This window comes from Vulpes lagopus, chromosome 3, assembly GCF_018345385.1.
Source record: "Vulpes lagopus strain Blue_001 chromosome 3, ASM1834538v1, whole genome shotgun sequence".
Lineage (NCBI taxonomy): Eukaryota > Metazoa > Chordata > Mammalia > Carnivora > Canidae > Vulpes > Vulpes lagopus.
This window is the reverse complement of record NC_054826.1, coordinates 35,779,248-35,851,336: the sequence shown is the minus strand read 5'-3', so window position 1 is coordinate 35,851,336 and position 72,089 is coordinate 35,779,248. Positions and strand designations below refer to the sequence as shown.

The 72,089-nt window shown below is 40.5% G+C and overlaps 2 protein-coding genes across 4 annotated transcripts; both read right to left on the bottom strand.

Moving 5' to 3' along the window:
- Positions 1–24,969: 24,969 nt before the first annotated feature.
- On the bottom strand, positions 24,970–38,781 carry LSM11 (LSM11, U7 small nuclear RNA associated). The gene is made up of 4 exons (XM_041750775.1): positions 38,273–38,781; positions 32,677–32,816; positions 30,705–30,788; positions 24,970–30,253 (listed from the first exon to the last, which is right to left on the bottom strand). Exons 1-4 carry the CDS (start codon positions 38,718–38,720, stop codon positions 29,843–29,845), a joined length of 1,083 nt encoding a protein of 360 aa, XP_041606709.1. The 5' UTR covers positions 38,721–38,781; the 3' UTR covers positions 24,970–29,842.
- A 2,091-nt stretch (positions 38,782–40,872) lies between these two features.
- THG1L (tRNA-histidine guanylyltransferase 1 like) lies at positions 40,873–48,628 on the bottom strand. Of its 3 annotated transcripts, XM_041746925.1 has the most exons (6): positions 48,412–48,628; positions 47,458–47,634; positions 46,565–46,734; positions 45,694–45,782; positions 43,347–43,454; positions 40,873–42,334 (listed from the first exon to the last, which is right to left on the bottom strand). In XM_041746925.1, exons 1-6 carry the CDS (start codon positions 48,600–48,602, stop codon positions 42,173–42,175), a joined length of 897 nt encoding a protein of 298 aa, XP_041602859.1. In that variant the 5' UTR covers positions 48,603–48,628; the 3' UTR covers positions 40,873–42,172. The 3 variants fall into 3 exon arrangements, with proteins under 3 accessions (XP_041602859.1, XP_041602860.1, XP_041602861.1); XM_041746926.1 differs by lacking the exon at positions 48,412–48,628 and having other exon boundaries at positions 46,565–46,730; positions 47,458–47,588; XM_041746927.1 differs by lacking the exon at positions 48,412–48,628 and having other exon boundaries at positions 46,565–46,639; positions 47,458–47,524.
- Between the last annotated feature and the right edge of the window lie 23,461 nt (positions 48,629–72,089).

Below are 72,089 nucleotides of genomic sequence, written 5' to 3'. Positions count from 1 at the left end.
TTTGCTCTCTGCCTAAGTTTAATTCCAATTACTTAAATCAGACAAGGAAATTGTAAACGAGCTATTTTGTGAATGTATTGACTCATTTCTACTTAACCACATTAGTGCAGATGTGAGGGAAAAAACTATGAAAGTGGTATGGGATTTGCCACACAAATAACCCTAATTAGAATGTTCTCCGCTTTTAGAAGCAGTACAGATCCCAATTTCTCTATTGACTTCTTAGAGTTCTGTTGACTAAGATCTTGCTATTCTTATATCTAGATAAGCAATGAGATATAAAGACTAAAAAAAAAAAATCTATCCATGAAGGAGTTTTTTTTTTTTTACTTTTACTCATTCTGACCTTAATTCTTGTGTACCTTCTTTTGTGTGTGGGGGTGTGTGTGTATCTTAATAATGGCAGCCTTATTAATGCATTGTTTGTTGAAGACATAGTAAGTAGCTCCTGGCACCCCCGTCACTCTGCACCTGCTTATTGCAATGGGTGGGGAATCAGCATCCAGCCAATTCAGATGCTTAGCTTCCCAGGGATTTTGGAGGGATTTGAAAGTCCTGATGGGCAAACATGGGTTCTATTTGTTACTCTTTAAAATAAATGTCATCACAATAACTGAGTCCTGGACTGGAAACCCTGCAATTTTTCCATTTGATTATTATTATTTTTTTTATTCATGAGAGACACAGAGAGAGGGAGGCAGAGACACAGGCAGAGGGAGAAGCAGGCTCCTTGCAGGGAGCCTGATGTGGGACTCGATCTGGGGGCTCCAGGATCATGCCCTGGGCCAAAGGCAAACACTCAACCGCTGAGCCACCCGGGCTGCCCATTTGATTATTCTTAAGCATACATCTTGCAGCTGTGTTCTTTAAGTGCTCCAAGTACACTCACTCTGCCATTTTATTATAAGAGTTGGCATATGTAGCAGTTTGGTTTCAGAACCTCCTTTATACCTTAAAATCTTATTACTGAGAACCCCAAAGAACTTTTGCTTATGTGGGTCATATCAATATTTACTGTATTTGAAATAAAAACTGAGCCACTTAAAAAATATTGATTTTAAAGTAACCCCATTACTTGTCAAATTATAATTTTTTTAAGGATTTTATTATCCATGAGAGACACACAGAGACAGAGGTAGAGACATAGGCAGAGGGAGAAGCAGGCTCCCTGAGGGAAGCCAGATGCAGGACTTGATCCCAGGACCCTGGGATCACAACTTGAAGCAAAGGCTGACAACCGCTAGGTCACCCAGGTGCCCTCACCTTTTTTTTTGGAAATACAGCAGCAGTGGGATGGACAGAGAGGGGGAGGGAGTGAGGGACTCTTGAACAGGCTCCCCACTGAGCTGGGAACCTGATGAGCTGGTACCCATGACCCTGAGATCATGACCTGAGCTGAAATCAAGAGTGGGATGCTTAACCAACTGAGCCACCCTTGTACCCATGTCAAATTTTAATTTTATTAAAAACTCATAATTTGTGAGAAGAGTGACTTTTTTTTTTTTTTTTTACATTTTTGAAAATCTCCTTATTACTTGGCTTAATAGAATACAGCTGGATTCTCTTCTCTGCTTCTCTCAGTCCACTGTGCTATTGTTTTGGGGGAAGTACATGAAAAAATCTGGCCTCAAGGATACGAGTTTGGAAAGGGTGGGAACTTGCTCAGGGCTCCTCAGTGGTCCTGAGACCACATTGTTATTTATTGAGAATTAACAGATAAGATTATTTCATAGTAACTACATATCCATTTACTTGATTTATTCTGTTTATAAGGTGATCTGCTTGAGGTACAAACAATTTAGTTTTGCTTTTCACTTCAGTCACAAGCAAAATGGCTGTCACATGAAATTGGTTTCTGGACACTGAATACTAGAACTTTGTGACACTCAGTTTTCAAGATTATTCCTTCTGACAGTGCATATTTCCTAGCTTTTATAATAGGAAGAAGTAAGTTTCTTACCCATTTTGGAATTTTTTAGAAAAGCTTAGACTGAGAGACGGAGTGTTGAGTGCTTGGTGAGTTGTAAACCTTTCAAACCTCCCTACCTATCCTTTGAGAAGAGAGAGTAAAATGGGTCAAACCAGAAGACCTCTGACTTGTTTGCAAGGTGCCTGGGCAAATTTGTATACTGTGTTCTCTGCTGCCAAGTATTTCACAGAAGCAATTGACTATAGAAATAAGGCATCCACAATGATAAAATTCCTTATGAACCTGGATAAATCTGATCCCCCAAATTGGAGGAATCCGGCAGGGTTTTCATCCATTCATGAAATGACAAGACCAAGCTCTTGGACTGGGCATCTTCGCCACATCAAATCCCTCCATTCTCATAACCTATAGAACAATGACCTCCCTCTAATAGATATGCAAACAGGTATGTCCAAAACTAGTCAAAAGTAGCTTTGAAAAGATTGTTATGCTCCGTCCCCCAAATGGAGACTGATCAATTTTCAGTAAGTGATCAGCAAAGTCAGCCTAAATTTAGTACATTTGGCAAAGTTTTTACCACAGAGAGCAGAAGGAAATCCTAAGCAGGACTCCCTCTCAGAAGAGCTTCGTTTTGGAAATTAGTATATAATGGGCACAGAATCAACTTCTGTTAATGAAGCGTTGAAGATGTCATCTTTTGCGTCTAGTGATTCATAAACCAGTTTTATTAAACTATTTTCTGAAATGCAGCTAAAATATTTGGTAGGAGACTAGGTCCCAAGACTCCTATTTTTCATGGTATTTTCACTTCTCAATTAATTAAAAAATAAGTCAAGATGAATAATACCAAAAGAATCATGATAAAAGTGTAGAAAATCTAAATCCTCCTAGCTAGGAAATGAGACAGCAATACTTCAGTGGGCTACTACTTGAGTCTTATTCCATATGTTTATTCATATTCTTTTTCTAAAGGGTTTTTTTGGTTTGTTTTTGTTTTTTTGTGAGAGGGGTAAGGGGCAGAGGAAGAGATGAGAGATCCGAAGCAGACCCCCTGCGGAGCACAGACCCTGAGATCAGGACCTGAACCACAACCAAGAGTTGGACATTTAACTGACTGAGCCACCCAGGGGACCCTGCTCATACTTGTCAGGTGCCTGCTGCCTGCACCACCTCAAGTTGAGCTATGGTAACTGGAACAGAAACTCACCCATCAGATCACCACGTGGATCTGGAATGTGTGTGCGTGCGCGGGTGTTCTGAAGGAGACAGTCAAGTGGCTTTTACACAGAAATAGAAGGAGAGGCCTAATTTAGGTAGGGTGACTCAGGAAGGCCTCTCCGAGAAGGGAGCTTCTACACAGAGATTGGTAAACCATGAACCACACATGTGAAGACTCCAAGTGGAAAAAGAACCATCAGAAGCTTAGTGGATGTGGCTGGAACTCAATGTAAAAGAACAATTGAAGAGCAAGGACATGGTAATCACTGATGTTTAGGGTGCTGAGGTAAGTCATTACTTCACGCTCCTCGAAAGTTCCTTAGAGGGAATTATGACCATCAAAGATGGTATATTCTGAAGGGCCTATGTGCTTTCATCGCCTTGGTTGTCACAAGGCTCACTTTGAAAAAACTTGAGTGGGGGACGCCTGGGTGGCTCAGCGGTTGGGCACCTGCCTTTAGCTCAGGGCATGATCCCGCAGTCCCAGGTTTGAGTCCCACATTGGGCTTCCTGCATGCAGCCGGCTTCTCCCTCTGCCTGTGTCTCTGCCTCTCTCTCTGTGTCTCTCATGAATAAATAAATCTTAAAAAAAAAAAAACTTGAGTGGAAAGTTGTATGGCAATAATTTAACGTTTACTGTCCAACCTGAAATACATCTATAGTGGATATATACATGAAAGATTCAAAGGGGCCAATTATAAACACCAATTGACTATTTCATGGGTGTCTGGATGACTCAGTAGGTTGAACACCTGCCTTCAGCTCAAGTCATGATCACGGGTCCTGGGATCAAGCCCCACATCGGGCTCCTTGCTCAGTGGGGAGTCTGCTTCTCCCTCTCCCTCTGTCCCTCCCCTGGCTTGTGTTCTCTCTCTCTCTCTCAAATAAATAAATAAAATCTTTAAAAAATAACAATCAAATTAACTATTTCAACTAGTACATATTATAGTTTACAGAGTGGCTTCACACTCATTTCCTCCCTGATTTTCACCATCACGCTAAGCTAAGAAGGTAAGACAGTCATTAGCCCATTGTTGTAGATGAGGGAACAGACTTCAAGAGAGCAAAGTAGGTAGTGAGGCCGGGTCTCCCAGGACAGGTCTTTGGAATCCAAATGCAGTTTCATTCCACTATCCCTTATTTCTCCTCTGTTGATATATCACACCTCTTTGTTTAAACATCGTACCTGCCCTTCAGACACATTGTCAGGTTTTTCTTGCACATCCCTGATCTCTGACCATGTTGTCCCAGGTGCTGCATAGAGCTCCACAGTGGGTAGACAGCTAGGAAATAGTTGTTAAATAATACGTTTTTTAAGTAAGCACTGAATGTTTATGAAATCTATTTGCATTTTATAAAGGTCACCAGCAGGAGATGAGCCACAGAGCAAATAAAAACTGATCTCCTCTGAAGAGTAAACCTTTTGTTTGTTTTGTAGAAATGGTGATTTAACTTAGCATAAGATATTAGCCAAATCAGAAGCAGAAAATTCCAGCAGTTTTAGAGTAGTAGAACACAAAGTCCCCTCAAGGGATCAGAAGATACATTAAGGAAAACCTGCAGGAAAGGCGGGTGGCCTTGGATTGCTTGTTTTGGGAATCCATTTCAAAAAGTGCACAGCAATGTTTTTTTAAAGATTGTGTGCTCTTGGCAATTTTTGCTCCTGTGATTCTTGCATTTGAGAAATAGAATTGAGATGCCCAGCTACCAAATAAAAGTAGAAATGGAATTTCTAGATTTAAAGTGTCCTGAAGGAAATATCTAAATTGACATCATTAGAATACGTTTTTAATTTATTTTTTAAAATACTTTTAAAAGAGCATTTAGAAACGTGTTTTTTAAAAGGGCTTTAGAAATATGTGGCAATTTGAAAATGAGTTTGATTGCTGATAGCTGAATTATTTTTGATATAGAAAAAATACGAAAAGAAAAAAAAAAGAAAAAAAAATTTAAAAAATGGAAAAAAAAGAAAAAATACGAACTTTATTTATTTTTAAATATGAACTTTTAATGGAAAATATCAAATGAAGTGTGAGACATAGGTATACAGAGTTGAGATGATTGAATGGTTGAAAAACCAGTTTTCAAGTCATCTTTTACAGGAACGTGATAAGGTTAAAGAAAAGAAATGGTAAAGTATCTTTAATTTAATTAAGATACTAGCTTTATCAGTGTTGCCTTTTGGACCTAATCCCTGTAATGAACCAAGGAAAAGATACTGTAGCTGAAAATTTTTCAGTCCTTAAGAACTTTTCACATACTTTTTAATCCCTCCAACACGGAAATGTGTGTATGTGTATGTCTCCACACATTCAGTATCTATATATATAAATATAAAATAAATGTTGGTTCTTAAATACTGTCTCTTCACCAAATTTTTTAGATGTCCCAAGAGTTCTCAGATTTGAATGATAAAAAGGGTGCCATAAGGTACCGCTTTAGTAATTAACTGGTTCTTTAATAAGGCCTCAATTACTTTGTTTCATGATAAGGAAAAAAAAAAATGTTCCAAGACAGAGTTACATTCGACATCTGGGAACCTCCTAACAGCTGGCTACCTAATGAATATGCATCTGCTTAAGAGGCTGTAGACCATTAATAAACCAATAGATGTAAAGCAGAAACAATCTTTGTCAGCTTCAAATGAGATTGGATGCAATGTGCTGTGAAGTGTCACTGTCACATTGAATCGAGTTTGGGAGGTTAACAATCAACTCTTAGCTACTCATGTCTTTGTAGCTCTACACTTGTGCTAACACTCTTCCCAAACTGGAGGCCACGTTTCTGATGTACAGCTTCTTGCTCCTGATTGCCTGATTTGAGGCTTACAACGTCTGTGTTTCAAAAATCCCTTCCATTTTGTTCCACTAAACCACACATTTGCCAAGATGCTTCAAAACAAAGGAGTCATCTCCAGAAAAAAAAAAAAAAAAAAAAAAAAGGCAGGAAATATCAGGATCAAACTGGCACAAAATGGGCTTCCAGTGAATTGGAAAATATTTAGAATGAAACTTTTATGTGTCTGCAGATAACTTGGGACCTGTTGGGTTGGGTCCCAACACTGGGTCCTCTTGAGGGAAGTCCTCACCCCCTGTACAGGCAGCAATTCAGACCTTGATAACTTGTCTCAGTGAGACCTTAAAGTAAGTGGTACACCCACCCACCTAACAGTTGTGTGATTAGGACCACACCTGCCCAGCTTCTTGGCTGAGATTTCTTGAGGGACATATTCACAGAAGCCTTGCTTGAGATTATTATCCTGGTTGAGTGGAGATGATACCTAGAAGAGCTTGCATTTTCTTAGCTAAGTGTGTACTCATCAATCTAGTCCCATCCAAGTGCACACATACATGTTTTGATGGAATATTAAAGGCAAGGAGGAAGGCTGGAAGTTTCTTGCAAATTCTACTACTTTTTCTATTTCATTTTTTTTAAAGATTTTATTTATTTATTCATGAGAGACTCAGAGGCATAGTCATACTCAGTGGGAGAAGCAGGCTCCCTGTGGGGAGCCTGATGCAGGACTCAATCACAGGGCCCCAGGATCAGGCCCTGAGCTGAAGGCAGAAGCTCAACCACGAAGCCACCCAGGCGTTCCTCTATTTCATTCTGATCTCTTGAGGTTGCAGTAAAATATACATATTTTATTTTATGTGCATAATGTAAATTTATGTGTATAAGTGTGGTAAAATAACATAAAACTTACCATTTTAACCATGTTTAAGGGTATTGTTTAGTGGTATTAGGTACCTTCACATTTTTGTGCAACTGTCACCACCATCCTTTTGTAGAATTTTCCTCGTCCCCATCTGAACTCTATCCATTAAGCACTAACTTTCATTCCCCGCTCCCCTCGCCCCTGGCTGCAACGATTTTATCTTCTGTCTATGAGTTTGATTACTCTAGATACCTCATAAACTGCAATCACCAGTATTTGTCCTTTTGTGTCTGACTTACTCCGGTTAGTATGTTTCAAGGGTCATCCATATCATAGAATATGTCAGAATGTCGTTCCTTTTAAGGCTGAAAAATACTCCATTGTATGTACATACCACATTGGGTTTATCATTCATCTGCTGGATGCTTGCATGGTTTCAACCTTTTGGTCATTATGAATAATGCTGTTATGAATTCAAATCCCTGCTTTCTTGGGGCATATATCTGGAAGTGAAATTGCTGGATCATGTGGTAGTTCTATGTTTAATTTTTGAGGAAGTGTCATTTGGCTCATTTTGGATTTTAGTTTTTTCCTTGACATAGGGCCTTTGATCAGATTCCATTTTCTCCTCCTTGGTCCTTTTGAGGAAAAAACCCAATACAATCTCAGAGTGTATGATTATTTTTTTTCTAATTTCATGCCCGGGAAATAAATGAAAATGCACACCATGGGAATAAGTTTGTTTAAAAAGGGCAGGGGGGATTAAGGGCCACTTACTCCCTACCGTACCACCAACTGATGTTCTATCAAAAGCTGAGAATTATGATTGTTTTTTGAAAACCCCCATAACATCAAATACATATGTAAAACCCTATAATCTCTCAGTTGTGGGAGTGGCTTCTTTATTAAATAAAGCATCACCCTGAATTCCTAAAATTATCATCTTACTCGTGGAGATGTAGGATCCATGTGCCTCAGAAACTATATAAAAATTACCAGCACAGCTACGACCCATCTAATATGCTCACATTACAAGTAGAAAGCCATACACACAAAACTTCAAATGATGGGTTGGCTCAGTGACAGAAAAGTGGTTTGGTAGGGAAGGACAGTTTGTGCTGTGCATGTAAATAGGATAATCTTCTCTACCGCAATCCAGTAGGAAGTCATATTCGGATATGCAATATCCAAACCCTGAGCAGGTGGGAAGACATTTAAAGGAATTCCAGAGCAACAGCAGGCAGACACTATCAGGCTGACATAATACTGTATCATTTCCAGTCCAAGTATGATGAAGAAATAAATTTTTCTTTTTTAAGAAAAAAAAAATCCTTTAAAAACTCACGATACATCCTGTATATACAAAGACACGCATATCTTAGCAGGCAATAAGTGGCTTAAATTTAGGAGATAGGAGATGTAAATAATATTATTTATTCACCTCTCAGACTTATTTGCAAGACAAATTCCTTTTATTATTCAATTCTTCTTTCCCTTTACCTCACCACATTTCAGAGCTATTTGGGGCAAATGATAGGTTCAGTTTCTTTCAGTTGGGACTGAGGTGATGGTGTTTTTTTCTGTCATATTTTTATTGTTATATTTTTATTGTTCCAGAACAAGTGTAGGTGGGTCCCAGACCCCATGTTGGGGATTTTTCCATAACAGTTGCCTTCTCAGGATTCAGCCATCAGCCTTGTGGTTCATAAAATCCTTCAATGATGCTAAGTCATTATTCAAATTCCCATTTGTCGTAGCTTCAGAATTCCATGTTTTATACTAGAAAGGGATTTTTTAAAAATTCATTGTTGGATGGTTCAAACTTTGAAGAAAATGGAATACATAACTCTTTGTAGCAAAAAAGAACAATGAAATATCTGAGCTCTGCTCCAAAAATATACAGGATATTTGATATTTTGGTAGGATATTGCTCTAAATCAGCTAGTATCTTTTCCTTTTTTTTAAAAAAAAAGATTTTATTTATTTATTCATGAGAGACAGAGAGAGACACACAGAGAGAGGCAGAGACACAGATAGAGGGAGAAGCAGGCTCCATGCAGGGAGCCAGATGCGGGACTCAATCCTGGAACTTGATCCTGGGACTCGATCCCGGGACTCCAGGATCACGCCCTGGGCTGAAGGCAGGCACTAAGCCACTGAGCCACCCAGGGAACCCCCTCTAGTATCTTTTCCATTCCCTGGCCACCATTCTTGCAGAAGCTCCAATGTCTTATGAACAGCCTCCAAAGCCTCTCCTTTGCTTCATAGGTCTTGTTCGTGTCTCCTCAGCTCATACGCCACCCATGGCTCCCCTTCCCCAGTTGAATCACGTCCAGGTATTCAGAGCCATCTAACCATGGGCCACTCTTTCAGACTTTCATGCCTGGCTCCTCTCCCATGCCCCAGCAAAGGAAAGGGCTCCCCAGTGCTCCCTGTGTGCCTGTTTCTCCTCTCCCCACCCTGCTGCAGGCCTGTGGCCTTCACCTGGACCCACGGTCTGGCAGCGGACATACCCATTCTTCTCTGTGAAGAGTGAGCAACACCAGGGGAAAGTGATCTCTCTCCATGTGTCTTTGCTTGGAAAATTATATTCATAATGACCAGGGAGTAGGTGCTTATAGCTGGTAGCTCCCTCCCTGGATGGAAAATGATAGTAACCTAATTATCACGGTTAACTTTCCTCCTCAGCCCTGGGCCGGGCACTATGCGAAGACGTTTCCATACGTTCTTCCATTGACTTCTCAGGATGACCTGCGAGCTGGTATTACAGTGAGGTTACAGCTTCCCTGTGGGTTTGATTGTAGAAGCAGGAATACAGCGGATAGTGGGGAAGGTCAGAATTGCTCTTAAGAATCGTTTCAAGTGCACATGGTGTTACGTACAGAAACCTACACAATACATATGTATTAGCCCACAGTTACGTACAACATCTAACAGAATCTATCCAAGCGCCGTGTGACTGCATGGCACTGCGTCCGTAACCCCAGGTTGCCCTAGAAGTTCACATCATGACCGGCAGGTGGAACGGAGCCCACTCAAGGAAACCAGAGACTTGGGTCCCCAGCATCTCCTCCGAGCCTGATGAAAATGAAGAAGGGGCCACAGAGGAGCCTACGGTATTTCAACCACTAGTGAAATGACACACTAATCCCCAGTGTAAGCTCCGTTTTACAGAATAGGGGCAAACTTGGGTTCGGCGGAGAGGTGGGGCGAGGAAATGGCTCACGGTCTTGGTACCACACACTGCCTGGAGTTGCGCTGGAACCACCGCAGAAAACTCTGGGAGCTACAGGCCCTGTCGGCCTGGCCTGGCCTACCACAGTGCTTGGGGCACATCTGCTGAGCGCTCCTGAGGACTGGGCTGCAGGAAGTCACGCCTGTCTGGGGGTTGCTCAGACGGGATCCTCTTGCATCATGCAGCAGACTTTTTTCTTCTGAAAGCAAAAAGGAGAGGAAGGAAGGAAGGAAGGAAGGAAGGAAGGAAGGAAGGAAGGAAGGAGAAGAAAGAAAGAAAGAAAAAAGAAAGAAAGAAAGAAGAAAGAAAGAAAGAGAAAGAAGAAAGAAAGAAAGAAAGAAGGAAAGAAAGAAAGAAAGAAAGAAGAAAGAAAGAAAGAAAGAAAGAAAGAAAGAAGAAAGGAAGAAGAAAGAAGAAAGAAAAAAAGAAAGAAAGAAAGAAAGAAAGAAAGAAAGAAAGAAAGAAAGAAAGAAAGAAAGAAAAAGATGATAGACAAAAGAAAAAGGAAGAAAGGACTCTTTCTTCCCAACACACTTCAGTTACACTAGACTAAATGATTGGTGTGTTAACCTCCTTTTCCAGAAGGAGAAACTGAGGTCATACAATTCTATTGAGAGAGCCAGGAGAAAAGCTGGGATTAAATATTTCCAGAGACTACAGAAGTAAATTCTCCATTATTTCCTGCCACTAACACTAAATTAGGTCATTTTTCGTAATACAAAACAGAAATCTATGATAAGGGAAGCAAACCATTGGCATTTGGCAGAACTGAGAATACCATGGACTTGCAGGGACAGATCTGTGGATGGTGCTGGGGGGCGGGGGAGATGACCACTGAAGCCCCGTCCCGCCAGCGCGACCGCCAGCGGCAGAGCTACGCCCAAGCCCAGCAGCCTGTGTGGTGCTTTGGGTTTTTGCTTGTTTGGGTTCCTTTGGTCATTTGGGGGAGCATATGGAAGAATTTTTTTTTTTTTGCATAGGGGAGGACATTTTTAAACTCTTTTTTCCCCAGTCTTATTAAGGTATATTTGACAAATAAAGTTGTAAGATATTTAAAGTGTACATTGTGGTGACTTGATATATTCAAATATTTTGTGAAAGATTCCCCCATCTGGTTCATTAGCACCTCCATCCCCACACATATTTATCTCTCCTCCTCCTCCTCCTCCTCCTCCTTCTTCTTCTTCTTCTCCTCCTCCTTCTGAGACCACTTAAGTTCTAGCAACTTCCATTTATACAATAGTGTTATCAACTATAGTCACCATGCTTTACATCAGATCCTCAGACCTTATTCATCTTATAGCTGAAAGTTTGCATTATTTTACCAACCTTTCCCTTTTTCCCTCACCTCCAGCCTCTGGCAGCCATTTTTACATTCTTTGTTTCTGTGAGTTTAACTTTTTTTTTAATTCCACATCTAGGTGGTACCATGCTGTATCTGTCTTCCTCTGCCTGGCTTATTTCACTTAGCATAATGCTCTCAAGGTCCATCCATGCCATCACACATGGCAGGATTTCCTTCTTTGTCATGGCTGAACAATATTCCAGAGGATATACATATACCACATCTTCTTTATCCATTCATCCATTGACAGACACGTGGGTTGTTCCCAAATCACGGCTATTGTGAATAATGGTGCGGTAAGCCTGGGAGTGCAGATATCTTTTCAATATCTCATTTTCATTTCTTTTGGATGTATACCCAGAAGTGGAATTGCTGGATCATATATATTAGTTCTATTTTTAATTTTTTGAGGAATCGCCATACTGTTTTTGACAGTGACTTCACCAATTTATATTCCCACCACCCATGCCCAAGGTTTCCCTTTACATCAATTCCTCACCAACACTTATCTCTTGTCTTTTGTTTTGTTTTTACTTAAATTCATTTTTATTTACCCCCTGCAAAGGGAGATCCCTTCTGAGTTTGGACAGTGGTGATGGAACACAAAGGAACATCCTCTGGTTTTGCATTTAACTTTTTGTTATCTTACGTAACTCAGAAGATGAAGTCTTTCTCCTTTACCCTTCTGTGACAATTTCAGATGAAGATGGATGTCACCTGGCCTTCCCCTCATCCATCTCCTCTTGTTGGAGTCATGGTTGCAGTCACTGTCACCTCAAGACCCCTCAGGTTCCTCTATCTAATGACAGCCATTCTAACAGGTGTGAAGTGATGTCTTGTTGTGGTTTTTACAAATAATTACACACTTAGGACCCCTGGGTGGCTCAGTGGTTGAGCATCTGCCTTTGGCTCAGGGTGTGATCCCGGAGTCCTGGGATTGAGTCCCACATCGGGCTCCCTGCATGGAGCCTGCTTCTCCCTCTGCCTGTGTCTCTGCCTCTTTCTCTGCGTCTGTCATGAATAAATAAATAAAATCTTTAAAAACAAAATAAAAATAATGACACACTTTTTTATTTCTTTCACTTTATGGCAAGTGAGGTTGGTATTCCATTTATGATCGTGATATAAAGGATCTTTTTGGATATATTAATTTAAGTTCAAATGAGAAAATTTAAAGAGAAGTATTTCTAAAATAACAATACCATGGTGCTATGATGAGGCAAAAATGTGACAGTGATAAAAAAAGAGTACAACTGGTATATGACACGATGGCACTTCTCTTTGATGGTTTTGACCAGTGATCCCCAGAGAAGCTCCAGGGAAGGTCAAAAGCCAGAATGTTTTATTTAATCCATTTTCCATTTAGATTCATATGTAAGAAATGTCTAAAACGCTCTTAAGATGCTCCTAGCGGGGGCAGCCCAGGTGGCTCAGAGGTTTAGTGCCGCCTTCAGCCCAGGGCATGATCCTGGAGACCTGGGATAGAGTCCTGTGTCAGGCTCCTGCGTGGAGCCTGCTTCTCCCTCTGCCTGTGTCTCTGCCTCTCTCTCTCTCTCTCTCTCTCTCTCTCTTTCTCTCTCTCATGAATAAATAAATACAATCTTAAAAAAAAAAAAAGATGCTCCTAGAGGTAGGTCTGTTCCCCAACAACACGGGACCTATTTCCGCAAGAAACCATGTCTATTTTAAGTTATCTCAATGGCTCAGAGATGTGATCATCAAAAGTAAGTTCACACAGGCCCTGGGAGGATGCCAGAGGCTCCATCGTGGCCTGACAAGGATGAGAAATCTATTTGCATTTATTTTATCTAAAATATTGTAAAGTAAACTTTACTAATGATTACCATGCACACTGACAGAACCGATACCTATTTTATAAGCATATACATTTGTGGGTCGGACACCATTTTATGAATCGGATGTTTGGTCCAAGGTTACTATCATATATGAGAAAAAAGTGAATAGTCCCAGGTGGCGCACTGTTGGTGTGTTTGCAGACTGTTGCTCTAGGCACATTTGCTCTCTCTCACTCTAATCCTGAGGGACAAAGAGGACTTGGAAGAAGCCACTCTTGAAAAAAAGAAGTATGTCCAAGAAGTCACCCTCACATGTGAGAAATCATAAGCTGCCTTTTCACAGCTCTGTGGAAATCTCTAAACCCAACCATTTTGTCCGAGTTCCAAATTTTAAAAAACCAAAAGATGACCCAGGCCACAAATGGACTGTTCCTAAATTTTCTTACTATTCATTTGTAACTCAGAATTTATTTTTCTGTAAAAATTATTTCTAGTAATTCATTTTCTTTGAAAAGATTTATTTAATTCTCAGTGGGGCAGAAATAGTTGCAAAGACAATTTACAGAGTATAATGCTGTTGCAATGCTAGTGATTAAATGGAACAAAAATTGGGTAAGAATAGTTTATGTTGAATCACAAGGAAAGCCACAAGAATGAGAAATGGACACTTCTGCCAATACTTTGAAAATGTCCCCTGGTCCGCTTGCAGGACATGAAAGAGGCCCAGGACTAGCCTTTCCCTGTGCAGGTTCACTGCAGAACTCACAGCTCTCCTCTTCGGTACTGAAGTATCACTACTACCCTCTTCCCACTTGCATTCCTGAGTAGGGTCTATTTTGGGTCAGGGAAGAGGGGAAAGAACATCCATCCATCTATCCATCCATCTATCCATCCATCCATCCATCCATCCATCCATCCATCCATCTCCTATTCATTATCTCGGGGTCCACTTGTAATCAACCTTTTCTTGTGTTATTCAAAAAGAATGTTTTTAACCTACCTCTCAGAGATCATTGAGCTTGTGCTGGAACTGGATGTCGATCGGTCCCCATGGGTGTAATAAAAGGTCCCAGTGGCTCACCAGATAAGGAACCCAGGAAGGGAAGGGCACACCTTGCCGGAATGCTGTTAATTCACAACTGATGAAGATTATGGGGGCCTTTTCTGATGGTTTCCCTTAGCAACCCAGGCAGAATGAAATTATCCCCACATATTTGAGCAGTACCCACATCAGACTCACTGACTGGGCTAGGTTGCTCTTCCCCAAGAACTTAGCATCCATGGGACAAGGTGGAAATGTATGAATAATTTAAAGTTCCATCGACACATCATGAGGGTGCTGAAACAGACTGGTAATACGTAAGCCCTCGCTGTAACCACTTGCAAAGCACGACAATGGCAGGGAGAAGTAGGGGATGAGAAACAGCTCTCTCTGCAGTTTTTCACCTACCAGCACACACACTAGCAGCACGATCCACACGAGTTCATATTGGAGGATGACTGCAAACAAGTGCCCGCCCTTGCAAAAGGATGGCCATGATAATGACAATGATGGCTACATCCTACTGCCACCTCCGCTTTCCTTTGGTCTCTCCCACCTGCCAGGCTCACCTCTGCCCGCCTCCCTCCCTGGCCCCGCCTTCCCCAGCCACCCTCACTACCTTGAAAAGGACATTATGAGGAAAACAACTGGGGACAGTGGGGGAAGAACAAACTCAAGTTGTTCAAGACCCTCCTGTCCAGTTGCAAGTGTTGCTCTCTTCCGGGAGGCCTCCCCCGACACTCTGTCTTCCTCCGTCACACCCTCCTGCTCCCCTGTTTGATTTTTTTCATGGCACTTTACATTGTCTGAAGTTATGTCCATCTTGTTGTTTCCTTCTTGGGATGTATGGTTTTTGTCTCGCCTCCCCAGTAGAATGAAAACACTCTAAGAGCAAGAAACTTGTCTGTCCCGTTCCTCCCAGTATCTCCAGCGCCTAGAACAGTGCCCAGTTCTAGAAGGTGTTCAGGAAATAAATGTCCACTAAACAAATGCCCTGAAATATCCAGCAAGATGATACAGGTGTTCAGTACATATCTAGTTAGTAGACAGCAAGCACTCAGTAAATGATGGTTATTTTGTTTTTGTTATTAAGTTGTTGGTGGCAAAAAAAAAAAAAAAAAAATTACCTGGCCTCTAGGATTTCACAAAGTTCTTTCCTAGCCCAGCAAAATGATTTGGTTCCTCTTGCTTCCCCTGATCCTAGAAATAAAATTCTACTCTGAGCCTGTGAGCTGCACCCCGGGCCATAGTACCAACACATCTGTGTATTAGCAATGCAGGCTTAGCTATGATGCACAGGCTCCTTTGAGAATATCGGGTGAAAAATCCCCACAGGCTTGGCCTCAGCTTTCTTTGTTCACATTGTTTGCTTTGAAGACCATCACACGGTGCTGAGAAATCAATAAGCAGGGATGCTGCCGACCCTGTATATTTCTCCTGATTCTCCTCTGGGAGGCTTGGCTCACTCCAATGCACTGATAAGTCATGAAGTGCCCATCTCCATCTGCAAATTAAGGCCCTTGTAAGTAATCAAGGAACACCAAGTTTAGCCTGCCGTGGATTTTCCATCCTAAGTGTCATTAGATGAAACGAAAGTACACATTACAGGTTTGCATAATGAACAAGCCTCAAGTTAGGTTTGCCGTGATAGGGTTATCAGTCATTGCACAAATTAATTATTTAGGAAAGCACTTTTTACAGTGGGTTTTCATTTAAGTTTTGCCCCTTGATATATGTGTATGAAAATGACTAATCCATCGGACACTGCTATTGTACTTGTGCATCTATCACTATCGGGCCTTTTTTTCATAATTGGTTTATTAATTATAGCATCTTAATGATCTGTTTAAAATAAATAAACCATTTGCACCATTTCAAAGGTATTTTGTGAGGCTCAGCTGATATTAAAATAGCACCAGCCTTATGTGCTTTTTCAGCAAGTGACCTAATTAGTTAATAAAGTAATTGAATATTAAAAAGGATGTTGCAAGTGATTAAAATTTAAGAGCCTTCAGAATGTTATTAAAGCTATAAATCATACATCACTGTTTTAATTTGCATAGCTACAGAATTACTAATGGTCCCACGTGCACACGGGGCTTGGCAATTAGTCCTTTAACAAAATGTTGGTGATGTTGAGGTACCAAATTCTTTCAAGCTCTTTTGATAGCTACATAGAAACCTGCTTTTGCCAGATTAGATATCTAGCTGTTGAAATTGCTGCTTGCTTCTTTTGACAAGTATAGATATTCACTCACTCAACAAATATTTATGAATACCCACTGAGTCCAAGAACCGTGTTAAGTGTTGAGTACAATGGTGAGCAGAAGAGACACTAGTCCCTAATTCCACGTGGAATTTAGGGACTAGACATACTAGTCAGGCACTTCCCTAAATTCACGTATGATTACAAAAGGTGATAACAAGCTATGAAGGAAAAGTATAGGATTCTCCAAGAGGATTTTGCAGGTGAAATCTGAACTCCTCTGCTAAATCAGGGACCAAATGCTTACTTCAAGGTGAAGAGACAGGGACTTCACCCAGCAGGCTGAGAAGTTCTTGTTCAAGCAAGAAATGCTGGATAAATCTACCAGTGGTGTGTAGGAAAGACTGGCTGAAATTGTTTGTTGTTGTTTACCCAAGAGCCTTTGTTCTTTCCTGGCTATCAGAATCCCACTTCTGTTTGGCTATAGGACTAGTACTATGCTTAGGGAATGCAGGCCCAGGTCCAGGGGTAAATGATGAAAAGCCTAAGCCTATTATTGTAATTCCATTGCCCTTTGCCTGTGGACTGGTTTATGGTGAATGTGGTCTGACAAAGAATCTTCCTCTCTGATAAAAAGAAACACACAAGAAGAATACTCTTTCCCTCCATGCTTTTGTATATCATCATTAGTGAAGGTTAATACTTGGTGCTATAGCATCCATATGGAGACTATGAGGGCAAAGGAAAAACAAACACTACACACACACACACACACACACACACACATACACACAAACACTCCCTAAACCTAAGAGCTCTGATATTGTTGAGTAGCTGAACCAGCTCTGGAAACTTTGGATGTCTTACTATATGAAAGAATAAGTTTCATTTGGATATTCTGTTACTTGCCACCTAAAGCATTTTAATTGAACCAGATGGTTAAAAAATGGAGATGCTGAAAGACAAATTAAGATGAGCAGTGATACAACACTAAACTATGGGGAACAGGAGGAATGGAAAGTGAGGTTCAGAAAAGAGCTGAGGGGGATCCCTGGGTGGCGCAGCGGTTTGGCGCCTGCCTTTGGCCCAGGGCGCGATCCTGGAGACCCGGGATCGAATCCCACATCGGGCTCCCGGTGCATGGAGCCTGCTTCTCTCTGCCTATGTCTCTGCCTCTCTTTCTCTCTCTCTCTCTCTCTGTGACTATCATAAAAAAAAAAAAAAAAAGAACAGAGCTGAGGCATTGTGGACAAGATTCAACGGAATTTGTCGACTTACTGGTTATCCAAGGGGCCAAATAATAGTAATTGCCATCCACTGAGTATTTCCCATGTCCCAGGCATTGTTGTAAGCACATTACATGTAGCATGCCATGTAATCATTTCAATGGTCTATAAAATACTATTAATTGCCACCATGGTTGAATTCTGTTTCAATCATGTCTTGATTTGTCATCAAAGTCTAATAGCCTCCACCACCACTAGTAGGTGAAAAAAGCACATGAGTTGCTTCTGACTCCTTGAGAGAGCTGCTGGCTATATTGCTACTTCCAAAATTTTTTACTTCTTAACACACATAGAAAATGACAATATTTTAACATACACACTGAGGTATAACTGAAGGGGACTTAGGGTATCTGTATGTGGCTTGGCAAAAGCCTTCATTATTCTTTCTTTATATTATACAATTATAAGAAAATAAAATTCAAAATTTAGGGAAGATATTAAATACCAAACTTATGTAAACTTTCCAAAAAATAATTTAATTTTAATGAGAAATTAGCATTTGCTTTTTATGAATATAGCTTTTTACTATCAGATTTTACAATTCAAATAGTAATTCCTGAAGATTTTTGTAATAGTCAAGACTCTTTAATCATAGTCTATTCAAATTCTTGACAGTAATGACTAACAATAAACTTTGTTCACACAAGTTAGTAATACCAACAAAATAAAACCTTTTTTGAAGCCATTTCAAGCTTTATAATATTTAAAGAATCTAACAGTTCTTTTTTCTTTCACTGACAATTGAACTGTTGAAATTCCTTGAGATTGTGGGACTGGATTTCAAATATTTGGGAACTCTTGCAAACAAAATTATTTCAAAATAATAAAAACACTTTAATTCATAGACTATTCATGCACAGAGTAGTTCCTAAGCACAGCCAACTTGGATACCTCTGAAAGGGCACGTCAGTCACAGAGGGAAGAATCCAATATGTGTGAAGACAGATTCAGGGCTGTGCCTGCCAAGAACCTCCCTGTCCTTCTCCCCGCCCCTGTTGAATTTGTGACTGGCTTCACTTTGGCCTAGTGCTGTGCTTCTTGTAGGGCCAGCTTTGTGGGCTTGTGTAATCTATACAGTCATACAGGATCCCATGCTCTGAAGGACCCCATTCTTGGTTTCATGCTCTGTTGCTGGCATCTTGAGATGATTTTTGAACAAGCAACCCTGCACTTTCATTTCTCACTGGGTCCTGCAAATTATGTAGCTGGTGTTGGCATCTAGGACATCTGGAACACAAATTCCTCCAATAGTAACTATCTTGTGCCTCTGCCCACGATGGGCAATGGCATATGGTACCACTGGCTTTTGAGTTATGAAGCAACTTCTTAGCTTCTATGTTTGGCTCCTTGACACAGAGCATAACAATCTGGATATCATCAGGCTCATCAGGTTTAATGTGTTACATGACCATGGGCCACACCTTCCTGCCTTGTTCCATTCAGCCACCCTTGAGGGACCCTGATGAAGCTGTTGATGTTTCTGGTTGGAGGTGACTGGCCCAGAGGGTCCAGCTGCCCCAAGAACTGAAGCATCAGTTATATTACTCAAGATGCCATGGCTTACCATTCAGGCAATCCTGTGCAGGGTGTGTTCCTAAGCATGTTTCTTTCTGGTAAGAGCTCTGTGACCTGAAATAGGTCCTTGCCAATATTTTTCAATATGAAGAGTCAGGATTAAATTCTGAATACCATTCAGTGTAAGAGAGTCTAGATTTGAGATATGATCACTGAGGGTTATATCTTGGAAGGACTGAATTGGGAGGTAGAGCTGGAAGGACATTCTGAACCCCTCCAGGTTCTTCCTCTGGCATGCGAGGGTTTAAAGTAGTTTCTCCCAACCATTTTGGAATTGGAATCTATATTATCTTTGATTTAATGTCACAATGTTGGTCTCTCTATTAAAATTATACATATGTATTAATATATGAGGATATATAACTGTGTCTATCTATCTATCCATCCATCTCCATGTATGTATGTACGTATTTAAATAAAATAAGCAAAAACAGTTCCAAGCCAGTGAGGACAGATGACTCTCAGCACAGGGGAGGGAAGTTTCTGCCAAAACACTTTTCATGGAGCAACAGATGTGCTCAGATGAACTCTGGGGACTGCGGAGAGGGTGGGTAAGAGGACTTGCTGAGGCATAACTGGACCTGGCAAGGGTAAGGAAGAGGCTGTACACAGGCCTAAGATTTCTCACACAGAACACTGAGTGAACTAATTGCTTTCTGCCCTCAGAGGCAAGATCATAAGTATGCACCAATCTTAGAACAAGGTCATACAAACAGAATCCCAACAGATATTCTTAAGTAAATACTATTTTTATACAATTTTACATAAATATATACACAACACTCCCCATTACACAGTCTTACTGATTCAGCAAGAATCGTGCAATGAGAACCCTGTAGATGTTACTGGCCTGGAGTCCTTTCCTTGCTCCGTACAGTGTGTGTGTGTATGTGCATTAAGTGGTCCATGTGGTTAAAGCATGCATCAGGTCTATGTGCAGTGGAAGAAAACTGTAACTGCATTCCCACTTCTTAATATTCTGCTTTTCTTTCTTTTCTTTTCTTTTTTAAAGATGTAATTTATTTATTCACGAGACACACACAGAGAGAAACAGAGACACAGGCAGAGGGAGAAGCCGGCTCCATGCAGGGAATCCGATATGGAACTTGATCCCTGTATTCTGGGATCACGACCTGAGCCAAAGGCAGACGCTCAACTGCTGAGCCACCCAGGCATCCCAATATCCTGATTTTCTGATCTAAGTAAGTCTTCTGGGACTTATAAAATGGTCTGGCGCTACTCTTGCTACCAATTGATGGCTTTCCAAGGATGATGAGACAGCTATAAAAGTGTGAAACCCAAGCAGCCCCAAAATAACAGGACTTTTGTATTTCTGCATTGCTAAAATGTTACATTCCACCTTATGGTATATTTGAATCCAGATCCCTTTAGAAGTCAATTTTTCTGGCAGGGCTCATCTCTGGACATGGGGGCAGGGAGGGAGGACCTTCTGGACTTCATATTCAAAAAGGCCTCACATATAGACTTGGGCTCTATTTCTAAATGAGGCTACACACCTCCTCCTAGGCACACAAAGACTAGAAGCTATCATTCCACTTGAATTTTTAAAATATACCATGAAATTTACAACTTCGCTTTGATCTTTCTTCATTTAAAAAAAAATGTATTGGGAGCCTCAAATAATGGAAGTGGCTGGGCCTTCTTTCAACCTTGAAAAGGTGTGTGTGTGTGTGTGTGTGTGTGTGTGTGTGTGTGTCTTTTTATGTGTATTTGTCCTCTAGTGCACACTTCATAACTGGATTGGATGTAACATGCTCAATTAATTAGGGAATACATTTTTATCACCAACACCACTATTGGTTATAATTTGATCTCTATAAAGAACTGGCCAACCAGGCAGATTGAGTGTGAACTGGCTCATGACTGGAGGGAAACAAAGATGTGCAGTCAACACATCTGCTTTGCATGTTTGTGCTTTGTTTATCATAAAACAGGTGATAATGATAAGGATGTGTAAGAAGAACAGTGTTAATGATAGTGCCGTAGAGAGTGCGAACAAAAGCCATGACTTTTGAGCAAAAGCTAGATGTAAATTAAACCCTGAATGTGTTCAGAGTTGAGGATTTATAGCTATACATTTACAGCATTTAGAAAGACCTTTGGTGTTGAAATTCCTGCAAGAATAATTTTATCATTTCAAGTGTGAAACTCCCCGGTCACTGATTCCAACTCTTCCCACTGAAGCAATTGCTTTATAATAGTTTTTGCTGATGTGATTTTATTATGGAACAGAGTGTATGTTACAAAATACATGAAGCTTATATAATGCAACATTTACTAACACACAGTACACAAATCACTTGTGGCTCAGAAGGTGTTTGCAGATAACATGAAGACAAACATTTTAATTTCAATAGTTGTAGATTTCTTTTAATGTGTACTTTTGATTTAGGGCAAATTTTCCAACTTGCTAGTGATGCACAGCTTTAAGTGCAAACTAAAAAGTGAATCAATTTATAGAAAAATATTGAATAAGTAAGCAGTAGTCTGCTTAGGATAAGGCAAAAATTGTGAAAGTGGTCTGCAAATGACCCCTCTGGAAACAATGGGCTATGTAATAAAAACAAAGAAGATGTAGGCTTTGGGTTGAGTTTCTGATAGTGATGATGGCCACACTGAGCCATCCTGGAGACCAGTGCCACACACATGTAACTGCTGCCTGATGCCCCAGGAGCGTGCTTTTCCACGTGACACTAATTGGCCCACACAGGAATGAAACCATGACCCTTCTCTCATTAGCCACATGCTCAGACCAGCTGAGCTAGCTCGCTCTGGGTCACTGGGGTCCCATGTAGGAAATTACCATTCCAGTGCCCTGTGGTCCTCTTGTAACCCCAACTAATGAATGTCCCGTGGAGCCTAACGTCATTCCTGGGGGAGCATACTGCTCTCCCAGCAGTGGAGAAGTTGATGATATTCTGAAGTTTTAACCCAGGGAAAGTCAAATAAGAAAGCACAGAGAACTCAAGAAGCCTGAGAACAATCTTTCAAACACCTGTGTGCTAACAACAAAAAAAAGGATGACGACAGCGTTCTGCTCTGTCCTTTTGTTTGTCAGCCCTGGTCTCAGGACATGGAATGCAAGCACAGGGAAGTGAAGAATGTTAAGCATCACACAGCAAGCTCATCACAGTGTAAATGACATTCAGTGCTTGCGGTCTGGGCCAAGCACTTTCTCTCACTAACTCTAGGAGGTAGGTAGTATCATCTCTAGTTTAGAGATCAGGAAATTGAGGCTCAGAAGTAACTAGTGCAAGAGTCTATGACAGCGAGCTCATCCCAGGATTGCTGTATTCTGGAAGTTAACACATTCTCAAGTTGAAAGGAAATTCTACAAGATGGGCAGGCAGCTTGCCAAACCTTTGTGCTTGTGACCCCTTTTAGGTCTCAGGAGAAACACTGTAAGCCTTCAAGTAATCTTAATTTTTCTGTAGCTTTAGCACCATCCATAGTTTAGCCCTGACAAGAGTTTTTTAATAAGATGATAGTCAAGGCCAAGAGAAGGCATTCTTCGCAAGTTGTGGAAACATTGGAAGGAAAGAGATGGCAGACTTTTTAATGCATATTGAAGAGCTGGTAAAGACCAGTAAGTCACTTCAGCTGCTTTTTTTTTAACAGAGCTCTTGGATCGCTACCCTAGAAAGGGTCTAACTTACTGGTGGATGATATACCTGCTGGTGCTCACTTGGCAGCCACTACTCCCAGAGCCACAGCGGACCTGCTGCCCTGGGGGTGCCCACCAGCCTCATCCTCTTTGGAAGCCACAAAGCCCTGTGCCCCTCTTCACTTCCAACCAAAGAACATTATGAATCAGAAAGGACTAGAGACACTTGAAGTAGATAACCAAACCATATTTTAACTCAGCTCTCTGGTTTCTGATTAATTGGAGGGGATGACTCAGCTTTGTCAGTGTCCTGGTCAATGCCTGAGGTATAACTGGCTAATAATAAACTTGGGAGTCAGACAGACCTAGATGGTATTCCAAATTTTCCATTGATTAGCAGAGAGATGTTGGCAAGTTACTATCTGTTTTTTTGGTTTTTACCATTGCCCACCCACCCCTTCTGCCCCTAGAGTCCACCCTAAAACAACAGACTTTACTGTGTCTATTATAAATTTTTCTTTGACTAAGAAGGATATTTGCTTGGTCTTGGAGTGGAGACTCAATTCTGGTCATGGAATCATAAGACGGATGCAACCTTTATTACAAGCAGGCTCTCGGGCATCAACACTGGTGGAATTGAATTGTTTCCCAAAGTGAGACAACTGCTGAGAAATAGGGGCATTGAGACAGTTTCCCTGGGATAATCCTTAGTCACCAGCTGGAAGAGGCTGGGTAGAGTTGACCGTATTCTGAGAGGAAACAAGGAACCCCATGATGTGAGAACAGTGATAGACTCCCTGAAATGGGATGCCAGGCAATCTCTCTGTTTAACACTCTTCTCTAAGCACATTCAGTGGCTGATTGCCATCAGTCAGGTTTCGTAGGCTTCAAATTAGGCAAATTCAATATTGGGAGGAAACATTTATACTGCCACTTAGGTTGATTATAGCTCATTTCTTCTTGATTATCTCAGTTCAGACTGGTGAGCATTTAACAATGAATTGTAGCAGTGACTGGAGATCAGATCCAGAGACTCAAGTTCTTCTGGGGCCTCAGGTAAGCAGTTCTCTTCAACCCACTGCCACCTAGTGGCAACTGAGCAGACTGAAGAACGCTTCACTGATATTCAGGAAACAATGTGGTGGGGCAATAAACTTTTTTGTCCTTGCCACTCGAATCCAGGAAGCTTAGGGAAAGATAATAAATATATCTCATTCCACTGGCCTCCATCCCCCTACCAATATTTAATGGTCACTGCATATTTTAAACGTCAAGCTGACTTTTCTGCCTTTATTTTGATTAATGAGGATATTCTCATTTAATCAGAAGTCTGAGATACAAAACAAACAAGGGGAAGAAATGGAGCATTGGGTCTTGCCTCCCTTCCCACAAGAACCTGTGTGTAGTGGTTAGAAGTTTCTTGTACGTTGGCTAAGCCAGTTCAATATATTCTTTGAAAGCAGGGAATTGACAGTTAACTTGATGTTTCCCTAAGCATCAGTGTGATTTTTGTCTACCTTACCCAGGCGACTCAGTTCTGGAAGCACACAGAGGAGATGAAGTAACCAACGTGGCAAATCTTGGGGCAGTTCAACTTCCTGTACATGCATAGAGGGAAGCTGGTGACAAATTCAAATATTTCTGGAACCATGTGAGGATCAATTAGTCAAATGTGGTCAAACCCTCAGAGGTAGTGGAGTGAAGGGTGATCTCAGCAGGTCATGAAGAGAGGGGGTTAATGCCAATGAACTATTAGGTAGAATAAATTCACAGGGCAATTACCATGGCTTGGAGCTTAAAAGAGACAATTCACATTGTGGCCAAGGTCCTTTTCTAAGCATGACCTTCTAATAAATTTGGAAGAAAAAAGGCACCTCTTGGATAGTTGATGCAGACATGTGCTTTGGTAAAGGAAAGGCACAAGGTTACAACAATGAGATGGCAAAAGGCTTGCGATGCATTAACTTTTTAGGTCAGTGTCTTCACTTGGTAACAGACTCACCTTCCTCCTCCCCTCCACCACCCTCAAAATCAGCAGAGACAAAGCAGTCAGTACATTAATACAATCATATTTATTAGTTTCCAGACTCCCATAAGACACATACCTAAAGCAGAACACTGCAAACTGACATTACTAGCAGCAATCCTCCCTAAACATGAAGAATTTAGTGAACTTCATAATTAGGAGTAATTTCAAGACAAGATTATAAGTTATGGTTTTTCTTTTAGCAGCTGGTATATGAATAGTGAAAGTATAAATACAGAGAGTAATCCAGGTTTAGCCCCATCTAAAAAAAAACATTAATAAGTCACGGTGCAGAGGAGTATCCCCAGGGTTACCAAACAGAAGGCTAATGTCTTTAGATGTCAGTATGAGATAAGAAAATCACTTTTCAAGACATCGCTTACTATCTGTGTTACTGTCAGGACAACAGAAAAAGAACCGGACAGCTGCCCTAGAACCTAGCTCACATATGATTCAGTCAGATAATCATTAAATAATATACCCCCTTAAAATTGTTTAGACATTTCTCCCCCACAGCTCTAAAAATATAACATCAGACATAACATCAGACATTTGCTCCAAAGGATTAAAAATCAAAAGCAATTGCGATGTATTGGGAATAGCTTTTATAGCTTTCCTGAGGGACGGATGCCATCTTTTCAGAGAGTGTTTTTAAAGCAGCACTAACTCTGGTAGCTTATCAAACTACTTTTTATTCTAAATAAATAAAAGACCAACTGAAGGCCTCAGGTGTACTTACTTCTTTTCCCCTAGATCTCTGAACCATCCAAAGCCATTCCTTGACAGATAGCTTTCATTTTTATTAGAGGAGTGCAAGAGAACTTACAAACATTTGAAAAATACTCAAAACACTGAGAGTAAAAAAGGCGCAACCCTTCCTTAGAGCCCAGGAACCTATGACAGGAACCCCATAGGCTTATCTAAAATCCATCAACTCAATTTGCCAGAAAGTAATGACAGACCACCCACCTTTGCAACATAGGCCCAGATGAGACTTTCTTACTTTATAATCACTAAGAAAAGCATCTGGGAGTTACTGTCAGGGAAAACAGGCTGATGAATAGAAAAAGGGTTAACTGTAGTCTGTATCTGGCACAGGAAAAGAAAAATTAAAACAGTTGCTAAACCATTATATTTATACTGTGATACTCTTATGTGAACCTTGGCCTTCCCATAGTAACCATTTCATTCATTAAAAAATACATAAAAGATGGGAAAGCTTTGGGGCAGCACCAGTGACAGCTAGCTGTCTGAATAATTTTAATTTTTCCTAAAGGCAAAGATAAGAGAAAATTTACAAAATCTATTCTATTTCATGATTTTGCCCATGTCAGCAGCTACAGGGATAATGCAAATAGAAATACAAAACCCCTTAGCATCAAGTTAGGGTACTATTTTTCTCTCAAGGGGTAAGTGGTATACCTAGATTTCTGTACAGCTTCTGAGGATTAAAGACAGCTCATAGTTCATGCCTTGACAATTTCTAAAGGTACTCCCAGCCTATATTACCACGAGGATAGATGACACCCCTCCTGACCCACTAACAACTCAGAGCAAGGATTCTCATGCACCTAGACTTTAATGTGAATGGCTTCTAGGCTTTCTGATTTGATAAGCACCGTGAACAGAGAGCAAGGAACTGACTGGTCTAAAGCCACCTGCCTTAGACACTGGTAATGCTGGCTAACCATCTCACAAATGGCCCACCATCATAAGACGGTCTCTGAAAGGAAGCATAAACCGCTTCCTAAGTACCAGAACAAATAACCTAAAGTGGAAGTTCTCCTGGTGGTAGCAGCCACAGAATCACCTCTGTGTACCAAGAATGGCACAATAAATCATGGGTGTGAAAATACATCTCTGTTGCTCAATGCCTTGTTATCATCTAACCCAAAGCTGGCTGCTCCTGAGACCTCAACAAGTGCACAGGTACTTGTTGTGTATGTCCCATGAACTGTCTCAGAAACAGATTCCCATGTCTAGTGATTACTTTGAAGAACCCAAATTGGATGTTCAAAAATATGTACTATGCCTACCAAACTGCCCTGAGCCCAAATCCCTGGAGAATACTAGAAATAAGTTTTGTTGCATTTCAGTTGTGTAAGACTCCCCTCAGGGGGCCTCCAGAACTCTACCGTTGTAGCTGTTACTTTCCCTTTCTCTTTCCTTCCCCTGAGGAAGACTTGAGTTATTTTCATAGCAACTTATTATAATGTCCTAGGTAATGACATATTTGGAGCAGCAGATAGGTTATTAGGACCAATTTTTTCTCCCTTTTGAAAAATTTCTATAATAATAAAGAAAAGGCAATAATTTAAAAAATTGACTTCCCTAAAAAACAATTGTCATACTTTGTACAAAACAGCATATTTACTAAATAGTATTTATCCTAGAATCACTGTCCAGACCAAACCATAAATGGGGGTATATGGGCATATTATAAACTGATCACATGGATTTAAAATACTTTTCAGAGCCAGAATTATTAAATTGGACAGAAAAGTAGTAAGCCAATCATTATCTGGACATATGAAAATTATATATAAACATGAAAATGCAGCATGTGTTTAAAATAAATCACATTACATTTAGTCAGGCACTAAAATGAATGGAAACTGATAGATTCCTTTTGATACCAAACTTTTGCTTTATTGGGAAAACCTGGTTGGTATCTATTGCAGCTTCTAGCTGAGGAACAGAAGCGCAGACTGATGAAGACATCTAACAGGAAAGACAGTAAAGAGGTAGAGGCAGGGGTGCCTGATGATTAAAGATGATAACCATTAATTGGAACTGAGATTTTAGACATACTACTTAGAAGAGAATTTAGAGTAGCAGATTCCAAAGATAATTTGCATACTTTGTAACATGGAACCTCTCTAAATGTTTATTGTATGTGAGATGGCTCTAAAGAGTAATATTTAAAATGCATTTTAAAATAAAAACAAGTAAACAGAACAAAACATCTCCCATAATTCCCCTTTGGGGATGTGTCATTTTTAGATGTGCATTCTCCCTTTGGTACTACCATATAAACCCACTGAAAAGTTCAGGGGAATTCTTTCAGATGATGATCAGAAAAAGGTTGGGGCTGGGATGTGGGGGAAGCAGCAAAGAAATATTACTCTTCTTTTATTGAGGATATTCTTCTGAGAACTTCCATTGTCCTTTAGGAGAAAGGAATGGATTATGGAAAATAGTTCCTGAAGGTATCACTGCCTTCTGAGGACAAGTTCATAATTATGACACCTATGGAGATGACCTTCATAGGTAGCACCTACCTTGTTCATAAGACATAGAACTCTTACCAAGCTATGAAATACAGTTAGTAAAAGCTATTCATGGCACTTAAATATGTTTAGAGACTTTAAAATGCCTTCCTAAATTTCTGACTCGGTGCCCCGGTGAGGTAGGTGTCTGATGGGAAAAACTGAGGCACAGAGGGGTTAAGTCTGCTCTCCTTTCATTGCATGATGAGCCAGGACCCAGCTAGCAAAAGGACCAGGTGTCCTAACTCCCTTAAATGTTATTCATCCTGATTCTCAGAAGGCTTACCTAAGTTACACAAAAAATACAGCAGGGGAATTTTTTTTTTCAAACATTTTAACTAGTCAGCTATTTCTTATTCTCCTTTGAACATAAGTTATCTAAAATCAAACCAAATATAAACTAATAAAACAAAAAAAATAAATATTGCCTAACAGTCTGTGTCAAGATGTAGCCTATTCTGTACTGGTGATTGAAAAAGTATATATGATTCAAGTAGAAGTATTAGAGGGTGCTACAGTGTTCCCATTACTCAAGCCAAGCTGTGAGTAAAGTGTCCCTTATAGATGCCACCCACTGTACTTTGTAAGAGCCTCTCTGGCGTGACATGAGGGAATAAAACTACCATTCCTGTTTCATGGAAAAATCATTCTGAAAGTTGGTCTACACAGGCCAGCCCTGCCTGGAAAGGGAACTCTCAACCATATGATGCATACATATTACTGAGTTCATGGAGAACTCTTTGAAACCAGATAAGAAGGTCACAGTCACCTGCCATAAAGCTCACGGGACAGTTCACACTACATACAGAAGGGCAATACACTGGGTACATGCACTAGCACCATGCCACAGAAGTGAAAGAAAAGGACAAGAAGCCACCTCATGAGTATCTTCTAGTCCCACCTGGCATGCCATTCTCAGAAGCTACCTCTGGTAAGTGGGGAAGACTGATGAAGTTCTGTTATCCCTTTAAATAATAAGGAGAGGGATAAAAAAATGTTCATTGCTGGCTGCTTTGAGCATAGCAGCTATTCAAATTCTACCCTTACATAAGTTGGTGGCTTTCTTAGTTTTACAGATAGTCAAAGATAATAAATTACATTTTTTGGATTAAGAGAGAATGATATAGAGCAAAATTCAAAGGTCAGTGACAAGTTGTGGGCACAGGACTACAAGGAAATTTATATTGCTACTCTTAGAATCAAATTCATGAGTACTCAGGGCACTAGCTTTTAGAAATGAAATCTTTTTTTTTTTTTGAGGTGTTTTTTCCTCTCATCCTTATAGTGTCTGTGGGGTGAATTTAATTCATACCATGACCCCCCCTAATTCAAATGAAGATTTGATATTTGGTTTGAGTATCTCTAAAGTTGACCATGACACCAAATAAGATCCATGTTTCCTCTGTACAGCTTTTGACTTGATATTAGCAAAAATACCCACCCTCCTGAGGCCTGTGTCCCCTTGAGGAAGCTCATCTTCCAGAGGGCCCAAGCCTGGCTCTATGCTCTGCACATGCAGGACCAGAGGGAATCATTTCAACTCATAGTTTCACTGGGATACTACGATACAGCATAGCAGCAATTCATGCATTTTATTTATAGAAACCAAAGCTCCAGTGAGGCCAAGTTGGTCACTGTGCAAGATGAACCAGCAGGACATTCTCACCTCGAATGAATATCTGATTTATGTGTCGAGTGAATACCTGCTGGTAATCCACTTTGGGCTTTCGCTTTTTTTTACGGGGCTGGCCCCTGGAAAGGGTGGTAGCCCTGGAAAAGGTACCTCCTGCACTTGACCCTTCTGTCCGTGTAGTCCTCCCTGACATCTCTGACCTGGACTCCTCCCTTGCAGATGCCTGCAGGGAAGAAGGGACAGAGCGGGAACGCCTGCGTGAGCCCCGGTCAGTATCTCCTCTTCCCCACACTGAAGCCACCTTCCAAGTAGATGTCTGGGAATATCTGGACAGAGTGGAGTCTTCAACTGCAGACTTAGAATCTGCTTCCTTTTTGGAAGAATCTTGAAGTTTCAGGCGATCGAACAGCTATAAGGAAAGCAATGATAAATATCAGCCTTCTCTTTAGCCTCCAATATCCCTCTTTCAATATATAGAAAAAACACCAGACTGCTCCTTGCTGTGTAATTTTTTAAAAGTTAGTAATGGATCTTCTTCTATGGGTAGCTATAATTCAGATAAATCAATAATATGACAAGAGAAAATTCACCTGCTTTTCTCTGTGGTATAAAATAAAAAGACTTTTAAGGCTTATAAGAGGTAACTTATTGCTCAAATACTACGCTGGTCAAAAGCATAGATTCATTTGTGATTAGCTGAATGCATGAGAAGTGAGACTAATGAAGATCTTGGTCCAGGCATGCATAGTGGAAGCAATCGAGCTTTCCCACTAAGAAAACCTGGTCACCAGCCTCAATGACCTCAATTCCTAAGTTTGAAAGCATGATGGGTACTCAAGAAGTGAGGAGAAATAGCCTACCCTAGTGAGAGTCAATGAAGAATCCCGCTCATACGCTTTGCCTAGAACAGGTTTTCGGTAGGTCTCATCCACATCAGTAAGTGCCTAGAGAAATAGCCCAAAGGGGAAAAAATTAGGCATAATTAAAAATATTATTTTTACAGCTTCCAGGGAAATTTTAAAAAGCAGAATAAACACCTCATTTAGCAGAACCAAACAAGTGACTCTGCTCTTATGTACAAAAAACATGGAAATACCAGGCACCCTCTGAGTGATTTCCAAGCTGCTACCACCATGTAAGATGTTTTATCTATTTACAAATGCATGGTAGAGGTTCTTAAATTTCAATATGCATAAATATCTAGGAAATTTATTAAAATATAAATCCAAGGCTACTTCCTAGATATGCTGATTTAGTAGGTCTGGATAAAGCCCAGGAACTGTTATAACCAGAAACTCCAAGATTGTAGTGTTCTAGTATGCCCCTGGGCCGCACTTTGAGAAGCACTATTCTACTGCTTCTTTTCCTTCCTCAATTTCTAGGTCTTATGACAGCAATGAACAGGTACTAACCAGGGTTACACAGAATTGTTGGTGAATTTTTGTCTCTGAGAGATCAACCTCGTAGGACAGCTATTTAGGATCAAATGAAATCAAGTATGAGAAATCAATTTGAAAAGTGTAACTCATCCTACAAATATAAGCTGACAGTATTATTATTATGACCATCATATCAAAGATGTTCTCTTAAATCCTTTTCCTTCAAAGGTAAAATTATAACAATAAAGTACTTTTTCCTACATTTTAGATATAAGAAAAATGGGCCTCAGAAAAACTACTTTGCCCAGAGTAACACAACTACCAAGCGGTAAAGCTAGTATTCAAATCCAGGTCTTCTGATCCCACAGTGGTTAAAAACATGGTCTTAGGAGTCAGAAAGACCTGAGATAAAGTTCTAGAACTTCCACTTACTAACAGTGTGACCTGGGGCAATCATTCAATATCTTCAGCCTCAAGTTCTTCATTTGTAAAATGGAATAGTAATAAACCTCACTCATTAATATATGTAAACCCTTGGTACGCTATCCAGCAAATGTTAAGTGCTCATTACATGTCAGCAACTACTATACTCATCTAGGAGAATGCATGGATGAAGATAAAGCGCAGGAAAAAGAAAAGCTGGAGATGGAAGACTCTATGAAAAAGAAATGCCAGAAAGCCTGGTGGTTCCTATTTTAACTGCCTCATAGTGTAGTTGTGCTATAATGTATCTCTTCACTCCTACTATGTCTAGTAAGCAGACAGTAAACCTCTAGGAGAGTGGGGGTACATTTCCTTTATAAGGAAATACCATGGAAAGTGCCTTGCTTATTAGTATGCCTGCTTCCCCTCTATCTTTATCTATCTTCCCAAAACTGTAGATTGAAAGTTCCTTTCTGAAATTTCTGTTCTTGACACTGTGGTAAAGTAACGGCCAAAGTGGGAAATCAATAAATATTTTGAAATGAATGAAAGAATGGTCAGTAGGAAACTGACATAAAATTACTAAACAGTTGAAATAAATAATTATTCCTTAAGGCTGGGTTTCTTAATCATAGCACTAATGACATTTTCAACCAGGTAATTCTTTGTTGTTGGGGGGCTGTCTTGTGTACTGTAGGATGTGCAGCAGCTCCTCTGGCCTCTAACCCATTAGATACCAGTAATGTACCTCCCACACCACAGTTGTGACAATTAAAAAAAATGTCCCCAGACATTGTCATATGTCTCTAGGAGGAAGAGAAGAGCAAAACTACACTGGTTGAAAGCCAATGCCTTAAAGAAAAGAAGAAGTTAAAATAACTCTTTTGTTGTTGGCCAACAGACTGCAAAAATTCTAGTTCTGGGAAGTTATTCTATTGGTTTTCCTAAATTAGGATACTCAGGTCATCTGGACATAAAAAAGTTTTAATCCCTAGGAGGTTCTCCAGGCCCTTGAGAAAGGCTTAATTACCATATTCCAGAACTTGTCAAATGCGACGAGGAAGCCTGTACAGACGCCCCGAAGACCCTTGAAAGTGCGGATGTGAACATTCACCTTCACTCCCTCTCGGATACAACGATGGAGTTCACCCAGAGGGCTGCCTTCATGTACTGAAACAAGGCAAAAAACAGCGAGCATAGCATGAACATTTGCTCTCGTTCCCAGAATTAACAATCAAGACCACCCAACCATCTCCAGCAACATCAAGCAACATGGTGCAGTGGCAACCTCACTAGGGAAGCAGGAAGGCCCAATGGGCAACAGAACTAGTTCAGGCAACATATCCTGAAATAAGGCAAGGTTCTGCCAAGACAGAGAGAAAGCATACAGTTGCCTATCACCCAAAGGTTTCACTACTTGTGTATTCTGTGTTCTGTGTTCTATGATGCCATTGATTCTAAGATGCACCATTATTTTAAAATGTTTTGGTGGTAGTGGTGGGGGAACCTTACATTAAATGTACACATCAGCAGCAAAATTCTTCTTAGTTCTGTGACTGGTTAAGACAACTTTAAAAAAAATAATTCTCCTGAACCATATATCTAGCTTGACTCTTACAGGAAAAAAAAAAAGAAAAAAGGAAAAACAAGCCAAAATTTCATTCATATGTTTATTTTATTTATCAATCACATGTTTAAACAAATCCTGTAACACATCTGTGCTTAAACATACGCAGTCCTCTAAGAGAGAACAGACTTTTAGCCCCTATCTGAAGATACTCCATGCTAAGCTCTCTGGAGCCACTAGTGTTCCAGCGTACATCATCTTTACACTAGGAGGAAGATACCTGGGTGCGTTCTAAGCCTGGTTGATACAGAGGCACCTGCTAGGCATTAGGCTCCTATGAGACTGCTGATAAGCATCACATAAAGAGTACAACGATTCATGGGAAGAATGCTGGGACTATAAATTGCAGCCTTTACTATGATGGATTCTTTTTTTCAGAGCTTGGGAACAGAGATGAATTTCATTTTTATTACTTCACATTAACTTAGCCTTCACAATTTGATGGCTATACCATATAAAACCTCCCAAAAGAAAACTACATGTATACACACACACTCTTACACTCTCACTCACACATATACAGTCTCAGTCTTTCTCACTTTTAAAAGGCAAAATTCTTTGGAGATTGATTATTGCCATCAAGAGTAAACACACACAAAAAATCTGTTTTGTTTCCAGTGACATGACAGTAAATTGTCCTGCACTTCAGTTTGGATAACTAAGCAGGTTACCCATGACCTCCTTATCCCTCACTCATGGATCAGCTTATAAATGATGGCAGTGATAAATTAACAAAAGAAAATACTCTTAAAGAAACTAAATTAGCAGATGAGAAGTAGGAGCTTATGTCAGATTGAAGATTCAACAAGGAGGCACAGTAGAAGGCAGTGTGCAGAAACAGAGGTCTTGGAAAAGAACAGGAGAACCTTGGTCTGACCTTCATCATCTACTCTTCTTCTAGCAATATCGGTATTTTTAAATTCTTTGAATGTCTGAGTAGCTTTTTCTTCACAAGTCTGAGCTTCCTTATTCATAAAATGAGGTTAGACTAGTTATCTTCTAGATTCATTTCAGGTACAAGTCTCTGTAATTTAAGTTCTTAGAAACTGATCACACTGCCTGGATCAGTTTATTTGCCTTATGTATTCACTGCTTCCTCCCACCCCCATAGGTGTTTCCATAAACAGCGGAAAGACCATTCTTTTTCTAATTTGTAAAAACAAAAAACAAAACAAAACAAAAAACCCCAGAGGTACTACATCCCCCCACTCCACCGCCCCGAACCCCCAAATCAGAAAGAAAACACAAGCACACATCTAACAGTTTCTTACTCTGGTTAAACAAATGATAAACTCAGGTCTTTTAACTCTCGTATCTGCACTTTTCCCTTGATTTTTTTTTCTTCCAAAGATTTAATAAGGTGTAATTCCTGGGAGCACTTCACTCCCTTGTGTGATCAAAAATACAACACTAGCACCGTCTGTCACAGCAAACTGCCAAGGCAAAGATGAGCTCCACATTCTGAATCAGAATACACATTCTGCATCTCTTTCCAGCAGTCTGTGTAACAAACTCCAAATGGCTATATGAGCCAGTCTTCTGAAATTTAATACAACACAAAAACATATGCCTTATCTTTGAAGACAGTTATTCTTCGGGATCTCCTTCTCCCCCCAACCTTCTAAAGCCAGGTCATTCTTTTTTTTTTTTTTTAATTTTTTTTTTAATTTTTTTTTTTTTTTTATTTATTTATGATAGTCACAGAGAGAGAGAGAGAGGCAGAGACACAGGCGGAGGGAGAAGCAGGCTCCATGCACCGGGAGCCTGATGTGGGATTCGATCCCGGGTCTCCAGGATCGCGCCCTGGGCCAAAGGCAGGCGCCAAACCACTGCGCCACCCAGGGATCCCAAGCCAGGTCATTCTTAACTCCATTATTCTCCCTACCTGTGGTAACACTAAGCTCAGACAATAGATCCTCAATAACTTAAGACGTGCTCTTTTCTTTCTCTTTCCCCAACCAATAATACAGTCCAGAGCCTTATCAGATGATTGGTTTACCACAACAGTCTTCCAGTTCCCCTCACTCACATCACCCCTGACACCAACATTATCACCAAGTTTAAATTTATGCATGCTATTCCATTTAATCCTCACAACTTTAATACACAGGTGCTATTATTTTGCCCCACTTCACAGATGAGGAAAATGAAGGCTCAGAAATATTTGTTTAAATAATGTCTCAAGGTTATTTACCTAATAAACAGCTGAGCCAACACCCAGTACAGGCAGGTTATATATACATCCTGACCTCGAGCTTTTAATTATGACAGTCTAAAACAATAACCACAACAACCTATAATGATCACAGTGACACTTAACTGAGAATTTTCCTGTGTTCTACTGTTTTAAAAGCTCTGAATGGGTTAACTAATTTAAATCTAACAACTCTAGGTAGATACTATTACAGATGAGGAAACTGAGGCCCCAAAGAGTTTAAGTGACTTGCCTACGGTGAAACAGCTAGAAAGTGGAGGAGCCAGTGTTCAAAATGTAAAAAGCCAGCAGCCAAACCTTTGAATCTGTGGTCTATACCCCCCTAAATATTTTACTACTACTAGAAATTAAGTCATTAGTGACACTGCCCTAAAAGTGCTTTTGCTTGACAATATACACGTGGTCCCCACTATCTATCATAACAAAGACAAAATCTTTGGTCTTCAAAGTGTTTTAACAAATCCTTCTCTGGACCTAAATCCAGATACACCCTCTGCCTCACTTATGTGGCACCGTCCACCCACCAAAAGAAGCAAGCAAAGAAAAATGAGAATGAACTCCCTCCCCTCTTCCCTTACTTGAGATTAGCATAATGGCCCTGGCACACAGACACTGGAGTTGGACAAACCCAGTATTAAGTCTCAGTTAAAAAAAAAAAAAAAAAAAAGGTCTCAGTTGCAAACTAGCTATGTGATCCTGGGCAAGTAGTTAAGCTCAAGGAACCTCATTTATAAAGTTGTATCTATGGGTAAAATAAGATATAATGCATCTAAAGGGCTTAGCAAAGTACACAGCACTTACTAGCTAAATAACAGTTGCCCTAATTAGCAACAATAAAGTTGTCTCCTGACCTAAAAAGGGGCATGAGAGAACTTTTTGGGGTGATGGATTTGTTCTGTAACTTGATTGCTGTGGTAATTTCACAGCTATACATTTGCTAAAACTCACTTAAAAAGGGTGAATTTTGTTATGTGTAAATTATACCCCAATAGCCTTTTTTTTTTTTTTTTTTAGATTTAATTTATTTATGAGAGGGAGAGAGAGAGAGAGGCAGGCAGAGGGAGAAGCAGGCTCCATGCAGGAAGCCCGATGTGGGACTCGATCCTGGGTCTCCAGGATCACGCCCTGGGCTGAAGGTAAGTGCTAAACTGCTGAGCCACCTGGGCTGCCCAAAAGCCTAACTTTTAAATAATTACTGTTATCCTCAACCATGCCCTTCCTTAAATTAACTTTGAGACCTGAAGCCAATCTCTTCTAGGAACTCTTTCTGAATGACTTTCATCTCCACCCTTGTTTGTGTACTTTTCTTTTTTTTTTTTTGAATATTTTATTTATTTTAGAGAGAGAGAGAGAGAGATTATACTGGAACAGGGGGAGGGCAGAGGGAGGCAAGCTGACTCCCTGCTGAGTGGGGAGCCCAAGGCCCAGCTTAGGCTCAATGTCACAAGCCTGAGAGGAAGACCTGGGCGGAAACCAAGAGCTGGATGCTCAGCCAGCGGCGCCACCCAGACCCTGCTGTACTCCTCCTGTTCCGGGAGCTTATCAATTCTCTGTGATGTCTACCCATCACCATCACGTACACTCAACTGTCCAGTGCCTACGGCACATTCCGAGATCTTGACGCCACCGTATATTTAATCAGGACACATCGAGAGCTGCTCTTCGTGCTCCGCGGGACGGATGAAGCACAGTGCTTCCCGGGCAAAGCCAAAGCCATTCGCTACATAAAGTAAGATTTTCCCTTGACAATCTGAGTAGCGAAGCAACAACTGGCAAAATGGAAATAAATGTTACAGTGTGAGACTTGGAGCGCACTTCCAAGACCTGACGGTGGCAAGAAAAAAAAAAGAAAAGTCCACACAGAGTAAGGACCCCCAGACTGTCCTGACGGCAACGTGGGTGCTCGGTCCGCCCCCCCCCCCCCCCCCCGCGCCGCCGCCTGCCTGGGCCGCCGGGCCGCCGGGCCCCGGGTCACCGTGAGATCTCGCCCACACAGCTGACGGCGCGCAGCTGCTCAGGGCGCCTCCCTCCAGACACGCCGCTGGGACCGCAACGAGACGCCCCTGGCTGAGCGCGCGACCCTCCATTCGGACGGCAGCGGCCAGTCACGTCACGACTCGGCTCCCGGGACGCAGACGCTCCCGCGGCCCAGCGGGTCCCGGCGCTCGCCGGCAGGGGTCGGGAGAGCACCGCCCGGCACGAGGCGGGACCCCGCGGAGCGAGACCCAGCTCCCACAGCCTCGGAGGAGCGCTCCGCGCGCGCTAGGAGGCTCCGGGGAGCCCTTGGGGCCCTTCCACCTCCAGGACTCGGAACAGCCCGCGCAGACGGCACCGCGAGCGCGACACGCCCGTCCCGCGGGCGTCCAGGCGGCGGGGCTGCGGGGGGCTGCGGGGGGCTGCGGGGGGCTGCGGCGGGGCGAACCAGCCCTCCCCGCCAGCGCCGGGCCGTCAGCCTCCGGGGTCACGACACGGCGCCCCGCCCGCACCCGCCGCCAGTCCCGCCGGGCGAGCACGCTCCTGCAGGCAGGCTGCGCCCCTCCGGCGGGTCCCCTCGGGCCCCCGCAGACCCCGCAGCCACCCGCACCCGCTCGGCGGCCTCAGCCGCCCCGGCCCCACGGCGCGCGCGGACCGCTTCCTCCGGGACCCCCGCCCCCCGGGACCCCGGGACCCGGCCCCGCCCTCCCAGGCCCCGCCCCCAGGCCCCGGCCCCGCGGGACCCCCGCCCGCCCCGCCCCCTCCCCTCCCCCTCCCCGCCCCCCGCCCCCCGCCCCCCGCCGGACTCACGGGGCATTCGCGTGAGCACGTTGCGCGGCGCCTTCCTGCTCCGACCCGGACCCCGCCGGCGCGCCCCGGCGGCCCCGTCCCCTTCCTCCTTGGTCACCATGAGGCGACGGAGGCGCTGGATGCGCTCGGGGTCCGGGGCCGGGGCGTCCGGGCGGCGGCGGGCTCTGGCCGAGGCCCCGGCGGCGGCGGCGGCGGCGACCCCCGAGCCCGCGGCCGCGCCCCGCGCCCTCCCGCGCCCGCCGCCCCGGACCCCGGTCCTCAGGAAGCTCTCGTACTCGGCCAGGTTGTTGAAGCAGGGCGCGTTGGGGTAGGGGATGGGCGGCAGGCGGGGCGCGTACAGGGCCAGCAGCGGGTCGAAGCTGTCGGAACTGACATCCAGCCGCGGGCTGGGGGGGCGCGCGGGGCTCCCGGCGCGAGCCGGCCTCGCCCCCCGCTCCCGCTCCTCCATGTTTGAAAGGCCCGCAAGCCGAGGCCGATGGGAAGGAGGAGCGGGGCCGCCAGAGGGCGGCACTGCGCAGCCGCGGCTCGGGGCTGCACTGCGCCGGCGCGGCCGCGGGGGGGCAGCCTCTGTCCGCGCTCGGCCCGCCGCCGCCGCCGCCGCCGCCGCCTGCGCGCCAGGGGAACAGGTTCATCTGCTTGAATGCAGCGTTTCCTCATTCACATCATCATCACTTAGGGTGTTTCTTAATACTCCAGATTCCCCGGGGGTGGATCTTGGAATCGGCGTTTAACCAGCCTCCCCAAGCGTTTCCCTGCTTTCCAACTGCCGTGTGCGCTCCCAGCTGGAGCGGGTGGGAAGCGGCTGGAAGAGGGCAGTCGGTGGCCCCATAAGCCTTCAGGCCCGGGCTCGAGTTATTTAGCTTCTGTGGATCTTTACCTGAAATAGGATAGAAATAGCACCTAACCCACAGAATTCTCCTAAGTATTAAGAGGTATTGCACAGAGCGCATATAAATGCCCTATGCGGGATCCCCGGGTGGCGCAGCGGTTTGGCGCCTGCCTTTGGCCCAGGGCGCGATCCTGGAGACCCGGGATCGGATCCCACGTCGGGCTCCCGGTGCATGGAGCCTGCTTCTCCCTCTGCCTGTGTCTCTGCCTCTCTCTCTCTCTCTGTGACTATCATAAATAAAAAAAATAAAAAAAAAAAAATAAAAGCCCTATGCTAGCTAGCTAGTGTTGGTTAAGTAGACCAGCAAACTCTGGACCCCGATCCTCCATTTCCTACACTTCATGCAAAATAATTTGCACTAATACCAGAGAGACCTTATTAAGGAAAATTCATTGTATTCCTGATTTTTCAAGCACTGCTTGGGCAATTTCCTTGGAAATTAGGATCCAGCTCTTAGAATGATGGAAGATTTACAACACCTGGTTGTACCACTTGTTATTTTATAACGTGTTTAACAAAATAGTTGTGCTTTTTTTTTTCCCCCGTAAGATTTTATTTGAGAGAGAGAGAGAGAGAACAAGCAGTGGGGAGGGGCAGAGCATGGGAGGGAGGGAGAGAGAATGAAAGCAGATTCCTTGCTGAGCCAGGAGCCCAATGTGGGGCTTGATCCGAGGACGGGAAGATCATGACTTGAGCCCAAGGCAGATGCTCCACCAATTTAAGCCACCCAGGTATCCCCGTTTTTACTATTTGATATTAAAATCAGTCCATAGAGAGGCCAGCTATTACTCCCATCAGCACAGCCAAGATGTTTCCAGTTACCCAAAAGCCACACAAATCACTTTCCTGCCACCACTCTCCTGAACTATCACAACTAGTGTTAATTATACACTAGCTGTTTTTCTGTTTCAACAGAATTTCTTTAAGCTTTGGAAAGCCCAAGAGAATGCTATTTCTCTACCTTAGAGAGCAAGATGAAAATTAATATATAACTATAAAGAAAGAAAATACAGGCTACAAAAGAAAAGCAATCAAAGGGAGTTCCTAAGAACATTATGGGTTTAGTTATGGCAGGACTATTAAACTATATTCCTTTGTACAAAACTTCCCACCCAAACAAAAAACAAAGCTGCAAACTGCTGCCAATTCAAGGAGTAAGTGCTCGTCTCCCTATCTTATGACAAAATTGAGCCTTTGTACTATCACATAGCACCCACAGAAAGCACATTTCTTTGGATGGTTTTGTCCTGAAAGTCTGTACCCTAGTGCCTATATTTAAATATATCTATATAATAGAGGTCTATGTAGATACAATTTGTCTATATAAATTTTGATATAAAATGCTATACATTTACTTACCATTAAGTTACATTTGCCAGTCAGGAGCTATGTTACCTTATTGCCTCATTTGGCCTATCACAGTATACCCAGTGCCTTGTCACCCAAAGTGCCACATATCATTCACCATAGGCATTAAAAACCTTTCTGATTATAAAAATCAGATTAGCAAACCTCCTATCTTCATAGGGAGAGAAGAGGAAGCTGGAATAGCACTGAAAACAAGCATTCCAAGTACATTTTTGTACAAAGACTATGAACCACTGCTGTGATGATGGTACATTCATCCTGGCTTACGTAAAGACACACATATACAAAAGTTGGATTCATATATTGTATTTGTATGAGAAAAATAAATGAAAAATTAGGCCAAGGGAGTTGAAGCCTTTATTTTTTTCTCAGAGATTTTATCAATTACCAAACATGCATCAAATCTCCTCTAGTGAGAACAGGAAGGGGAAGAAATGATTCCAACAGATGAGGTATCAATTAGTGAAGAAGGAGACCAGCCATTGCCTTTAAAAATACATTTTCTTTGTGGCTGTAAATGCTGTAATTCAAGACCAGGCACTAAAACATAGGCTGCCTCCTAATTCTTAATAGAGCCAAATAATCCTCCTGTGAAATATGAAAGGAGGACAACGGGCAATGTGAGTTCTCACCACCTACCCTCGCTTCTGGGGCCAGCAACTAGGCCACATGCAGTTACTGCTGCTGCTCTCTGCTGCTCCTCTCCCATCTCCACTGGCCCACCAGCAGGTGGAACTGTTAGGGGTCCTCTGACACCTGCCATTTGTGACCCCAAGGGAAGTGCTGACCACTCTGCTCTCTAACTCAGATGTCAGTGTTCCAATTACATAGAGGCTACCTGAGAATCCTTTTTAGAAAATCCAACAGGAAGGTGACTTTTACAACCGAAGTGTTTAGAGGACACAGAGTCCATGTTTTTTCTTCCTTGTTCATTTTCAGTTTCTTTTTCTCATATATACATATCATTCTCTTTCTTCTTAGAAAAAGTAAGTGGCTTTGTAAATATCCTTGGCGAGACAATGATCCTGTTGACAGCTCCACAAAATCAATCTATGGAATGTTTACACAAGGACATCCAAATTACTAATTTGTTCAGCCAAAGTTGCCAACTTGGGAGACGGCACAAAATCCTGATTCTCCCTGCAATTCCTGAATTCAGAGGCATCGTGTAACCACCAACTCATTATTTATCTCAAGGTCAAAGTACATGGGTAGGAAAGGTGAGATTTTCAAGGTTAGTAGATTTTGTAGTTAAGAACAGGTGGTTGAGAGTAAAGTTTGGGTTCATCTATCATAGGTGGAAAAAGCTTGACAAGTTTTTATAAGACTTATGCCACAATCTAAAAATGATTCATTCTGCAAGGCATAAAATAGTTCTTGCTTTATAAAAATAGCACCACGATTAAAAAAAAAAATGCACTTCTACCGAAGGAACCATGTTCCAACACTGTAAAAAAATGTTCTACTTAAAGCAGAACACGATAACCACCCCTATCCATCCCTTCTTTCCCTGTTTCCTTTCCAACCTGATATATGTCACTCCTGGCACACTGCTGTTGGTAGTAGGGATCGTAGGGCACCTAAGGCCAGGAGACTTAGGGGGTCTTGCATGGATAAGCCTGCCAGGGCTAAAAAGCAAAGGATCAGCTGTCTTCATCTAGGATCTCTGGATGTTCCTTCCAAAAAGCATCCCCGATTATATCGCAATATAAAGGCACTGGCTTAGTCCTGGTCCGGGTCACTGCCATCTTTTTCCCTTGCATTTCTTCTGGCAGTTTAACTTCTTTTGTTGTGACTTCACCCACCTACAGGTAAAAGTTAAAATATTGACATTGTTAACTGGGTTTGGGAGAGAAGAGGGGGATATGCAGGAAGTTTACTTTTGACTTTATATACTTCTGGGTGATATTTATCAGGTAGTTATACAGATACACACACATTATCTCAACATATATGAATCTGTTAACAATTAAAAACTTAAAAAGTTATGTTGCTATATTCTAAAAGGAGATCTTAGAAATAGAAGAGTCCATGTTCCTTATTAGCAGTAACTATAGAATTAGAAGTATTTCTGCTCTCTCATCTGCATTTGCAAGTATCCAAGCCTGTGGTAAAGAGCAAATGTGCTTTAAAAATACTAATAAGCTGAAGTTGCCAGTGGAATGACTAATTCTTAAGGCACCACTTAACACCTGAAAACATTCATTAAAAAGAATAACTACGTTACATGGAAGGAGGTAAATTTAGAGAAATTATGCTCAGAAACTGGTACAGAGAGAAAATACTGGTGGAATTAAGAATTTAGGTAAATGTACAGACTTATTACTTAATATTAAGGGAATAAGCATGCATATCTGGGGTATCTCCAGAATATTCTGCAAGTGACAGAACCATCGTATACAATATCTTCTACTGCCTCATCTAATAGTCATCATGGGATGGATAGACTATTTAACGATATCATCCAGTGCGGAAGAAATGTCCTATGAACGCAAAAATCCCTCTATCTGTGGCATACCCCTTTATAGGGTTTTATTTGATTTGGGGAGCTTGGGACACAAAAGAATAAGTGTACTGACTCTAAAATCCGTGGTTCCACTTAGGAAATTCTAGACCACAAAGATTGCTAACAGACTGATCAAATTAGCACGGACTGGCAAGCAGCACCTAAAATAATGTACAGCACTTCATTTTTTAGAAGACCCGATTTATGTTAGTGTGTGGGATCACACTGCACGTGTGCGGTGGGCAGGGCAGGGCCTAGGATGCGCACAAGCTGGTCTTTCTGGCCTCCCTCCCCTTAGACAACAGCACTACCTTCTGCCATATCAACACGGTCCCCTTCCTGTACATCGGCGGCTCATTGTTATAGTTGATGTTGAACTCGGAAAACAAAATCTCATTCTTGTCTGCTGCAAGAGTTCCCTGAGAAAATAGAAAGATATAAAAAGATTTTTACGTTTGTTCTCTGCCCCCATACTACCTATCCATTCCACCCACCACCTAAATTTCCACAAACAAATCAGAAAGTGGAAGGGTTTTATCAAACTTCTTATAGATACTAATGAATTTGCATTGGAAGAGCAGTTTAAATCTTATTGAAATGCAAGGATCCCTGGGTGACTCAGTGGTTTAGCGCCTGCCTTCGACCCAGGGCATGATCCCGGAGTCCTGGGATCGAGTCCCATGTCGGGCTCCCTGCATGGAGACTGCTTCTCCCTCTGCCTGTGTCTGCCTCTCTCTCTCTCTCTCTCTCTCTCTGTCTCTCACGAATAAAAAATCTTTTTTAAAAAAAAATCTTACTGAAATGCATAAATTCAAAAAATTGTCTACTGTAGCAAACAAATGGTTTCAGAAGTCACAACTGTGATAGGGTGGCAGGGACTAGCAGTAAGAGTACCTGTCCTGTATTATATACATTATGTATGTATGTATGTTATCTGATACGACCCTCATTACTATCTCCATTTGAGAGAATGGAACTCTGAAGCTTAGAAAGATTACATAAACTGCCTAAGGCTAAAGACTGCTTTTAGGGGATCCCTGGGTGGCTCAGCGGTTTAGCACTGCCTTCAGCCCAGGGTGTGGTCCTGGAGACCGGATTGAGTCCCACATCAAGCTCCCTGCGGGGAGCCTGCTTCTCCCTCTGCCTGTGTCTCTGCCTCTCTCTGTGTCTCTCATGAATAAATTAATAGAATCAATAAATAAAGACTGCTTTTATTCTTCTAAGAAAAATCAAAATCTAAACTCAGCTCTTCCAAACTCTGGATAAATCTAACAGTATTCCTATTAATGGTATCTGTAAATCCTTATCATCATTGTTAATGACCACCATTTATCGTGTAATTACAGTGTACCAGGCATTGTGGTAGGAGCTGTTACAACATATCACATAATTTCGGAGTTAGTCATCCTACAAATAGTACTGTCATCTAATGATGAAAGTTAGTGGGTTTTTTTAAAGATTTTATTTATTCATGAGAGACATGGAGAGAGGCAGAGACATGGGCAGAGGGAAAACCTATAAGGGAGCCTGATGCGGGACTCGATCCCAGGTTCCCGAAATCATGACTTGAGCCAAAGGCAGATAGATGCTCAACCACTGGGCCACCCAGGCATCCTGAAAGTAACTGTTTATTTTTATTTATTTATTTTATTTATTTATTTATTTTTTAGTAACTGTTTATTAAGTACTTAAAATACAGTCTGTACTATGCTATGTGTTTTACATGCATCATGCCACTTAATTTTCACCATAAACCTATGAGGTGGGAACTATTATTTCCTGTTTCACCTATAATGAACTAAGGCAGGGCAGTGCCTGGATGGTTCAGTTGGTTAAGCATCCAACTCTTGATTTTGTCCCAGGCCATGATCTCAGGGTCCTGGGATCCAGCCCATCAGGTTCCCCACTCAGTGGGGAGCCTGTTCAAGATTCTGTCTGCCTGGGATCCCTGGGTGGTGCAGCGGTTTGGCGCCTGCCTTTGGCCCAGGGCACGATCCTGGAGACCCGGGATCGAATCCCACATCAGGCTCCCGGTGCATGGAGCCTGCTTCTCCCTCCGCCTGTGTCTCTGCCTCTCTCTCTCTCTCTCTCTCTCTGTGACTATCATAAATAAATTTAAAAAAAAATTAAAAAAGAAAAAAAAAAAGATTCTGTCTGCCTCTCAACCTGCTTGCTCACACCTCTTTTTCTCTCACAAATAAATCTTTAAAAAAAAGAAAAAAATAAAGAACTAAGGCAGAGAAGATAAAATTAAACAGAAGTCCCTGAATACAATTATTGATTCCCAGAGCCTATACTCTTACAGTACATGCACCCAGCAGGGAATGGCAATGATGAAGAGGCCACTGAGACTGATGAAAAAGAAGAGCACATGCCCTGTCCAAAGAAGGCAACCAATCTGCAGCCCCAGCCAAGCATTGCCTTGTGGGAAGGTAGAACCAGTGTCACTAATTCCATTTTCCAGCTGAGGACACTAAGTCCCAGAGAGAAGTAATAACTCACCCATGGTCACAGAGCAAGCAAGCAGCAGAGCTGCCTCTATCTAGTATGATCTTTGTATCCTCTCAAAACAAAGCAGTAGAGAGAGCTTTAAAAGAATGTCATGGAAGAGAATAGAAAGCCTCTCCAAATAAGTATTAATGCAGTAAGATCTTATACCTGTAATCTCTCTTGGGCTTGTGCTGGTGTTAGTCCAGACTGTTGTACGAGGGCCCAGAAAACTGTATTGTACAGATTATTGATGTGACCTGTTGAGACGACAGTAGCACTGTTTATACAAACATGATCTTTATTCAGTATTCACACTTCGAAGAGTATTAGAACTCCACCCCTCTCCTCTGATGTACAGATATCTGAGACAGTTAGTGATATGCCCAAAACCATAAACTGGGAACATGGTGGGCGGGAGTGGTCAAGTATAAACAAACTTATTTCCTAAAAGTTTTATTCTGTATAAACTGGTTAACGTGTAATATTAAGCTTAGGAATACTTTCAAAGTTATTTGATTCAGGTTATTCCTAGCTCCTTTCCAGTTCTTGTGGCCAAATCAAGATATACCACATGAGTAAGTCTCATAAACATGTCATCATAGTCATGTAAGGCAGGGGTCATAACTCGAATCACCCACTAGGCCACTATTACCATAAAAGGATAAAGCAGAGTAGGTGACCCTGGGGAACAAGAGAGAATGGTAGAGACTATGGCACATTGGCTTCTGTGTGTGTGTGTGTCTGTGTGTGCATGCCCATGCGCACATGTGTAAAGACAGCAGTCACTGCACAGGCTATGTCCATTACAAAGTGGGAATGCAGACCTAGTATTTCCAGGTCTTCTCATTTTTCCCAAAAACCTAGAACTAGGGAGTATTTACATAAATCTCCCGATTGTTCGATTGCTTTCAACTAACTAAAAAAATTTGAAGTATTACATTCTGAACAAAATACCCATGCATCAAAACTGAACCAAATCACCACCTCTAATGTATGGAATTGGTGGTTTAATTACATCTGTTTATTTGGTTTTACTTACAATCTGCTTGCCGCCAACTGAGGTAGTCCTTTAAGGTCTGGTTGCTAGGATACACTATGACTCTTCCATCAAAGCCTGGTGGATACAGAAGGGGCTGGTCCTCAAAGTAATCTCGCCAATAAAACACAAAGCTGGAGGCGAACTGGGATGCCACATGAGTCATGAACTTACTTGCAAAAGTAAGGCACATTAGGTGGAGCAAGAAAAGAGAAAATACATGATATTAATTCAAAACCACGATAGGGCCCACGGGTGCAACAGAGTGATTACACAAACTGTCAAAAGATAAAATGTGTTGGGCCAAGAAAAACTAAGCAGCCTGCCTCTTTTTAGTCCTATAAGTAATTTATTAATACCAAATATTTCTCTGTACGATGTGATGTGAATGTATGGTTCAAGAGGTTTTTTTGTTTTGTTTTTAGCCTTGGAAGGAAGGGAACCATTGTTTTAAAAACATACCAATTCGAATGCTTGTTGTCTGTGAGTTTCAATATACTGCCAAATCAAATATCTAATTTGTCTATGTTGAGACATCCTTAATTAAAAATTTAAGCAATACTGTAATGCACATATAGGCTGTCACTGGCTAGAGCTAATCTATGAATTATTAATATTATGATATCCTAATGGTCTGCTTCTAGTCCTAATATTAAGTGCCAGAACAATCTAGAAGCTAAGGTGATGAGGAATGAGGAGAAAGAATCAGATAAAGAGGTGTACGTAATGCTCAAATATCAGATGAAAGTAAACAGTAAAAACAGAAAACAGACATTCTGCAGTTTCAAATACTGCACACTCTATCTGCAGTCTGTAAGTCAGCAATTAAAGAGCAAACACCAAACGCAGCATATTTCCAAAGGAAATATTCTGAAGGAGCTAGGCCATGTAATTACCTGGCTCTTCTTTTAAACCAGTTGCTTTTCCGCTTGAACACAAAGCTGTACTCATCACTCTGTCCATATGCAATCACAATATCTTCCAGTTCTTTCATTACAGTCTGGGCACATTTGGTCATTAGGTGGAGAGCACGGCTGTCATTTGGTTTTGCAAAGTTGTGCTTCTCAGCAAACCTCCATAGAGGGGAAAAAGGCATGAAAGAGCTTGTCATTAACACCACTTTTATCAAAAAGAATGCACACAATGGAAGATAGGTAATAATGCTGTGAGTCTATTAGCCACAACCTGACTCACTTCCTTAAGAACTCTAGTTTTTTCTTGCCTTGACCAACTGAGAAGGGGCATAATTTCTAAATCCCTATTCCCTTTTCTGTGAAATGGAGATAAAGTATACCTACTTCATAGGGCTGTTCTGAAGATTAGAAAGAAGTTAAAATGTAACTATGCCAGGCTCCGTGAAAGTGCTCAATAAATGTTAGTTATAATAACCATTATTAAAGTAACATTTTTAAGAATTAAATTCCCATATTTCTGTTACACTTCTCCCTTTTTTCTGATTTGTTTCCTCCTGAGTCCAGTCGATGCAGCCAGTTACTGATAAGGAAACAAGAACATATTGTAAAGCATTGCCCCCAATAAGACCTAAACAGGCCTTTACACAGCCCTCGATGACAGTTAACAGAATAGCCAGGCAATTGGCTAAAGAGCTGAAATACTGCACCAGGGAGTGATTTTTCCCGCCGAGGCCTTACTAACAGGTGTCTGCTCACGAGAGCGCGGCGCCTCAGGTTTAACTACTCAGACCAGCTCGCGTTCAAGCTCTTGGTAGCCAGCCCTTGGCGATGCTTAATGCCGCGCGCTCATTGGCTGCCGCGTTACCCGGGAACCGCCAGCCGCGACCGAGTCCCCGGAAGCGCGGGCACCACGTGGCCTGAGCCGAAATCGCTCACCGGTGGAAATTCCTGCCGTCCAGCCGCACCACCACCCAACAGTGGGCCAGGCAGGTGTCATCTGCCTCGAAGTTCCGCACATACTCAAACTTGCTCTTTGCCATGGTCGCCCCCAAATTCAAACACCGTCTCAGCGTGACGGAAGCGGCGGCCCAGCAGTCGCGAACTTTCGCTTTGCGAGAGGCCCACATTCGCCCCGCGGAAGGCGAGGGACCGGGAGAGCCCCGCCCCGGAAGTTCCGGTGCCTCCTCGGGGCCGCTCTAGGCGTGGCGGAGGCCGGCGGCCGGCGGCCGTCTCGCCTGCTCGTGGTCCGTAGCCCCCTCCGAGCCGGGAGCGAGGCTGCGTGGTTTCCTTCGCCGCCCGCGCGGTGCTTCGCTTTTCACCCCCGTCGGGCGGCAAGTCAGTCTACAAAGTCGTAAAACACTGCTTTGTGGCCAAGTTTGAAGGTTTAGTTGTGATTTTTTTCTTTGTAGAAAATGTGGACTATCCCGGAAAATATAAGAAAATTAATACCTGGTATCACCGCGCTCCCTCCCACGTACACGTATTGCGGTTGGTTCCTTCGGGCTCTTCTCCGGATCCGCGCGTTTGCGCGGGGAACGCGCAAAACTGTGATCGGACACCTCTGTAGTTTGCATATTTTTTCACTTACCTTGAGCACCTTCCAAGGTTATTAAATTTTCCAAGAGGTGATTATAAAAACTGGCTCTTAATCAAACATATGGATGTACTAAGTTAATTACTGAACTTGTCCACAAACACTCAATTTTTGGTGTTTTTTTTTTTTTTTTTTTGCTGGTAGACAATAGTAGTATATAACCCTATCGTTTTAATGATGCTTTATGATTTATCAAGCTCTTTTGAATTCAGTACCTACTTAACATTATTTTTTTTTTACCCTCACAAAATTATTCAAATAATATAAACGAATATATGATGAAGGGCCGCCTGGTGGCTCAGGGTGAGCCTCTGCCTTTGGCTGGGGCGTGACCCGGGAGGTCCAGGATCAGGCCCAGGATCAGGCCCAGGACGGGCTCCCCGCAGGGAGCCTGCTTCTCCCTCTGTCTCTGCCTCTCCGTGTCTTTCATGAATAAATAAATAAAATCTTCTTTTAAAGATATATGATGAAAAGCCATTCACGGACTCCTAACTCTGTACTTCAGACCAACCCAGTTACTAGTTACTTGAATAACCGTCCAGGGACAGATAGAAGCATAGATCTGCATTTATACCTGTATCTCTCCAACTACTTCAAGGCAACAGGAAGAAAGGAAGGATGGGAATGTCATGGATTTATGCCCTGGCTCTGCCACTTACTATGTGACCTAACATCAGTTACTTTTTCTCTCAGATCCCTTTGTTAGGTGGAGACACCAAATCCTCCCTTGCTTCCCTCAAAAGTTATTGTGAGCATCAAAGGGCATGAAGACTGCCATTAGAGGTATGGATATACGCACACACTGATAAAATAATATTCCAAGGTGATGTCAACTTGCAACCAAGATCAGGAAGTACTTAGAGGAAAAGGTTAAAACACACCAAAAGGAAATAATCAAATTCATAATGTGGGATCTTTTATAAGATTACTGACATGACTTCTTAAAAAGATAAATTGCATGAAGAATTAAAAAAGAAAGAAAGAAATGAAGGAAGAATGGGGAAAGGTAGGACACTGTTCCAGAATAAAGAGATATAAGAACCAAGTACAATGTGAAAATCTGGAATGCATACTGCCCCCAAAATGTTAAAAATAGCTCTAAATTCACCGGGGAAACCTGCAATCACAAACAGCTTTAAATTTTAGTGGCTTAAAACACAAATATTTGTTTCTTGGTCAACTCACTCATAAGTTTCTGGATGGCTACTACTATGCTCCAGGCAGATGTTCTGATCTATGTGTCTTCTTATTCCAAAACCCAGGCAATGATTCAAATGGCTTCTGCACCATAGGGTACATCTTGCTGCTTACATTATGTTTGCTAAAACAGTATTACAATATAGTCAACTTCAAAGATTATAGGGCAGGGATGTATTATCTTCCCACAGGGAAGGGGAAAGTGAGTAATTTTGAATAATCTACTGCAACTGTATATTAGTTGATAATAGGGATTTATTTTTAATTTTACTGGCACAATAGCAGTATGGTTAAAGAGAAAAATAACTTTAATTTTAGGGGATACATAAAAAAGTGGCAAAAATATTAACAATTACTGAAACTAGTAGTGGTCATATGTGTGTTTATTATTTTTCCAGTTTTTCTACATGTTATGGGTTGTGTCTCCTAAAAAGATATGTTGATGTCTTAACCCAAGGTATAGTACAGTGAATGTAACTTTATTTGGAAATAGGGTCTTTGCAGATAAAATCAGTTAAGATGAGGTCTTTAGAATGGGCCCTTCATCCAATATGACTAGAGCCCATGTGAACAGAGAAAACAGAAACACACAGAGAAAGAGCACTGTGTGGAGAAGAGGGCAGAGATTTGAGAAATGCATCTACAAGCCAAGTGAGGCCACGGATTGTCAGCCATCACCAGAAGCTAGGAGAGAAGCATGGAAATAGGTGCTATCATTATTACCATTTTACAGATGTGAAAATTGAGTAGAGAGAGGTTATGTAACTTGCCTATGGTCACAGAACCAACAGGAGTGATGTGAAAATTCCAAACAAGGCATTTTAACTACAGAGCTTATGCTCTTGCCACTCCTCACTACTACCTCTACATCTCTGTCCTCTCCTTTTTTCTCTGTGTTTTCATTCACCAGCTATACAGTAGTTTCTGCCTATGCCAATTATTGAGTACTTCACTGAATCCTCAAATCATAAAGGTACATGGGTCATCAAATCCCTTAATTCTCAATTTATTCATATACAGCCTTTGTGAATTTTGTCATTTGCATATGCTACCTTATTTTAAAAATATATTTCTTTATGTCAATTCTCTTCTTTTAAAATCTTTTTATTGGGAAAAAATATTTTTATTGGAAGTAAACATACACATATAAAAGTACACAAAACACAATGTTACCAGCATCCAGTCAAGAAAAAGAACATTGTCAGTTCCCAGAGTCCATTTCAATTATTGCTCCCTGTCCTTTTCAAAACTAATGGCCTTCTTAACATCTATAACTTAGTTATGTTCATTTTTTAAAAAGTAATCTCTACACCCAACATGGGGCTTGGACTTACAACCCCAAGATGAAGAGTTACACACTTTACCAACTAAGTCAGCCAGGCACCCCAGTTACATTCATTTTTGAACTTTGTGGTACATATCCTTTGGCATTTGGTCTCTTGGGATCAACACTGTATTTGGAAGATTCAACCAAGTTGAAGAGTGTTAACTGTAGTTCATTTGTCTTCATTCTTCTATAGTATCCCATTGTATAACTATACCAGTTTACTCATTATATATTTGGGTTGCTTCCATTTGGGGGATGATTATGAAAAATGCTACTCTGAACATTCTTGTACATGCCTTTTTATGTACATGTGCCTGAATTGGATATAAACCTAAGACTAGAATTTCTGTGTCAAGGAAAATGCATTTGTTCATTTTTGGTCAATAATGTGATACTTTTTCCACAGCTTTTTTTTTTTTTTTTACCAATTTACATTACTCAAAATGGTATGTGAATTGCTCCATATCCTCACCAATATTGGATATTGATTTTTTAAAAATTATGCACATCATTCTGACTTGTATATAGTAGATCTTTTGTGGAGTACATTTCCATGATGATTAACAATGTTTGGGATCCCTGGGTGGCGCAGCGGTTTGGCGCCTGCCTTTGGCCCAGGGCGCGATCCTGGAGACCCGGGATCGAATCCCACGTCGGGCTCCCGGTGCATGGAGCCTGCTTCTCCCTCTGCCTGTGTCTCTGCCTCTCTCTATCTCTCTGTGACTATCATAGATAAATAAAAATTAAAAAAAAAAAAAAATTAAAAAAAAAAAAAAAAAACAATGTTTAACATCTTTTATCCTTACTGGCCACTTGGATACCCTTTATTGTGAAGTATGTCTCCTGCACATTTTTTCACTTGCTATTTAATACCTTGGTGAATTTATTTGAAAGAGAAACTATGTCATTACTATAAATGGAAAATTAGTATCACATGCCAGCAATAGAGGATGACAATACATTAAGATAAATGCAATTCCAGTATAATGTTCATGCTTTGTGGTAGGATTTTTGTTTTCTTTTTCATTTTGCCAACAAGAAAAAGGAAGCACTAAACATTACCAGACATCCTCAAAGTCATTCAAGAAGGCAGTTGCAGAACTTGATCTAGGTATAAGAGTTCCCTTTTCCTTCCAATGACTTACAAAAACCTGGAGAAGGGGCAGGTCAAAAGCCACAACAACTTTCCTGGGATCTCCCCGAGGCTTATCAGTTGATACCAGGGACCATTCTTTAAGTATCTGCTCTGTGCTAGGCCCTGTAATAGCATTCTACATTGACTCTCTCATTTATTCTACATGGCTGCCCATTGAGGTTGGGTTTTCCAATGCAGGTGAGTGACTCCTATCCTTGATAGCTGGAGCTACCAAGCCACTACATCATCTGTTCCAGGAAGGAAGAAGGAGAAAGGGGAAGAGAGCAAAATTCACACCTCCAAGCCAAGTAATCTCTCCTGATCAGGTTTTTATTAAAGCTGCACAACTTCTACATATGTATTTTGAGCCTTCCTTCTTCCTTATCTGCAAGGTAGCCTGGAAAATGTAGTTCTTTTAGCTGGGTACTTGGCCATCTACAATAATACAGGATATCTCTCCTTCCTTCCTTCCTTCCTTCCTTCCTTCCTTCCTTCCTTTCTTTCTTTCCTTCCTTCCCTCCTTACTCCCTCCCTCTCCTTCCCTCCCCCTCTCCCTTCCCTCCTTTCCTTGCTTCCTTCCAAAAGAAGGGAGAGAAGCCTGAGTGGCTCAGTCAGATAAGCATCTATTAATTTCAGCTTTAGGTCATGATCTCAGGGTCCTGGGATCAAGCCCCACATCAGGCTCCGCACTCATCAGGGAGTGGGCTTGAGGATTTTCTCCTCCTTCTGCCCCTTCCCCCACTTGAGAGCATGCACATGCATGCTCTATAAATAAATAAATCTAGAGAAAGAAAGAAAGAAAGAAAGAAAGAAAGAAAGAAAGAAAGAAAGAAAGAGACAAAAGAAAGAAAAGAAAGAAAAAAAGAAAGAAAGAAAAAAAGAAAGAAAAAGAAAAGAAAGAAAGCTACTGCATGGGCAACTGGAAGTTTCTGCCAAAAAAGCCAACAAGAGTTATGAAGGGGCAGCCTAACAGGCCCGGTACCCTGAACTCTAACACCCAGCCTGCTCTTCTCACTACCCACAGCCAGTCTATAAACAAGTCAGAGAAGAAGAGACAGGCATTTCTCCTGGAAAGTATAGGGGAAATGTTACTTTCTTCCTTCCCATACCATCCTCTACCACCTGCCTCGAGTTCCTCCACCTCCCACCCACAGAACAGGTAGTAGCAGGATGGAGGAGCCTTCAAAGGCAGGCAAAAGGGAAGACTACTTCCTTACTTACCAGCTGGGGAACTGCAGGGTTTTCCTGGTGTTGTTACTGTAGCAGGGTACCAGGAGAGTCACTGAGAGATCCTTATAGGTATCCTGTCTTCTGCTCTCCTTGCATTTGGTGGTGTATGTGAATATAGAGACCAGTGACTGCCTGACACTTGGAGGTATCTGGAGCAGCCTAGACCAGTAGATGAGAACAATCGGCAATGTGGTATGCCTGAATAAGGGATGAAGATACCTCACTAAAGTCCCCTCAGCCTTTGGGGCCTAAAAAGTTCATTATCATTGGTTTCATAAGGAGCTCAGAGGTTGGGGCGGGGGAGTAGACAGGAGCTGGGAGTTGCCTTTGAGGCTACTGGTCAAGTAAGTCATTCTTCCTGCAGAGGATTTGGAGACAGAGCAAGCTGGAAGGGCCAAAGGGAGCTGTTCCTCTCTAAGAGATCCTTGGAAGATCAGGCTGATGATAAAAATGGGCCCAGGATACCATCCATGCCAACACAACAAGAAAGAAGTCTTCCCAGCACGAGGTGGAAGGCCAATTACACAAATAGGCCTCTGCTTTGCCTACACCTCACCTCAACCCAGCCCTCAATGGGAACTAAGTCTTGAAAAGAGGAGGGTAATGCAAAGGATCTCAGGACCAGACTGTGGCTCCCAGATTTCAAGTTGTTCAAGTGGGAGCAGAATGAAAAAGCAGATCCAGGATCTCCTACTCTAAGCCTCTTCAGTAATAGGTGTGGCCAGTGCTGGGGTTGCAGTCGGGGAGACTTGTCACAAAAAGACAAATAACATAAGATTCTGGAAACTTAATGAGGTGTGTAGTCAAATTCACAGGGACAGAAAGTAGAATGATGATTGCTAGGCAATAAGGAGGAGTAGGGGAAGAGGAATTATAGTTTAATGGATATAGAATTTCAACCTTGTAAGACAAAAGGAATTTGGAGATTGGTTGCCCAGCAGTGTAAATGATACACAACACTATTGAGCTGTACACTTACAAATGGTTAAGGTGGTAAATTTTATGTGTATTTTACCACAATTAAAAAAAACTAAAATCCTGCATACAATATGTATTTATGACCTCACTGGACAGTGACCTCTATTTTTAAAAATTTCTGTTACTTAGAAGATCACTTATCACTGAGACTGACAGAGAGAAAAATAATTGCCTTTGGTGTGGAAGTCATATTTCAGTTTCTCTTCCCTCTGCTGACTCATTTCATTTGTACTAAGAGCTACATTATGTAAATGAAATTCAGGGTGGAGGGGGGTAAGAAGAAGGAATAATTTGCCTCTAAAATCTCCTTCCTGCTCTGAACCACTTTAATCAAATTTCTGCTGGAAGCAATGTAGACACTTCCAGGAATGGACTGCTTAGCTCTGCCATGATTTTGAGGCAGATAAAAACATTAGCATGTACCAGGATATACATGGGTATAAAACTCAGAACTATTATTTTAGAATAAATTAATGATTACACGACCTTGAAATTGCTATAATATATTTGTTCTGTACTTTGAGATGTAGCTTGCATGGGTCAGAGTGAATGGATTTTACTTCTAAATAGTCATTAGTTGTGTCCTAAAATGGACTTATTTTGTCAACTACCCATTCTTTCTCTACTTAGTAGAAGTTCCAGAAGTCATGAGGATATGGTCGCCTGGAGGGCTTAGCAAAAGACATTAGGAGAACAAAAAAGGGGAATTAGATGTATGTTTCCTTGACATACATACATATTAAGAATACTTAATCCTGCAAATTTACTCATTCACTGAACAAGTATTTCTTAATTTCCTACTATGTACTATGCCCAATGGGATGCAACAGCAAACAATACAGCCTGTATAATGTGCCTACACAATGTTGTTCATAGCCAGTTGAGAAGATAGATAGTGAACAAAGAGTTTCACATGTAACTGTTGGATTAGAATTGTGTTAAGTGTTGTGAATGGGTTGGAGGCCCCACCTTGACTGGGCAGCTGGGGATGGTCCATGAAGTTTTCCTTGAGGAAACAGTATTTAAATTATGACTTGAATAATGAGGTAAAAAGATAGCTTGCTTCATAGGTTTCTGGAATTGTTGAATTTAATGTTGAATAAACATTTTGCCCAAACATTCTGCTTGTGTAAAATTTTGGAAAACAACCCAGAGTAATGTGAGTTTCCAAACCATGGATCAATTAATAAATAAACACCAATTAATAAAAACCTGTTGGGCACCTTTAATGCATAAGGCACTGGGCAAGGTACTGAGTGGGAGAATATAATAAATAATAATAATAATTTTTTTAAACGCCTTCCAAGTGTGAGAATCTTAAAGTTTCCAAACCATATTCTCATATATTATCCTATTTTTCCCTTTCAGTGAGTCTGTGAGGGAGGCAGAACAATAATTCTCTTCATTTTATAAGAAAGGAAAAAATCTTTGTGGGAGCTGGTTAAGTGATTTGTCCAATGTCTACCGTGGCTTCCAGAACTAGAATTAGAACTTAATCCCTCTGATGCCAAGTACCTCCACTCTACCACCTTGCCTTTCCATGTTTTTAAGGAACAAAGTGTATACTTATTGTTTTTGCCTGCCTAGCATCCCAGCATCCCTCTGTCTTATGGCAATAGCACTCTGACTGTCCTCCTCCTGTCAAACCATTTGGTTTATGTGGGGAATATCTCATCTGACCTTTGCTCTAAGGTAAGCACATGACCAAGACCACTGTAGCATTTCAGTGTGAATTAGAAAAAGGCCCCTCTTTCCAGCAGACAAAGTTGTGCACTAGGGAAAGGCTTGGTAAGTATGCCCACACTGTATTTCAGTCCCTGTTTGTCCTCTTTGCAATGGCCAACCTGCACAAATATTATGGCTTCACCAATAACAAGACCTGACCAGTAAGGTTCAGAGATGTGCATCTGACCTAAGCCGGGTCTGACATGCTGCTAGAATGACTATGAAAAACAGATTCTCTTCCTATTAGAAATGCTACACTGGTGACCACATTGCCTTCAAGAAGGAAGAAGCTGCCCATGAATTAGGCCTATACAATAGAAAAAATCTGAGAGATAGAGAAAATGATTTCTGATGACATTGAGTTGAGCATTGGCCTGGAGCCAGTGCTGCTCCTAGACTCTTACAAGTTCCAGGAAGCAGGGGCCTTGCTTAATATTTTTCAAAGCTGTATCCTCTGTGTCTAGAATCAGTGCCTGGCACATGGGAAGCAATCAATAAATAACTTTTGAAAGATTAAGCCAATAAATTCCTTTTTTGTATATGGAATTGGGTTTTTACAAGTCTCAATTCATTGAGGTATAAATAAATAACTTCATTTTCCCCAATAACTGCTCTCTCATGTTCTCTTTTATTGATGGTTAACAACTCCCTTAAAGAATCTTGGCCAGAGGGCAGCCTGGGTGGCTCAGTGGTTTAGCACCTGTCTTCAGCCAGGGGTGTGATCTTGGAGACCTGGGATCAAGTCCCGAGTCAGGCTTACTGCATGGAGCCTGCTTCTCTCTCTGCCTGTGTCTCTGCTTCTCTGTCTGTGTGTGTGTCTCTCATGAATGAATGAATGAATGAATGATAAATAAATAAATAAATAAATAAATAAATAAATAAATAAATAAAAATCTTAAAAAAAAAGAATCTTTTTTTAGATTCCATAACTTCCCAGTAAATGAAACAGTATTACTGTTGGTATTCAAATGTTGGTCAAGAGCTCTGAGCTCCCCCAAATGCAGGCAACTCTTTTCCTCTCAGTCCTATTCTTCTATCAACTCAGGGTGAAGAGGTGGTTGACATAGCAAGTCTGGTTCTGGCTTCTTTCAGCAAGCCCTTTAGGGAGGTAGCTGGCTTAGTAGGGGCTCCTGGAACTTTGAAGTGGGATACTTCACACTTTATGTTCTAGGCTTTGAGCCTTTGGTATAATTTAAGAACAACAGGAAAAATCCCACTCAACATCTTGTTTATCAGTTTGAGTTGGATCAAAAGCAATTTACATAGAAGAGATGAACTTGAAGGAGAATAGGATGATGCTTCGGATAAATTCAAGAGTCTGAGTAATATACACAGGTTAGATTAAGGTACATGAGAAGACCCACAAAGAGATGGAAAGTAGGGGGGCTCCTGGGTTGCTCAGTTGGTTGGACATCTGATTCCTGGTTTTGGCCCAGGTCATGATTTCGGGGTCCTGGGATCAAGCCCTGCGCTGGGCTCCCTGCTCAGCACAGGCTGCTTGTCCCTCTCCCTCTGCTCCTCCCCTAGCTCATGTGCACTCCCTTTCTCTAAAATAAATAAAACTTTTTTTTTTTTTTAAGAGACATGGAAAGTAGGGAGTGGGGGAAAAAACTTACAAGACACAAAATCAGACTTGAGGATATCAAGTACAAGGTAAGGATTTTGGCTTTGATCTATCTAATGGTGTTTTAGGAATATTAATCTAGCTATGGCATGAAGGGTAAATGAGAATGAAAAAGCCTGGAGGCAGCTAAGCCAACAGAATCTATTTTAATATTTCAGATATGCAATGCTGACTAAAAGGAAGAGCTGGATGAAAAAAAAAGAAAGGAATTTGGCATCCATAAAATGTTTTGAGGTCCTAAATCACAAAAATCTTTAATCCTTTTTAGAAAAGCTAAGACATTAAGATATCTTGAAATAATTATAGATATTATTATTGATACAGGGACAGAATCATGTTCACTGAAGTATAAATTCTGCCATATAACTAGGAGTTATTTATAGGGCTGCACATTGAGTGCTCCATAATGATTTGGCTCTGAATGGGCCATAAGTTGGTAGTGAGTTGATAAAGACAGATATATTTCAATTTAATTTTTTCCAGTGGCTGGGCTGCTTTATTGAACAAAAGAATTTGAAATCTTCATGCCTATCTAAAAATGGAATCTAGATGTGAACTGACTTTTTTCTTAAGCTTACACTGTTACTCATTCCTAACTGATGGAAATTAGATGCTGCATGCATTTATGCCATTAAAGGAAATCTTTTCTCTCTGTGATATTTTGTTTATGAAGATCACTACTTAAAAACATGTTCTAGGAGCCTAAGAGAAGGTTCAACAACATGGAAATCTACTTATATCACAGAGGGAAGTTGAGTTTGGGAGTTCCAGGGCCCATGCAGTAGATCAATGATACCATTAAGGATGCCATTAAGGATGAACAGTTTTAATACTTCCATTTCACTGTCCATACCATATCAGAGGGGTATCTCCTCATGTCCACAAAATGGCTGCTATAGTAACAGTGATCATGTCCTCACACTATAACATCTAAAGCAGAAAGGAGATGAACAGAAAAGAGCTGGTATAAGGGACCTCAAATATTTGTTCCTTTTCCAGATCCCTTTCTCTCTCTTTCTGTCTTCCCCCTTTATGAATTATCTTGCACTCTTGTTTTAGGGAATGCCAAAAGTGAAAAGCTAGAACTTTGATTCTTCTGACAGTAATGAAATAGAAACTGAAGGATACCATGTGATAGAGACCACACACTTATTCAGATTAAAACTATATTAATCATTCTTTGCTGTGTAACAAGTTATCCCAAAGCTTAGTGGTTTTAAAACAACAATAAGTTTGTATTGTCTCACATAGTTTCTGTAAGTCTGGAATTCAGGAGTAGTCTAGCTGGGTGGTTTCAACTCAGGGTCTTTTGTGAGGTTGTAATTAAGATGCCAGATGGATCTGTAGTCATTTGAGGGCTTGAATGGGGCTAGAGGATCTGCTTCCAACATAATTCATTCATGTGGCTGCTGGCAGGAAGCTCCAATCCTCTCCTTGTGACCTCTTCATATGGCTACTTAGTTCATGGAGGCAGGAGAGAGTGTCAGAAAAAACACAGATTGTTAGATGTTAGGATAACTAGATATGAAGTGAACTTGGATCCTTATTTTACATCATATATAAAGGAAAATATCATAAAGAATAAAGACCTAAACACAAAAGATAAAATTATAAAACTAATGGAAGAAAATATAAAAGAATTCTTTTGAGATAGTTGGGGTGGGAAAATATTTCTTAAACTAGGCTCTGAAAGCACAAATTATAAGGTAAAAAAATAATGGATGCAATTGCATTAAGGATTCTGTTCAACAGAGAAAATCAGAGACAGATGAACAGATGGGTCACAGACAGGAAGATGTTCGCAATGTTTCAATACATATATAATAAACAAGGGACTCCTGAGGATCAACATGGAAAAAGCGGGAAACAATAATAAAATGATAAATGATTTGAATATGCGTAATTACTAATTAAGAAGGCTAAAAACTTGAAAAAAAAAGAAGGCTGAAAGACTAGTAAGCTTACGATGAGGTGGTCAATCTCTCTAATGATCAGAGAAGTGCAAATTAAAACAACAATCAGATACTTCTATACTCCAATAATATTGGTGTATAGAAAAATGTATTGAATAAAACCAAGTGTTGGTAAAAAAAAAAATGGAAAACAGGAAATCCTTGTGTGCTGTTGTTATGAATTTGAAAAGGAATTGCCACTTGAGAAAGCAATCTGTTAGTGAAGGGGTGCGTGTGCACACCTAGAACCTAGCAATCCCACTTTGGCATATATCTGCAGAGAAACTGCTGTACATGTTTGTGGGGAGCATGTGCAGGACAACACTGCTTGTGGTAGGAACTTGCTGGAGGCACCCTAGGACACCATCAGTAGAGCAATGGAGAAGTAAAAGTGCTTGACAGAATACAAAATTCAGGAGCTCAGAACCAGATGTGCCTGTATGACATGGACAGATCTTTCTACAGATTTTTTGCTTCATAAGGGCAGAAAGTAGGTGAGTAGTTTCCAGGGGCTGGAGAAAGGGAAAATAGGGAATAATTGCTAATGGGTTTGAGATAATGAAAATATTCTAGAATACTGAAAATATTCTGGAATCAAATAGTGGTGATTACTGTGCAATGTTGTGACCACACCAAAAACCGCCACATTTTACACTTAAAAAATAAGCTTAAAAAATTGGTAAACACATCCACTGGAGAAAATACAGATAATCAAAAAAAAATTTTAATTATGCTAAATGAAAAAAATAAATTAAATCTGATCTAAGATAATATGTGTAAACTAAAAAAAAAAAACAAAAATACATGTGAAGCCCCTGGGTGGCTCAGTCAATGGAGTGTCCAACTCTTGGCTTCAGCTCAGATCATGATCTCAGGGTCTAGGATCCAGCCCCCTGAATCAGGCTCTATGCTCAGTGCAGAGTCTGTTTGTCCCTCCCCATCTGCTCCTCCCTGGCTCACATACTCTCTCTCTTCAATAAATAAATAAATAAATAAATAAATAAATAAATAAATAAATAAATAAATAAAAAAAAATAAAAATAAAAAAATATAACTAACTAACTAAATAAATAAATAAATCTATCTTAAAGAAAAAAACTAAAACCAAATACATGTATTCACCAAACACTATATATCACTCAATGATACTTACATAACCAAAGACACACTAAATACATTAAAGTGGGTGCCTGGGAATGGGGTGAGAGAAACTAGAATTGGAATTGGAATAGAAAATGGTGAATAAAGAAGTATCATAAAATAATAAAACAGGAATGGGGACTGCAGTAGACAGACTTGATGCCTCTCTAAAGATATCCATATGCTAATCCTAGCAACAGGTGATATGTTTTCTTACATGGCAAAAGGGACTTTGCAGATAAGATTAAGTTAAACATTTAAAAATAGGGATATTATCGTAGATTATCTGGGTGAGCTCAGTGCAATCATAAGGATATTTAAGAGATGGAAAAAGAAGATAAATGAGCCAGAGAAGATGATGTAATGATGGAAGCACGGGGCGGGGTGGGGAGGTGGGGGCTAGAAGGTCAGAATGATGCATTCGTTGGCTATGAAGATGAAAGAGGTCCATGAGCCAAGAAATGTGGGCAGCCTCTCAACAGTGGGAAATCAAGAAAGATTCTTCCCTAGAGCCTCCAGAAGGAAAGCAGCTTTACTGACGTCTTAGTTTTAGTTCCATGTGACCTATTTCAGACTTCTGACCTTCAGAATTATAAGGTAATAAATTTGTGTTGTTTTAAGTCATTAAATTTATGGCTGTAACAGCAATAGAAAATTTATATAGAGACTTGCTCAGAGCAAAGCCAATACTCTGCTGGAACTGCAGAGAATAATGAACTCAATTATCTGTACAGAAAGTCCAAAAAGGAAAAAAAAAGCCCATCATCCCCCATAAACAATTAGTACTTGGTTCATTCTGTTTGTTCTAAGAAGTAGCACATAGTGGCAATTATAACCTAAACTTTCTAAAATATAAATTTAATACATTTCACAATTTTGTAAGTATAAAAAGTACCCTCTTTTCACCAATTACCATGGATATTTGGTTTTTGTTTGTATCAAATGCTTGGGCTGCTATAAAAAAATACTACAGGCTGGATGGCTTAAAAAACACATTTATTTTCTCACATTTCTGGAGGCTAGAAGTCCTAGATCAAGATCTGAGAAGGCCCATTCTTAGTAAGAGCTCCCTTTCTGGCTTGTAGATGACTACCTTCTTGCTATGTCCCCATATGGCCTCTCCTAGGTGTGTTCTCAAAGAAGGTGGGGAAGAGGAGAGAGGTCTCTGACATCTCTTCTCATAAAGACACTAATCCTACTGGATCAAGACTCCACCCTTATAACCTCATTTAAACTTATTTACATCTGTAGAGACCCTATATCCAAATACAGCTATACTGGGAGTTAAGGCTTCAGTATATGAATTTAGGGGGGAGTTACAAACATTCAGTCTATAATATTGTTTTAGTGGATTCATTTTATGTAATGTTCTTAAAGGACATTTTTGCAACCTTAGACAGTTTTGTTAATTAATTTAAAATTTCTGTTAAAAAAGTAAGTTGTATAAGGGAAGAGAAATTGTTTGTTTTACCCCCTCTTCTATTCCTAGTTCCTAGAACAGAGCTTAACATATTTTAGGGGTTCATTAAATATTTGCTGAATGAATAAATTAATTAATCAATGAATGGAAACTCTCCTCTAGGCTTTCAGTTGGTGGATAATAGCAATCACAGAAAAGAACCAATCCCAGAACTTTCCATTTCTGGACAAGAATTTTTGGATCATTACTTAACCCTCAACAAGATTCAGATGGAAAGAGTCATTGCAGATAGATTTCTATCATTAAGTAAATAATACCTTCTGCTATGCCTTACATAATTTGTCCAAAAAAAAAAAAACTACAGAAGTCCATATGTTATTTGACAATTACGGATGTCCTTTCATGAAAGATGAGAGCAAAAATCTATCAGGCTCATTAACAAATCAAAGGATAGCTTTCCGTGAATAGAAATTTACTGTGGGGGGGGGGGGGGGTCCAGATGTTGGATTTCACAGACAAAAACTTCAAAGAAAGTATTATAAATATGTTCAAAGAGTTAAATATATGGTAATAACAAACAAATTGGAAATATTAACATGTTAAAGTTATCAAAAATTGAAATTTGAGAGTTGGAAAGTACAATTTAAGTGAAAATTTCACTAGATAAGATCAACATTAAAATTGAGATGGTAGAAGAAAGAATCAGTAAACTTGAAGACAGATCAGTAGAAATGATTCAATCCAAAGACTAGAGATAAAAAGGATAAAGGAAAATAAATAGAGCATCAGAGACTTTCAGGATAATAGTAAGAATTCCGACATGTGTTAATGGGAGTCCCTGAAGAAAAAGAGAAAGAAAATGAGTAGGAAAAATATTTGAAGAAATAATGGCTGAAACGTTTCCAGAATTGATTTAAGAGAAACAAAACAAACTTATAGATAGAGAATCTCAACAAACCCCAAATAAGATAAAAATAAAGAGAACCACACCTAAACTCATGGTACCCAAACTCCCAAAAGCTAAGAACAAGGAAAAAATTATGAAAGCTTCAAAAGAACAATGACTCATTATGCATGGGGGGAGGGAATAAAAATATAACTACTGGCTAACAAAAGAGGATACTGAATCTACAGATTCAAGGTGCTGAAAGAAAGAAACGGAAGAGATCAATTAGGAATTCTATATCCAATGAAACTAGTCTTCAAAGATGAAGGTAAAATATTTACATAGAAATAAAAACTGAGAGAAGTTGTTGCTAGCAGACCTGTCTTCCAAGAAATACTAAAAGAAATTACGCTTGATAATAACTTGGATCTGCAGGGAGGAAAGAAGAGCATGGGAAATAATAAACGTGTAGGTAAATATAAAAGGCCATATAATTTTTCTTTCTTAATTTCTTTGAAAAATATGTTTGTTCAAGGCAATGAATATATTGCTATTCAGTTTATAACATATATAGGTATGATATATATGATAATAATAGCATACAGCAAAAAGGAGGAAATGGAGTTCTTGTGAAACATATATTACCAGAATTAAATCAGTACTAACCTATCCTTGGGAAATCTATTAACCTAATCTTATACCTAAAAGAACTAGAAAAAGAACAACAAAACCTAAAACCAGCAAAAGGAAGGAAATAATAAAGATTGGAGCAGAAATAAATGACACAGAAACTAAAAAAGCAGGACAGATCAATGAAACCAGGAGCTGGTTCTTTGAAAAGATCAACAAAATTAATAAACCTCTAGCCAGCCTGAGAGAGAGAGAAAGAGAGAGAGAGAGAATTCAAAATTACAAATGAAAGGAGAAATAACCAACACCACATAAATGCAAACAATTGTAAGAGATATTATTAAAAACTATATGCCAAAAAATTGGACAACCTAGAAAAATGGATAAATACTTAGAAACATATAATCTATCAAAACTGAAGCAGGAAGAAATAGAAAATTTGAACAGACCAATTACCAGCAAGCAGATTGAATCAGTAATAAAAAAAACTCCCAACAGACAAAAGTCCAAAAACTAGATGGCTTCACAAATGAATTCTACCAAATACTTAAAGAAGAATTAATACCTATTTTTCTCAAACTATTCCAAAAAAATGCAAGCAGAGGGAAAACTTCCAAATTCATTCTATGAGGGTGCATTACCCCCCCAAAAAAAGAAAAAACAGAGGCCAACATCTCTGACGAACATAGATGCAAAAATCCTCAACAAAATAATAGTAAACCAAATCCAAAAATTCACTTTAAAAATCATCACAATCAAGTGGGATTTATTCCTGGGATGCAAGAGTAGTTTGTAAATCAATTAACATGATACATCACTTCAATAAAAGGATAAAAATCATATGATCATTTCAATAGATGCAGAAAAAGCATTTGACAAAGTACAACATTTATTCATATAAAAGCCCTCAACAAAGTAGGTTTAGAGGTAACATTTCTCAACACAATAAAGGCCATATATGGGGCATCTGGGTGGCTCAGGGGTTGAGCATTGGCCTTTGGGTCAGGTCATGATCCAGGGGTCCTGGGATGAGTCCTGAATTGGGCTCTCCACTGGGAGCCTACTTCTCCTTCTGCCTATGTCTCTCTGTCTCTCATGAATAAATAAATAAAATCTTTAAAAAAAATAAAGGCCATATATGGAAATCCCACAGTAAACACCACACTCCATGGGGAAAAACAGAACTTTTCTAAAGACAGGAACAAGGCAAGGATATCCACTCTCACCACTTTTATTCATCATAGTACTGGAAGTCCTAGCCACAGCATTCAGAGAACAAAAAAGAAATAAAAGGCATCCAAATCAGGAAGGAAGAAGTAGAAACTCTCATTATTTGTCGATGACATGATACTATATATAGAAAACACAAAGAACTCCACCAAAAAAATACTAGAACTGATAAATGAATTTAGTAAAGTTGCAAGATAAAAAGAAATTGATGTGTAGAAATCTGTTATATATCTATACACTAATTATGAAGCAGTAGAAAGAGAAATTCAGAAAACAATCCCGTTTACAACTATACCAAAAATAGTAAGATACCTAAAAATAAACCTAACCAAAGAGGCAAAAGACCTGTACTCTGAAAACTATAAAACACTGATGAAAGAAACTGAAGAAGACACAAAGAAATGGAAAGACATGTTCATGGACTAGAAGACAAATATTGTTAAAATGTCTTTACTACCCAATGTAATCTATACATTCAATGCAATCTCTACCAAAATACCAAATGATTTTTCACAGAACTAGAACAAATAATCCTAAAATTTGTATGGAAATACAAAAGGCCCTGAAATGCCAGAGCAATCTTTTTTTTTTCTTTTAAAGATTTTATTTATTTATTCATGAGAGACAGATTGAGAGAGAGAGGCAGAGACACATGCAGAGGGAGAAGCAGGCTCCCTTCAGGGAGCTCGTTGTGGGACTCAATCCCAGGACCTTGAGCTGAAGGCAGATGCTCAACTGCTGAGCCACCCAGGAATCCCCAGAGCAATCTTTAAAAAAGCAAACCTGGAGGCATCACAATTCTGAATTTCAAGTTATGTTACAAAGCTGTAGTAACCAAAACAGTATGATACTGGCACAAAAATAGAAACATAGATCAATAGAACAGAATAGAAAACCCAGAAATAAGCCCACAATTACATGGTTAATTAATCTTCAACAAAGCAGTAAAGACTATCCAATGAAGTAAAGATAGTCTCTTCAACAAAGTCTTGGGAAAACTGTTCAGCTACTGCAAAAGAATGAAACTGGACTACTTTCTTATACCAAAATGGATTAAATAAACGGATTAATAAACCCAAAATGGATTAATGATCTAGATGTGAGACCTGAAGTCATAAAAATCCTAGAAGAGAGCACAGGCAATACTGTCTCTGACACTGGCCATAGCAAACATTTTTCTACGTATGTCTTCTGAGGCAAGAGAAAGAAAAGCAAAAATAAACTATTGAGACTACATCAAAATAAAAATTTCCTGCACATTTAAGGAAACAATCAACAACACAAAAAGGCAACCTACTGAATGGGAGAAGATACTTACAGATGATATATCCAAAAAAGGGTTAGTATCCAAAATATATAAAGGACTTATACAACTCAACAGCCAAAATCCCCCAAATAATCCAATTTAAAAAGGGTCAGAAAAAAAAAAAAGGGTCAGAGGCATGAATAGACATTTCTCAAAAGAAGACATAGAGATGGCCAACAGATACATGAAAAGATGCTCAACATCACCGATCCTCAGGGAAATGCAAATCAAAACTACAATTAAATATCACCTCAACCTGTTGGAATGGCTAACATAAAAAGCTCCAGAAACAATAAATGTTGCCAAGGATGTGGAGAAAAAGAAACCTTCTTGCACTATTGGTGGGAATGCAAACTGGTGCAGCCACTGTGGAAACAGCATGGAGAGTCCTCAAAAAGTTAAAAATAGAACCACTCTACTATCCAGTAATTGCACTACTGAGTATTTACCTAAATAAATAAAAACACTAATTCAAAGGGATACATGCACCTCTATGTTTATTGCAGCATTATTTACAATAGCCACATTATGGAAGCAGCCTGCGTCCATCAACAGATGAATGGATAAAGAAGATGTGAGATAGATATTGATATAGGTATTATTCAGCCATAGGAAAGAATGAAATCTTACATTTGTAACAAGAATGAGGCTAGAAAGCTATCTAATAGGAAAGTGATTGGATGGGAAGAGGTATATCAAGGAAACACTAACCACAAGAAAGCTGGAGAGGCTAGTCCACAATAGCCAAACTGTGGAAGGAGCCTCGGTGTCCATCGAAAGATGAATGGATAAAGAAGATGTGGTTTATGTGTACAATGGAATATTACTCAGCCATTAGAAACGACAAATACCCACCATTTGCTTCAACATGGATGGAACTGGAGGGTATTATGCTGAGTGAAGTAAGTCAATCGGAAAAGGACAAACAGTGTATGTTCTCATTCATTTGGGGAATATAAATAATAGTGAAAGGGAATATAAGGGAAGGGAGAAGAAATGTGTGGGAAATATCAGGGAGACAGAACATAAAGACTCCTAACTCTGGGAAATGAACTAGGGGTGGTGGAAGGGGAGGAGGGCAGGGGGTGGGGGGGAATGGGTGACGGGCACTGAGGGGGACACTTGACGGGATGAGCACTGGGTGTTTTTCCGTATGTTGGTAAATTGAACACCAATAAAAATTAATTTATAAAAAAAAAAGCTGGAGAGGCTATACTAAAATAGACTTTTAAAAAATCGCTAGAGACAGAGAGGAACATTTCATAATGACAATAGGGCAAATTTATCAAAAAGATATCGCAATTCCAAATAAACTTGCATCTAACAAGAGAAACCCAAGATATGTGAGGCCAAAATTTTTAGCTTTGAAAGGAGAAAACAGACTATTCAGTAATTACAGTTGGATATTTCAACATTTCTCTCTCACTGATAATATAACTAGACAGCAAATCACAAAGGATATAGAATACTTGAACAATACTATTAAACAACTAGAACACTCCACCCAACAACAGTAGAATATACATTCTTTTCAAGTACACATTAAAGATTCTCTAGAATATACCATATGTTAGGTGATAGGACAAGTGACAATACATTTATAAGGGTTGATATCATACAAATATGTTCTCTGACCATAATGGAATTATTTTAAGATTTATTTATTCATGAGAGACACACACACACAGAGAGGCAGAGACACAGACAGAGGGAGAAGCAGGCTCCTCATAGGGAGCCCAATGTGGGACTTGATGCCGGATCCTGGGATCACACCTGTGCCTCAGGCAGACACTCGGCTGCTGAGCCACCCAGGCATCCCACCATAGTGGAATGAAATTAGAAACCAATAATAGAAGGAAATCTGGAAAAGCTCTATATTGTTGGAAATTAAACAATATGCTTCTAAATAACTCATGAATCAAGAAGAAATCACAATAGAAATTTTAAAATTTCTTCTTTTGGGGTGCAATCTTTTGGGTTTTCCACATAGAGTATCATGTCATCTATGAAGAGTAAGAGTTTGACTACTTTGCTGATTTGGATCCTTTTATTTCTTTTTGTTGTCTGATTGCTGAGGCTAGGACTTCTAGTACTATGTTGAACAACACTGGTGAGAGCGGACATCCCTGTTGTATTCCTCTCCTTAGGGGAAAAGCTTTGTTTTTCCCCATTGAGAATAATATTCATTGTGGGCTCCTTGTATATGGCTTTTATGATATTGAGGTATGTTCCCTCTATCCCTACACTTTGGGGAGTTTTAATCAAGAAGGGATACTGTACTTTGTCAAATGCTTTTCCTGCATCTACTGAGAGGATCATATAGTTCTTGCCCTTTCTTTTATTAATGTAGTGTGTATCACATCAATTGATTTGTGGATGTTGAACCTCTCTTGCAGCCCAGAAATAAATCCCATTTAGTCATGGTAAATAATGCTTTTAATGTACTGTTGGATCCTATTGGCTAGTAGATACTAGCCAATCTTGGTGAAAATTTTTACATCCATGTTCATCAGGGATATTGGTCTGTAATTCTCCTTTTTGGTCTTGCTTTGGGATCATGTAATGCTGGCCTCATAGAAAGTCTGGAAGTGGGATCCCTGGGTGGCGCAGCGGTTTGGCACCTGCCTTTGGCCCAGGGCGCGATCCTGGAGACCTGGGATCGAATCCCACATCGGGCTCCTGGTGCATGGAGCCTGCTTCTGCCTCTCTCTCTCTCTCTCTCTCTCTCTCTCTCTCTCTCTGTGACTATCATAAATAAATAAAAATTTAAAAAAAATTTAAAAAAAAAAAAAAAAAAAAAAAAAAAAAAAAGAAAGTCTGGAAGTTTTCCTTCCATTTATATTTTCTGAAACAGCTTTACAAGAATATATATTAATTCTTTTTAAAAAATATTTGGTAGAATACCCCTGGGAAGACACAGTTCCCTCCACTGTTATTTGTTGGGAGATTTTTGATGACTGCTTCCATTTCTTTGCTGGTTAGGGTCTGACAGGTTTTCTATTTCTTCCTGTCTTGGTTTTGGTAGTTTATACAATTCTAGGAATGCATCCATTTCTTCTAGATTGCCTAATTTGTTGGCATATAGTTGCTCATAATATGGTCTTATAATTGTGTTTCTCCAGTGTTGGTTCTGATCTCTTCTCTTTCATTCATGATTTTATTTATTTTGGTCCTTCCTTTCTCTTTTCTTTTTGATAAGTCTGGCCAGGGGTTTATTGATCTTATTAACTCTTTCAAAGATCCAGCTCCGAGTAAAATAAGTCAATCAGAGAAGGACAAACATTATATGGTCTCATTCACTTGGGGAATATAGGTAATAGTGAAAGGGAATAAAGGGGAAAGGAGAAAAAATAAGTTGGAAATATCAGAAAGGGAGACAGAACATGGAAGACTCCTAACTCTGAGAAACAAAATAGGGGTGGTGGAAGGGGAAGAGGGCAGGGGGTGGGGGTGACTGGGTGGCGGGCACTGAGGTGGGCACTTGACGGGATGAGCACTGGGTGTTATTCTGTATGTTGGCAAATTGAACACCAATAAAAAATAAATTTATTATTAAAAAAAAACAAAGATCCAGCTCCTAGTTTTGTTGATCTGTCCTACTGTTCTTCTGGTTTCTATTTCACTGATTTCTGCTCTAATCTTTATTCTTTTCTCTTATGGGTTTAGGTTTTATTTGCTCTTCTTTCTCCAGTTCCTTTAGGTGTAAGGTTAAGTTGTGTATTTGGTTGTGTATTTGAGACCTTGTTTCTTAAAAAAGGCTTTTATTGCTATATACTTCTCTCTTAAGACTGCCTTTGCTGCATCACGAAGGTCTCAAACAGTTGTGTTTTCATTTTCACTAGTTTCCATGAATTTTTAAAATTCTTCTTTAATTTCCTGGGTGACTCATCCATTCCTTAGGAGGATGCTCTTTAACCTCCGTGTATGTGAGTTCTTTCCAAATTCTCCTATGACTGAGCTCTAGTTTCAAAGCATTATGGTCTAAAAACATGCAGAGAATGATCCCAATCTTTTGGTACTGGTTGAGACCTGATTTGTGATCCAGTATGTAATCTCTTCTGGAGAATGTTTCATGTGCACTTGAGAAGAATGTGTATTGTGTTGCTTTAGGATGGAGTGCTCTGAATATACCTGTGAAGTCCATCTAGTCCAGCATGTCATTCAAAGCCCTTGTTTCCTTGCTGATCTTCTGCTTAGATTATTTGTCCATTGCAGTAAGTGGGGTGTGAAATTCCCTACTATTATTGTATATTAGCAATGTGCTGCTTTAATTCTGTTACTAGTTAGTTTATATAATTGGTTGCTCCCATATTAGGGCCATAAATGTTTACAATTGTTAGGTCTTATTGAATAGACCCTTTAATTATTATATAGTGTTCTTCCTCATCTCTTATTACAGTATTTGGGCTAGAACTCAAACAGGAATTCAGCAAAGTGGCAGGATACAAAATCAATGCACAGAAACCAGTTGCATTCTATACACTAACAATGAAATAGAACAAAGAGAAAATAAGGAATCAATCTCATTTACAATTGCACCAAAAACCTAGGAATAAACCTAACCAAAGAGGCAAAATATCTGTACTCTGAAAACTACAGAACAGTCATGAAAGAAATTTAGAAAGGATAGGAAGAATATTGTTAAAATGTTTATGCTACCCAGAGCAATCTATACATTCAGTGCAATCCCTATCAAAATACCATCAACTTTTTTTTTACAGAGCTGGAACAAATAATTCTAAAATTCATATGGAACCAGAAAAGACCCTGAGTAGCCAAAGGAATGTTGAAAACCAAAGCTGGTGGCATTACAATTCCAGACTTTCAGTTCTACTACAAAGCTGTAATCACCAAGTGCAGTACTGGCATAAAAACAGACACATCAATGGAACAGAATAGAGAACCCAGGAATGGACCCTCAACTCTATGGTCAGTCAACTAATTTTCAACAACAGAAAAGAATATCCAATGGAAAAAAGACAGTCTCTTCAACAAACGGTGTTGGGAAAGTTGGATAGTCACCTGCAGAAGAATGAAACTGGACCACTGTCTTACACCATACACAAAAACAGACTCAAAATGGATGGAGACCTAAATGTGAGACAAGAATCCATCGAAATCCTAGAGAAGAACACAAGCAGCAATCTCTGTGACCTTGGCTGCAGAAACTCCATGCTAGACATGTCTCCAAAGAAAGAGAAACAAAGGCAAAAATGAACTATTGGGACTTCATCAAGATA

Coding starts and splice junctions, on each gene's coding strand:
- LSM11 (XM_041750775.1), bottom strand. CDS start 38,720: ATGGAGGAGCGGGAGCGGGGGGCGAGGCCGGCTCGCGCCGGGAGCCCC. Junction 32,817..38,272: donor CGTGCTCACGCGAATGCCCC/GTGAGTCCGGCG, acceptor GCCTTGTTTCAG/TACATGAAGGCAGCCCTCTG. Junction 30,789..32,676: donor TTGACAAGTTCTGGAATATG/GTAATTAAGCCT, acceptor CTATTTCTCTAG/GCACTTACTGATGTGGATGA.
- THG1L (XM_041746925.1), bottom strand. CDS start 48,602: ATGTGGGCCTCTCGCAAAGCGAAAGTTCGCGACTGCTGGGCCGCCGCT. Junction 46,735..47,457: donor TGGTTTAAAAGAAGAGCCAG/GTAATTACATGG, acceptor TACTTTTGCAAG/TAAGTTCATGACTCATGTGG. Junction 45,783..46,564: donor CAGTTGGCGGCAAGCAGATT/GTAAGTAAAACC, acceptor TCGTCTCAACAG/GTCACATCAATAATCTGTAC.